At 42.8% G+C, this 72,089-nt stretch overlaps 1 pseudogene; it reads right to left on the bottom strand.

The window, feature by feature from the left end:
* Positions 1-11,836: 11,836 nt before the first annotated feature.
* LOC115117858 (DNA repair protein XRCC4-like) lies at positions 11,837-64,089 on the bottom strand (annotated as a pseudogene).
* Between the last annotated feature and the right edge of the window lie 8,000 nt (positions 64,090-72,089).

Genomic DNA, 72,089 nt, shown 5'->3' with positions numbered 1-72,089 from the left:
AACTTGAAGGAGCTGGAGCGGATTTTCCTTGACTAACGGGCAGAAATCCCAGTGGCTAGATGTGCCAAGCTCATAGAGACATACCCCAAGAGACTTGCAGCTGTAATTGCTGCAAAAGGTGGTTCTACAAAGTATTGACTTTGGGGGGGTGAATAGTTACGCACGCTCAAGTTTTCATTTTTTTGGTCTAATTTTGTCACGCCCTGACCTTAGTTATCTTTGTTTTCTTTATTATTTTGGTTAGGTCAGGGTGTGATGACGGTGGTATATGTGTTTTCCCCTGTCTCGGTGTTTTGTATGTTTATGGGGTTTCCTAGTGTAGGTGTTTTTATGTCTATGGTTGCCTAGATTGGTTCTCAATCAGAGGCAGCTGTTTATCGTTGTCTCTGATTGGGGACCATATTTAGGTAGCCATATGCCTTGGATAGTTTGTGGGTTATTGTCTATGTGTAGTTGCCTGTCAGTACCCGTGTCTCATAGCTTCATGTTCGTTTTGTTGTTTTGTATAGTTTGTTTAGTGTTTATTCTTCATTAAAAGAAGAATGTATTCTTATCACGCTGCGCCTTGGTCTCATCATTACGAAGAACGTGACAAATTTCTTGTTTGATACACAATAAAAAATATTTTGCATGATACAAACCCACCCAAAATCTATTTCAATTCCAGGTTGCAAGGCAACAAAATAGGAAAAACGCCAAGGGGTGAATACTTTTGCAAGCCACTGTAAGGCTAGTCATGGCTCACATCAACACCATCATCCAGGAACCCTAGACCCACTCCAATTCGCATTTCACCCAGAAGGATCCTCAGATGACACAATCTCAACAGCACTCCACACTGTCCTTTCCCACCTGGACAAAAGGAACACCTATGTAAGAATGCTGTTCATTGACTACAGCTCAGCGTTCAACACCATAGTGCCTAGAAAGCTCATCACTAAGCTAAGGACCCTGGGACTAAACACCTCCTTCTGCAACTGGATACTGGACTTCCTGAAGGGTCGCCCCCAGGTGGTAAGGTTAGGCAACAACACATCAGGAGTGCGTGCTTAGTCCCCTCGTTTACTCCCTGTTCACCCATGACTGAAGGCCAAGCATGACTCCAACACCATCATTAAGTTTACGGACGACACAACAGCGGTAGGCCTGATCACTGACAACAATGAGACAGTCCATATGGAGGAGGTCAGAGAGCTGGCAGTGGGGTGCCAGGACTACAACCTCTCCCTCAACATGAGCAAGAGAAAGGAGCTAATTGTGGACTACAGGAAAAGGAAGGCCGAACACAACCCCATTCACATCGACGGGCCTGTAGTGGAGCGGGTCAAGAGATTCAAGTTCCCTGGTGTCCACATCACCAACAAACTATCATGGTCCAAACACTCCAAGACAGTTGTGAAGAGGGCACGCCAATGCCTTTTCCACCTCAGGAGACTGGAATGATTCGGGTCCACAGATCCTCAAAAGTTCTACAGCTGCACCATCGAGAGCATCCTGACCGGTTGTATGGCAACTGCTTGGTCTCCGACCGCAAGGCGCTACAGAGGATAGTGTGTATGGCACAGTAAATCACTGCAGCCAAACTTCCTGCCATCCAAGACCTATATACTACGCGGTGTCAGAGGAAAGCACCAAAAATTGTGAAAGACAAGTCAGACTGTTCTGTCTGCTACCGCATGGCAACCGGTACCGGAGCACCAGGTCTAGGTCCAAAAGTCTCTTTAACAGATTCTACCCCCAAGCCATAAGACTGCTGAACAATTAATAAAAATTAATCAAATGGCCAACAGGACTATTTGCATTGCTGCTACTCGCTGTTTATTATCTATGCATAGTCACTTTACCCCTACCTACATGTACAAATTACTTTGACTAACCTGTACCACCGCACATTGTATATAGCCTCATTATTTTATTGTGTTACAATTTAATTTTAATTTTTACTTTAGATTATTTTGTAAATATTTTCTTAAACCTCTCTGGGATATGTGGGACGCTAGCGTCCCACCTAGCCAAAAGCCAGTGAAAATGCAGAGCACCAAATTCAAATAAATTACTATAAAAATCAAACTTTCATGAAATCACACATGTAAGATACCAAATTAAAGCTGCACTTGTTGTGAATCCAGCCAACGTGTCAGATTTCAAAAAGGCTTTTCGGCGAAAGCAAACAATGCTATTATCTGAGGATAGCACCTCCGTAAACAAAGAGAGAAAGCATATTTCAACCCTGCAGGCGTGACACAAAACACAGAAATAAAAATATAAATCATGCCTTACCTTTGACGAGCTTCTTTTGTTGGCACTCCAATATGTCCCATAAACATCCCAAATGGTCCTTTTGTTCGATTAATTCCGTCTATATATATCCAAAATGTCCATTTATTTGGCGCGTTTGATCCAGAAAAACACTGGTTCCAACTTGCGTGACTACAAAATATCTCAAAAGTTACCTGTAAACTTTGCCAAAACATTTCAAACTACTTTTGTAATACAACTAAATGTATTTTTTAAAGTAAATAATCAATCAAATTGAAGACTGGATGATCTGTGTTCAATACTGGAAGAAAACAATCGGACTTTCTGGTCACGCGCCTCTATCTAACAGTACACTTGAAGTGACCCTCGTTTTGAACAGGGCTACTTCTTCATTACACAAAGGAAAAACCTCAACCAATTTCTAAAGACAGGTGACATCCAGTGGAAGCGGTAGGAACTGCAAGAAGGTCCCTTAGAAATCTGGATTACCAATGAAAAGCCATTGAAAAGAGAGTGACCTCAAAAAAATAAAAATCTGAATGGTTTGTCCTCGGGGTTTCGCCTGCTACATAAGTGCTGTTATACTCACAGACATGATTCAACAAACAGTTGTAGAAACTTCAGAGTGTTTTCTATCCAAATGTACTAATAATATGCATATCAATTATTCTGGGTATGAGTAGCAGGCAGTTGATTTTGGGCATGCATTTCATCCGGATGTGAAAATACCACCCCCTGTCACCAAGAAGTGTTTAACTATTTTCTTAAAACTGCATTGTTGGTTAAGGGCTTGCAAGTAAGCATTTCACATACAACACCTGTTGTATGTGACAAACACAATTGAATTTGATTAGATCAGTGTCTAGGGGAAATCATCATTCTACTCCGCAGGGAGGCGAGGGATTCAAGTTTTTATTTTACTAGGCAAGTCAGTTAAGAACAAATTCTTATTTTCAATGACGACCTAGGAACAGTGGGTTAACTGCCTATTCAGGGGCAGAACGACAGATTTGTACCGTGTCAGCTCGGGGATTCGAACTTGCAACCTTCCGGTTACTAGTCCAACGCTCTAACCACTAGGCTACCCTGCCGTTCAGACTGACACAGAGCTTCAGTAACAGACTCCATCTTGGGCATGCTGACCCAGTCCTCCGCTAGATGCCTCCGGGGTAGACCAGGCCATGGAGGCACCATGGAGAGAGATAGAGGGGGAGTGGATGCTCCACACTACCATCAGTTAAAAGGTTTAGCACATCATGGCAGCCTTGTCATGAACATATCAGTAGACAAGATAAATAAAAAAGATCTCTTTCAGTAGGACAGGTCACTAAAAGACAAACCACAATGTCAATGCACATGCTGCCTGTACAATATCACTAGTTGGTTTGGTGTGTATCAATATTTCCAAATAAAAACTGTGCACATCCCTCCACACCCTCAGCCATTAAAATTAGCAAAAATATTGTCTATGGAAATAACCACAATCTGTGCCACATTTGTCAGAACATTCTGCTGTTCCATTTTAACAGCCAAGTCTCAGGGCTCTGAGTAAACATGTCTAGTTTATGAGGAAATGTTCTATGTGTCAGTATGTGCCTCTGTGCGTGTGTACAGTGTAAGTGTCAATGGTTCTAGTTTTGTAAACAAAAGACAGTGAACGCAACATGTTTGTGAAGACCCTTTATTGCACTGCATATTCATGGTTTCTCTTTGTGTCTCGTGTGTGTCAGGTTTACTGTGGATCCTTTATGGGTCATTCTTTAAAAGAGTGCGAGATTAGCAAGTTCTCTTAAAAGGTGCAATGCAGAGGTTTTTATCTCAATATCTAATCATTTCTCAGTAACAATTAAGTACCGTAATGGGGTTGGTTTCAATTAAAATGGTCAAAAAGAAACCAAAATAGCTTGTTAGCAAAGAGCAATTTCTCAAGCAAGAATTTTTGTAGGACTGTCTGGGAGTGGTCTGACTGGGGAGGGGAACACTGAAAACTAGCTGATATTGGCAGAGAGGTTCTGAGCTATCTTTCTTATTGGTCTATTAACTAATTTACCACCTGGTGATGTCACCAGGCAGGCCAAAACTCCATCCCACCCAAACAGGCTGACATTTCAGGCGGTCTTTTCAAACAGCTTTAACGCTAAAAGGGCTTTACCATAATTTTCACAATTTCACAGTATTATTCCAACCTCATAGTGTGGACATATATATAAAACAGAGGAAAATCATGTTTTTGAGTGCATTTGGCTTTTAACAACAGTTCAGGTGCTCATAATGCCTTTACAAGACTAGCAATTCTGTTAAAACAGACCATGATACAATAGATTACGACAGCAGCCGAAGTCAAGTCATTGTAAAACTGAACCTTTACGCTACCGTTCAATGCTAAATATTTGCAAGTTGAGGTGAGCAAGACATAATGGCACCATATCAATTTGCAATCCGTATTCTAACCATTAATCAAAGGTAATTATTGCTGTAAGGTTTAAGAAACCACACAAACAACAAATTCAGACCCTTCCCCGAGTCTGACTGATCAGCCTTACCACTGGGAACACACAAACGTAATTTGCTCCAGAGGCGCCTCCTACTATGGCTGACCCTGTAAAACAACACATTTCACTGCACATATCTGGCATATGTTTTTTTTTTATTTTTTATTTATTTTTTAGTTTAGTTTATTTATACAGGGACAGTGCACATTAATCAACGTTTCAGTAAAAGTGCCGGTTTTAGCCAGCCGGCTAATTTTCAACCGCAGTCCCTGGGCAGGTTATTAAAAACAATTACAATATAGACAATAGCACCATAGAACAAGCAAGACATAGCAACATAGGACAAGCAAGACATAGCATACAGACAGAGCAACATAGAACAAAAAGCAGCAAGCAGCAAGATATGTGACAATGAAACACTTGTATTTTTAGAACTGTGGTGGCACGTCTGAATGTTATCAGACTAGACAAGACACCATGTGAAGGGAGTAGTCTCCACAGTCTCTGACATTCCCCCATGGTGTGCCGCTGCATGGTCTGACTCAGAACTTAGGCCTGGAAGTTGGCAGCTCCAGCTCTGGGGCGAAGTCAAGCTCTTGAGAAATTGCTTCCATATCTTTGGCCTCGAATTGCGACCGCGTCTTCCAAGTGATTAACTCCCAACGCCATTCCCGGGATGCACTGGAGAAGGATAAGTCACTGTCGTCACAAAACCACAAACATGTCTGTAGTGTGTTTTTGACGCAGCACTGCGTGGAGAAAACCGCCAGAGGCATTTACAGTATGTAAGAAAGATGGGATGGTGTCAAATCATAACCTGACGACTCACACTAAATTATTCCGCTGCTCTGTCGTTTGCTACATACTTTGGTCAGAGACTGCCATCATTGAAGTCGTTTTTACGTACAAAACAAAGTCACCAGCGATTGGATCGTCTCTAACCAATCAGATTATCAAAGCCAATGACACATTTTCAAACAGACTCATTGCGGTTAAGAAACGTTTGGCCGGAGCAAGGAGTCAAGTCAACCTTGTGACCTTGTTGATTGGATCAAGATGTTCAAGGAAGGACAAGACGCAACTTGTCAAGAGACCCGTGCCAGATACAATTCTACTGAAAATGTTGTGTAACATTTCCACAAGCAACAAAGATCTAATGGTAATAAATGTGACCTTTATTTATTTATTTATTTTACCTTTATTTAACCAGGTAGGCAAGTTGAGAACAAGTTCTCATTTACAATTGCGACCTGGCCAAGATAAAGCAAAGCAGTTCGACAGATACAACGACACAGAGTTACACATGGAGTAAAACAAACATACAGTCAATAATACAGTATAAACAAGTCTATATACAATGTGAGCAAATGAGGTGAGAAGGGAGGTAAAGGCAAAAAAGGCCATGGTGGCAAAGTAAATACAATATAGCAAGTAAAACACTGGAATGGTAGTTTTGCAATGGAAGAATGTGCAAAGTAGAAATAAAAATAATGGGGTGCAAAGGAGCAAAATAAATAAATAAATTAAATACAGTTGGGAAAGAGGTAGTTGTTTGGGCTAAATTATAGGTGGGCTATGTACAGGTGCAGTAATCTGTGAGCTGCTCTGACAGTTGGTGCTTAAAGCTAGTGAGGGAGATAAGTGTTTCCAGTTTCATAGATTTTTGTGGTTCGTTCCAGTCATTGGCAGCAGAGAACTGGAAGGAGAGGCGGCCAAAGAAAGAATTGGTTTTGGGGGTGACTAGAGAGATATACCTGCTGGAGCGTGTGCTACAGGTGGGAGATGCTATGGTGACCAGCGAGCTGAGATAAGGGGGGACTTTACCTAGCAGGGTCTTGTAGATGACATGGAGCCAGTGGGTTTGGCGACGAGTATGAAGCGAGGGCCAGCCAACGAGAGCGTACAGGTCGCAATGGTGGGTAGTATATGGGGCTTTGGTGACAAAACGGATTGCACTGTGATAGACTGCATCCAATTTGTTGAGTAGGGTATTGGAGGCTATTTTGTAAATGACATCGCCAAAGTCGAGGATTGGTAGGATGGTCAGTTTTACAAGGGTATGTTTGGCAGCATGAGTGAAGGATGCTTTGTTGCGAAATAGGAAGCCAATTCTAGATTTAACTTTGGATTGGAGATGTTTGATATGGGTCTGGAAGGAGAGTTTACAGTCTAACCAGACACCTAAGTATTTGTAGTTGTCCACGTATTCTAAGTCAGAGCCGTCCAGAGTAATGATGTTGGACAGGCGTGTAGGTGCAGGTAGCGATCGGTTGAAGAGCATGCATTTAGTTTTACTTGTATTTAAGAGCAATTGGAGGCCACGGAAGGAGAGTTGTATGGCATTGAAGCTTGCCTGGAGGGTTGTTAACACAGTGTCCAAAGAAGGGCCGGAAGTATACAGAATGGTGTCGTCTGCGTAGAGGTGGATCAGAGACTCACCAGCAGCAAGAGCGACCTCATTGATGTATACAGAGAAGAGAGTCGGTCCAAGAATTGAACCCTGTGGCACCCCCATAGAGACTGCCAGAGGTCCGGACAGCAGACCCTCCGATTTGACACACTGAACTCTGTCTGAGAAGTAGTTGGTGAAGGCGAGGCAATCATTTGAGAAACCAAGGCTGTCGAGTCTGCCGATGAGGATGTGGTGATTGACAGAGTCGAAAGCCTTGGCCAGATCAATGAATACGGCTGCACAGTAATGTTTCTTATCGATGGCGGTTAAGATATCGTTTAGGACCTTGAGCGTGGCTGAGGTGCACCCATGACCAGCTCTGAAACCAGATTGCATAGCAGTGAGATTCGAAATGGTCAGTAATCTGTTTGTTGACTTGGCTTTCGAAGACCTTAGAAAGGCATGGTAGGATAGATATAGGTCTGTAGCAGTTTGGGTCAAGAGTGTCCCCCCCTTTGAAGAGGGGGATGACCGCAGCTGCTTTCCAATCTTTGGGAATCTCAGACGACACGAAAGAGAGGTTGAACAGGCTAGTAATAGGGGTGGCAACAATTTCGGCAGTTAATTTTAGAAAGAAAGGGTCCAGATTGTCTAGCCCGGCTGATTTGTAGGGGTCCAGATTTTGCAGCTCTTTCAGAACATCAGCTGAATGGATTTGGGAGAAGGAGAAATGGGGAAGGCTTGGGCGAGTTGCTGTTGGGGGTGCAGTGCTGTTGACCGGGGTAGGAGTAGCCAGGTGGAAATCATGGCCAGCCGTAGAAAAATGCTTATTGAAATTCTCAATTATGGTGGATTTATCAGTGGTGACAGTGTTTCCTATCTTCAGTGCAGTGGGCAGCTGGGAGGAGGTGTTCTTATTCTCCATGGACTTTACAGTGTCCCAGAACTTTTTTGAGTTAGTGTTGCAGGAAGCAACTTTCTGCTTGAAAAAGCTAGCCTTGGCTTTTCTAACTGCCTGTGTATAATGGTTTCTAGCTTCCCTGAACAGCTGCATATCACGGGGGCTGTTCGATGCTAATGCAGAACGCCATAGGATGTTTTTGTGTTGGTTAAGGGCAGTCAGGTCTGGGGAGAACCAAGGGCTATATCTGTTCCTGGTTCTAAATTTATTGAATGGGGCATGTTTATTTAAGATGGTTAGGAAGGCATTTAAAAAAAATATCCAGGCATCCTCTACTGACGGGATGAGATCAATATCGTTCCAGGATACCCCGGCCAGGTCGATTAGAAAGGCCTGCTCGCTGAAGTGTTTCAGGAGCGTTTTACAGTGATGAGTGGAGGTCGTTTGACCGCTGACCCATTACGGATGCAGGCAATGAGATCTTGGTTGAAGACAGCAGAGGTGTATTTAGAGGGGAAGTTGGTTAGGATGATATCTATGAGGGTGCCCGTGTTTAAGGCTTTGGGGAGGTACCTGGTAGGTTCATTGATAATTTGTGTGAGATTGAGGGCATCAAGTTTAGATTGTAGGATGGCTGGGGTGTTAAGCATGTTCCAGTTTAGGTCGCCTAGCAGCATGAGCTCTGAAGATAGATGGGGGGCAATCAGTTCACATATGGTGTCCAGAGCACAGCTGGGGGCAGAGGGTGGTCTATAGCAGGCGGCAACGGTGAGAGACTTGTTTTTAGAGAGGTGGATTTTTAAAAGTAGAAGTTCAAATTGTTTGGGTACAGACCTGGATAGTAGGACAGAACTCTGCAGGCTATCTTTGCAGTAGATTGCAACACCGCCCCCTTTGGCAGTTTTATCTTGTCTGAAAATGTTGTAGTTTGGAATTAAAATGTCTGAATTTTTGGTGGTCTTCCTAAGCCAGGATTCAGACACAGCTAGAACATCCAGGTTGGCAGAGTGTGCTAAAGCAGTGAATAGAACAAACTTAGGGAGGAGGCTTCTAATGTTAACATGCATGAAACCAAGGCTATTACTGTTACAGAAGTCGTCAAAAGAGAGCGCCTGGGGAATAGGAGTGGAGCTAGGCACTGCAGGGCCTGGATTCACCTCTACATCGCCAGAGGAACATAGGAGGAGTAGAATAAGGGTGCGGCTAAAAGCAATAAGAATTGGTCGTCTAGAAGGTCTGGAACAGAGAGTAAAATGAGGTTTCTGGGGGCGATAAAATAGCATCAAGGTATAATGTACAGACAAAGGTATGGTAGGATGTGAATACAGTGGAGGTAAACCTAGGTATTGAGTGATAAAGAGAGAGATATTGTCTCTAGAAACATCATTGAAACCAGGAGATGTCATTGCATGTGTGGGTGGTGGAACTAATAGGTTGGATAAGGTATAGTGAGCAGGACTAGAGGCTCTACAGTGAAATAAGCCAATAAACACTAACCAGAACAGCAATGGACAAGACATATTGACATTAAGGAGAGGCATGCTTAGTCGAGTGATCAAAAGGGTCCAGTGAGTGGAGAAGTTGGTTGGGGGTCACGGCGATTTAGACAGCTAGCCAGGCCATCGGTAGCAAGCTAGCATAGGATTGAGGTCTGTTGTTAGCCACCTCTTGCGTTCCGTCAGTAGATTAGTGGGGTTCCGTGTGGTAGAGGGGATTAATCCAAATCACACAACAACAACAAAAATAAAAACAATAGATATAGTTATAGAGGCCCAAGAAGAAAACATAATAATAATAAAAATAAATAAATTGTCCGATTGTCTATTCAGATAGCAGCCGGTAAGACAGCTAACGGTTAGCAGGCCGCAGATGGGCGTTCAGGTAACGTCGCGACGGAGGAGCCAGCCGGATCTCCTTCGGGTAGATAACGTCGGCAGTCCAGTTGTGAAGGCCCGGTGGGGCTCCGCGTAGGCAGTAAAACGGGTCCGGATACGTGACTGCAGCCCAGGAGTGATTGATGGAACTCAGGAGTGATTGACGGAGCTGGCTAGCTCCGGAATAATTGATGTTTGCTCCGGAATCGACGAAAGCCGATAGTCACACGGATAGCAGCTAGCTAGCTGTGAGATCCGGGTATGAATGTCCAGAGAGCAGTTGAAATCCAGGGACATGGAGAGAAAAATTGGTCCGGTATGTTCCGTTCCGAGCCTCGCCGTACAAAACTGGCGATAGATTTTCGAGCTAAAGGATAGCTGATGACCACAAACCGTGGTTAGCTGAATACTAACGATTTGCCAGTAAAGAAGCTAACTAGCTTCTGAACTAGCTTCTGTTTAGCTTCTGGATTAGCTTCTGGGCTAGCTTCTGGCTAGCTCCTGGCTAGCTTCTGGCTAGTTTCTGGCTAGCTTCTTGGAGTTTCTGGCTAGCTTCTTGGAGGATTACAGATTTGAGGTAAATAATACTTTTTTATAAATATAAATTGGTGAGGCGGGTTGCAGGAGAATGTTTTGAATATGAGTTGATGGAAAATAAAAATAAAATGTATGTGAAAAAAGTTGTAAATATATATATACAGGACACGACGAGGACAAAAGACGTCTGAACTGCTATGCCATCTTGGTTTTAGAGCTGATGATATGTCACTGAATATGAATGAAACATGAAAAGATCTTCAGAAGACAGGTGCATAGTTGTTGTTGTTGTGGGTTTTGGTGTGAGGATCTCCTGGCTGGAGAGGTTTCATGGTTTACAGGGAGTCATCCACAGCACTAAGGAAGATTCTAATCAGGCTGGTTGGGAGCTCTGGCTGAAGTCCAGCCATACAGAGAGGGTGGGGGGGATGGGGAGATAGAGAAAGGGACAGTGTTTGAAAGAAAGAGGGAGCAAGGGATGGAGAGGAAGAAAGACAAATCCAGGAGCAGTGCTCACTGTAGATCGGTTTTCTTTTCCATTGCAGTGCATGGGCTAGGGCTAAATTGCCCTGAGTATTCCACTCAGGGCAACCGTGATATTTGTTTAAGAAAAAGAGGGTAGCAACAAATTAACTCATGCCGTTTGAACTGGCCAGAGTGCAAATGAGAGAACTGCATGTTTTTACTGGAGCTAATGAGCTGCAGCTGTTAACACCTTGTTGTACATGCTGCGTCATGGTGTTCAGCTGCAGTCTTTTGGGTGGCTGTTTATTTGCACCTTGAGGAAGAAGTGATGGGTTCTCAAAAACAAGGCGAGAGGAAGTGATGCGACGCAAATTCATTTGAAAATTGGAGGCAGTAAGCTTAGAAGAAAAACTAATTTAAAAAAATACTCTAAAAGCTTTAGAGTTGAGCAATTATCACAGACTCATCTACAGTGGAAGAACCAATACTAATGTGTAAATTAAAACTCACAAAGGCTAAAATGTACAAAACGCAAACACCAAATCATAACATCACATTTACATTCAGAAAGTGTGATGGGTCCTCTGCCAGTAGCTAAGGTATATGTTCAAGCCCATTACAGCAGTGCACTTTGACAGGGAGCAATGATTTACAAGTATCCACCCACCAAACAACAGACCACACATTTTCTTTGCATGAAACTGTCCACTCAGAAAACAAAAAATGATTTAATTTCCAGATCGTTTTAACCCCAAATTGGGTCATAAATAGCATTCTTGAGTCAGAATAGACTTTTGGGGGACATTTGGATTTTGTTTGATTTGAATTCATTAATGACTGTTGATATTATGTGCTATTAGTTCTACTTGTCACGAACCGGCTCGAAGTTTGTAACAAAAAGGAGACCACGTGGAGATAAAGAATAACAAAATATATTTATTAACTGAAGTAAACTAAATACAATTAACAATGGTGTGTGTAATCAGTAGTGTAAGTGAGTGTTTGCGTGCATAAATGTGATAATGAGGGGTGTTGAAAGGTGCCAAAGCAAACATACAAAGCAAACATACAAAACAGCCACAAAAATGCCACAACAAAAATCTATCAGTGTCTGCATGGAGTGAGTCTCCTCAATAAATGGGGAAGAGGTGTATTTATCCCGGGACACACCCGAGCCCAGGTGTGTCCCATTTTGCTGACGACCCTCCCGGCTCCGCCCACCGACATCCTATTAAGGAAAACAAGAGCAAATATAAATCATTCGGCAGACAGAGTGGGAGGGTCGTCACATACTGGTGAAATTGATCTCCCAATGCCTCTTTGTGTATGTGGAGGAATGGCCCATTTTAAAGGATGTGGAAAGATTAACGAGATCAAGCATAATTCTGTCGAAATGACTCAGTATGTTTACCATTTGAAAGATGCATAGATCAGCTTCAGGCACATATGGACCAGGCTACACAAACAACCATGAAACCTTTAGGATTAGGCCAACACTTTCTGTTTCTGCAAAGAAATACCAGCCGACCTACATCTAGTTTTTGTATGTATTTTTTATCTCAACCTTGAAAGACCCTTTGGTGATAATTATTATTATTATTAGTAGTAGTATTTATTACATGATTAGCAATATCAAGTTCTTGCCAAAATAACTTTTAAGCCTGAATGATGCACAAAAAGGTACTCTTTGTTTGATGTAGGCATCGAATCGGGATGCCAGTGGCTGACTGGTTAACCACCCTTTACAAATTAGCCCGTTAAGCTTATCAGTTTAATGGTTCATTTGCACTATTTATGGATGTTTGCATAAGGTACATTGTATTAGTGAACATTGCCGGACACTATGAAAGCTGAAAATAGTTTTGAACACCACAAGGGGTCACAAAGGTGCAATAAGTAAGATTCGGGGCAAGAGAACAGGTGAAGGGGTCTGAAGAAAGTTTAAAGTTACACTACAGCTGTTTTTATCTGAATATCAAAACATTTCAGGGAAACAATTAAGTACCTTACTGTGATTGTTGTCAAAAATTTACAAAAAATAGCATCTTAGCAAAAAGAGCAATTTCTCAAGCAAGAATATTGCTAGGACTGTCTGGCAGTGGTCTGAGGGGGAAACTGAAAACTAGCTGTTATTGGCAGAGAGGTTTGGAACTCTTTCTTATGATGTCAATTAACTAATTTACCGCCTGGTGATGTCACCAGGCAGACAAAAACTCCATCCCACCACAACAGGCTGAAATTTCTAAACAGCCTTTGTACTAAAAAGGGCATTATCATAATTTTCACAATTTCACAGTATTATTCCAACCTCATAGTGTGGAAATAAAAAAACACAAGAACATCATGTTTTCTACTGCAATGGGCCTTTAAGGTTCTGTAAAATTATTGAAGTGACCAAGCTGCTAGTTTTGACTATGATTAAATCCCTCGAATAGATATTCATTCAGGCTATATATGCATGATATTAGTATGAGTATTCAGGGATGATTGTGTAGACATGAACTTTTTGGCATGGATAACTGGTTTTCAACTGTTAAAAAAACTGGGCACTCACTTACAGTTGAAGTTGGAAGTTTACATACACCTTAGCCAAGTACATTTAAACTCAGTTTTTCGTCATTTCTGACATTTAATCCTAGTTAGGATCACCACTTTATTTTAAGAATGTGAAATGGCAGAATAATAGTAGAGATAATTATTTATTTCAGCTTTTATTTCTTTCATCACATTCCCAGTGGGTCATAAGTTTACATACACTCATTTAGTATTTGGTACCATTGACTTTATATTGTTTAACTTGGGACAAACGTTTCGGGTAGCCTTTTGGCCCATTCCTCCTGACAGAGCTGGTGTAACTGAGTCAGGTTTGTAGGCCTCCATGCTTGCACATGCTTTTTCAGTTCTGCCCAAAAATCTTCTATATGTTTGAGGTCAGGGTTTTGTGATGGCCACTCCAATACCATGACTTTGTTGTCCTTAAGCCATTTTGCCACAACTTTGGAAGTATGCTTGGGGTCAATGTCCATTTGGAAGACCCATTTGTGACCAAGCTTTAACTTCCTGACTGATGTCTTGAGATGTTGCTTCAATACATCCACATCATTTCCCTCATCATGATGCCATCTATTTTGTGAAGTGCACCAGTCCATCCTGCAGTAAAGTACCCCCACAACATGATGCTGCCACCCCGTGCATCACGGTTGGGATGGTGTTCTTCGGCTTGCACGCCCTCCCCCTTTTTCCTCAAAACATAACAATGGTCATTATGGCCAAACATTTATATTTTTGTTTCATCAGACCAGAAGACATTTCTCCAAAAAGTACGATCTTTGTCCCCATGTGCAGTTTCAAACCATAGTCTGGCTTTTTTTATGGCAGTTTTGGAGCAGTGGCTTCTTCCTTGCTGAGCGGCCTTTCAGGTTATGTCGATATAGGACTCGTTTTACTGTGGATATAGATAGTTTTGTACCTGTTTCCTCCAACATCTTCACAAGATCCTTTGCTGTTGTTCTGGGATTGTTTGCACTTTTCGCACCAAAGTATGTTCATCTCTAGGAGACAGAACGCGTCTCCTTCCTGAGCGGTATGACGGCTGTGTGGTCCCATGGTGTTTATACTTGCATACTATTGTTTGTACAGATGAACATGGTACCTTCAGGCATTTGTAAATTGCTCCCAAGGATGAACCAGACTTGTTGAGGTCTACAAAAAAAAATCTGAGATCTTGGCTGATTTCTTTTGATTTTCCCATGATGTCAAGCAAAGAGGCACTGAGTTTGAAGGTAGGCCTTGAAATACATCCACTGGTACACCTCCAATTGACTCAAATGATGTCAATTAGCCTATCAGAAGCTTCTAAAGCCATCACATACTTTTCTTGAATTTTACAAGCTGTTTAAAGGCACAGTCACGAGCAGTGTTGGTGCAATGATTGAATAACATCTATGTGCAACTTCTGACCAACTGGAATTGTGATACAGTGAATTATAAGTGAAATAATCTGTCTGTAAACAATTGTTGCAAAAATTACTTTTGTCATGTCATGCACAAAGTAGGTCCTAACTGATTTGCCAAAACTCTAGTTTGTTAACAATAAATTTGTGGAGTGGTTGAAAAACAAGTTTTAATGGCTCCAACCTTAGTGTATGTAAACTTACAACTTCAACTGTACCTAAGTATCATACATATATGATGTCAATGATGCCAAAATCATAATAATATTCATTCAATACAATGTTGACATATGACATTTTGATAATAATAATGGTGGTAGGGAGGTCAAAGGTAATGAATAGGATCAACTACCATATTAGGGCTTCATTGGCTGTTGCACTAACCTGTGAGTTTACTTCTGGTCTGGAGAGGGCTTCTTGACCTTTAACTCTGGGCTCTGATGGTAACAGAGCACATGCTTGCTGCTGGGCAACACATATTTACTGTCTTGCACAATGTCCTCCATAGAGCTCGTCTGGCTTGACATGTCTGGGTGACAAACACATAAACACACAAATTACATAAAAGACACCCTCTCAAAGCTGTTGGTAGTGTCAGTAGTCAGGTGATGTATTTACTTTAAGTCAGTTTGGCTGTAAAGTGATTAAGGGGGGCCATTCAGGGCCACATTCTTTGATGAGCTCATTCATTCACAATGCCAGAAAACACACCAAGGTTATGAAAAGATCTATGAAATGTCTATAGAAAAGGTGATTGTACGGAACCAGTTTACACCTACGTATGCAACTGCCCCTTGAGGTTTAATTCACATGTATCAAATGACTGTGTCTAAGGTGTCCTATTATCCTAAACCTAACATGCTGACCAAACTGGACGCACGCATCCGTCCTCGTGCGCACTTAGATTTTATTCACCCACACCAGATGCGATCAGGACACACAGGTTGAAATATCAAAACAAACTCTGAACCAATTATATTAATTTGGGAACAGGTCAAAAAGCATTGAAAATGTATGACAATTTAGCTAGCTAGCTTGCTGTTGCTAGCTAATTTGTCCTGGTATATAAACATTGGGTTGTTATTTAACCTGAACTGCACAAGGTCCACTTCTACGACAATTAATCCACAGATAAAACGGTAAACCTAATTTGTTTCTCATCATCTCTCCTCCTTCCTTAAGGCTTCTTTTTCTTCTTTGGAGTTGGCAATCAACTTTACAGCATTACTACAACCTACCGGAGTGTGGACCTAAGTTCATCTTTCAGTCACTCACGTGGGTATATGCTCCTAAAAACCTATGAGGAGATGGCACATGGGTATATACTTCTAAAAACCAATGAGGAGCATGTTGAGCGTCACAAATAGAACCAATTTCTATTTTAGCACCTGGCCACGCAGACGCTTGCTGACGCCCATGAGCAGTGTTGGCGCAATGATTGAATAACATATACGTGCAAATGTATTTTGCAACGCTTGCGCACGTGATGCGAGCTGTGTGGTCAGCATGTAATTCCTTACTCCAACCCGGGTCCTAACCCTAATTCTTTACTCCAACCCGGGTCCTAACCCTAATTCTTTACTCCAACCCGGGTCCTAACCCTAATTCTTTACTCCAACCCGGGTCCTAACCCTAATTCTTTACTCCAACCCGGGTCCTAACCCTAATTCTTTACTCCAACCCGGGTCCTAACCATAATTCTTTACTCCAACCCGGGTCCTAACCCTAATTCTTTACTCCAACCCGGGTCCTAACCCTAATTCTTTACTCCAACCCGGGTCCTAACCCTAATTCTTTACTCCAACAAGGGGCCTAACCCTAATTCTTTACTCCAACCCGGGTCCTAACCTATTCACTTGCCTGTACTACTGTCTCCTTTGTAGAGTAATTGGCAGGGAACTGTCAGTGTCGTGATGAGTGATGGTCAGAAATGATTTAGGTCAACTGATCTCAAGGAGAGTGACTGGCCATGGTTGATGAACTGAGATGCTGAAAACCTCCCCAGGTTGTAATCACTCTGTTACCACCTTTAAACCTTTTCCCCCCTCATTCATAGGAGAGCAGGGGTGATAATGTAGTGCCTCATTTAATGTAGCCTACATACATTATAGAATATACAAGGGGGTCACCTGGGGATGCCGTAGATTTAGAGGTCTGTCATAGTCTAAAGGACAATCCCTCATCATCCACACTTCCCTCTCTGCTCCCTCACACTCCTATTCTCCTTCCCTCCCTACCATTCCCTCTCTCAGCCCTGACACTCTCTCCTTTGTTTCCACTCCATAGGTCTTTGGGTCCTAAATGTACTTCCTGTAAGAGTGTGTCATAGAGTCACATGTAGACATGTACAGAGCACATAAAAAATGACAGGAAAATTGTAGGCTAGATTTCCTTTTTCCCTCACACTTATCTGTCTGTCATCCTACTCTCTCTTATCAGGCCATAATCAAGAGGAAAACTTAAACCAGGACACTCACAGACGGACATGGGTTAACTAGGGTCAAAACAGCCACATGGGCTTACTCTGGTCTGGTCATGTTCACAGACAAACACAAAAACACAAAAGAAGCACATATGGCGACAGATTTTCATTTGAATATTCTAAAATCAGCATAAAGAAAATAGGCACAGTTTCCCTTCAGTGGTGTTTCCACGAAATGGACTTGTTGCTGAGAAAAAGTCAGTGTGCGATTACATAGTACACACAAAATTAAATGTTTTATGTGCTGAATAAAAATCTAAAGTTTAATGTGTTTCCATCGCATTTTCAACTTAATAATGTTGTATGTTTTGTCCCAAAAACTGTTGCATTAAATAGTAGTTGTGCCTACTCTGGTTTTGGCACGTGCACTCTAGCCAACAGCTCACAGATACAGTGCAGGTAGGCTAGTCTGCATGATGAGATTATTATGGATAAGAGCGAGAATATTCAAATGTATAAAAACGGCAGTCAAGCATTGATCATCATGTCATCAAAATAAGACCCTCAATATTTATTGGAAAGGAATACCAAGCTCATCATCGGGCACTCTCACCACACTGAAGTTCATTGTAACTTATTTCATCTATAGCCTAATAAACTGCATGGTTTCCCAAGTTGTAGTGGGAGGACCACACACCATATCATCGCGTTGACTCCAAGTTTGCTACGATATGATGAATATTATAATCTGTATTTGCGCATAAAGGCATTTCCACCACCATTTCTCGCAAAATGAACTTTACCGACACAAAACGATCCCACCATGTCGAATGAACAAATTACCCGTAAGACTTTACTCGCATGAAAACTGTGGATGGAAATGTGGTTATAAACAGAATATATAGTCAGTTTGAGAATATTGAACAGTGCTAACACACACACACACACACAGAATAGACCGACCCATTGGACAGAGCCACCACAACTAATCCCGATGCTACAGTACAGATGAGAGAACCATGACTGTGTTGCATTTCAAAACCGCCTGCTCCATCCCTCTGCTGGGTTTGGACCAGACACAAGGAGGCCCCGGTTCCCCCCGTACAGTAGAGACAGGGGGGTGGCTCTCTCTGACGCAGACAAGGGACCACCTCGCAGGCGGACGTGCTGAACCCCTTGGAAGCAGAGAGGACTACACACAGTGGGTTTATGACTCACTGGTGAGAGCTTTCCAGGCATCCAATACCCCAGGCGGTGGCGTTTCGATCTAAACCACTGTTCTAACATCAGTTCTGTTGCCATGTGGAGTTTATGGAGCAGTAAAAATGAACATGGATAAACTTGGGAGCTCGCAGACATGGACTGGGAGAGCCTGACCTATATGTCGTCATGGTAATTCATATCATGACCTATGGCATCATGAGCAGTAAAGGGAATGGGCGAAAAATGAAACCCAGTTGAACACCCCACCCAAACTGTTGCTTGTGCTCGTGGTGCTGGAGTGGACCAATAAGAGTGTTGGTCACACTACTGTAACTTAATAGAGCACACATGAATCAGATTTTACCACAGGTAGAAGCTGCTATGTCAGTGTTCCTGAACTGCACAGTGATCTAGAAAGTTATAGGTGAACCCTGTGGTTAAGAATGCTTCTTGGCACCTCTCTGTGGGTGTCGGCCAAGGCAAAATGACACTTCCACAGACCAATGGGGTGCTTGATTGATTGACACACAATGTCCAAATGGACTCCTAGACCCAATCCCCTATACCCTTGTGGAGATCTGAAATGATAGGATAGGTACATTCAATATGGTAAAAGCATCTCCTTGTCTTCTGATGGGCTAGGTGAGATTTTTTCTTAAACCTATTCAACCCTTTCAACTAAAAAAAAAGTTTATTTGTGAATTGGCATGTTCTATGCTTCCATCTTGGTGGAACAAATGGAAGTGAGAACCAATGGAAGAACACCTATGGAAAAAAAGCTCACGTAATGACAGAGTGCCACAGAATCAACATCAACGGTGTGTTTTAGGGAAATTCATTAGTCAAGCCTTGTCATGGTGTCTAAATTACAATGAGTTCAGTATTTGGCTGCTGTATTCATGGTGGGAAAAAATTGGAATATCAGAATAGAAACACACACACAAACCTCTGATGAGCACGGTGGGTGCCTGAGATGGGTGGAAGCTCTGAGGCAGGTCCTCCTCCTCCTTAATGCTGTCTCCAGCCTTGGATTTGACAGTTACCCCAGTTACCCTATGGAGAGACAGGAGTGAGTGAGAAGAGACAAAGAGAGAGAGGGATCACTCACTAAGGCATCACACTTTATTTGGGGACATCATTGACATCTCTCTCAATAATTAGATATTTTTTTGACATCTGTTTACCTTTTTCTGACATTAGCAATCGATTAAAATGTAATTAAAAATCTCAACAGATTTTCCTGGTTACACAAGCAACTAAATTAAATCAAATTAAATCCAAGACCATGAGGGACAGCAAGAGAGCCAAGCACAAGCAACTAAATTATGTGTAAAATCTACTATTCCGATAGTATCCCATGTAGAGCTTTCAATGTAGTATGGACTGGACTGTCTGCTCAGTTACACGCAGGCAGACAGGCAGACAGACAGACAGACAGACAGACAGACAGACAGACAGACAGACAGACAGACAGACAGACAGACAGACAGACAGACAGACAGACAGACAGGCAGGCAGGCAGGCAGGCTGGCCAGGTTGAGCCACTTGGGCCTCTAACTAACTTCAACAGTAGGGTGGCTGTCTTTCCACTTTGGGTTGACTATGCCTACAGCTCACTCAGAGGCATGATGAAATCATATATAACGTCCATCATTGTAGGTTTTTGTCCATCAAAAGTACAACTCAAGTCAACTACTTTCAGACAAGTTAGTCCCTCAAAAGACACCGATTGTACGTTTTCTTTTTTATAGGACAATCATCATGCGGCGGCCTATGTCAGAAACTGACAAGGGACAGAGGTGCCGGGGACATGAAGACAGACAAAACAAAGAACCCGACGGTGTGTTGGAATATGCAGTTGTTGTCCAACCGGTGGTTCTCCTGCTCTTCCACCCGCTGTTGGATGTGTCTGATGGTGTCCTGCAGGGCCCTGATCTTGACCTTCTTCTCATTAAGCAGCATGATGAAACGAGAAAACAAATCTCCCTCCATTGTCTCCATCTCCTGGACATGCTTCTCCAGACTAGGGATCACAGGTGGTATCATCACATTAGTGGTGTGTGTGATGCACGCACACTATTAATGCCACAATGCCATAGAGAGAGAGAGAGAGAGAGAGAGAGAGAGAGAGAGAGGGTGAGAGAGAGAGAGGGTAAGAGAGAGAGAGAGAGAGAGAGAGAGAGAGAGAGAGAGAGGGTGAGAGAGCGAGCGAGAGAGAGAGGGAGGGTGAGAGAGAGAGACTGGAATATTCAAGGTTTGAGGTCATCTGCTTTTTGCCTAAAGAGCAGGAGCCAAGACTTCACCAAAGTAATCAGAAATGCAGACATTGTCTTCCTGAAAAAATAATGGTATAGAGCAGATGGACCCACTGGTTGCCCTCTAGGTTACAGAGAGCTGGTAGTCCCATCCACCAAACAACCAGGTGTGAAACAGGGTATGCTTATTTGGTATAGATCACACTTAACACACTCCATTAAATTAATCAAAGCAAGAACATTTTACATTTGGCTAGAAATTAAAAAAGAAATAATCTCAAAAGAGAAAAATGTCCCTATATCCCCCCACTAGAATCCCCATACTTTAATGAAGACAACTTCTCCAACCTAGAGGGGGAGATCAACTATTTCCAGACACAGGGACAGGGCTGTGGCGGGCACAACATTTTGTCAGCCGGTGATTGACAAGCAAATAACTGACGGTCTCATGGTAATTGACCGTTAATTAACAAACACATTTAGCATCTCCTGGCTTCCACACATATCCTACAAGCAACTGATGGAACATTGGAACGCAGACCTTTGGAACATCTGCATTGTAAAACGTTGAATAAATCCATGTAATATAAACTAAACCTTCACAATAAATCCAATACTTATTTTAGACAGGTCTAAAGAAGCATGATATGAAGAAAATGTAGTCTATTTCAGAAGAACAGAATAGCATACTCTGAGTTGTCCTTATGTTAGGTCCTGATCTGGCTATGCCAAATGGCTACGGGCTACACTAGTTAATTTGCTTAGAATTCCGTGACATTATTTTACTTGATAGTATGAAGAATACAATTGAACAAAGCTGAATAAAATATAAAAGCTCCATAACACCATATTTTCTCCAAACGATTTGAGGGAGTGCGCAAATGCGGCTATCATGTGTTTTATTTTATATAAACTTTATTTTAGAGGTTAACAAAGAAATAGGTACTCCTATATGCTTAATTTAGACTTATTAATGTAACTTCAGTTATTCTACAAACATTGGGCTATATGTTTTGATTTTTTTTTACATTGTAAGGCTGCATGATGCGACACTAATCATGATTTGAAAAAAGTAGCTTGAAAGGCAATAGCTCTGCTTTGTTTTTTTGTGCAGGCTGTACACACTTGCACAGGCGGTCTCTCATTCACAATTTGACAAGCACTTGACATAACCTCGAATTTCACGGTGGCATCCACTTTGTGTGGCTGTAATGCACCCTAAAAAAATCCATGCCTTTTGAGGCCAGTGGCTGTTGTGCTCATGGCCCGGACTGCTGTGTTGTGCCCTTCTCCCTGAGTGCTGCTAGCTCCAAAGCACCTCTCACTCACATGGCTTTCCCTCACGTGATCGGTCTTCCTCACAGGCTAAAAGTGAAAACAGACACATCAGGGAGGCAACTGCGCCTGTCCTTATCCAATTCTGAGGTGCATATTGAAGATATTCATCAGCCAACAAGATGAGTAGGTCTAACAAACAGCAAAAGCACTAGCCTATGTCAATCTACTATTCCCCATAGTACAAAAGTTGAACTATTCTATTCTGTGCAAGGAATAAATATTCCAAACATAGTCTGTGACAGTTGTGGGATGCGATAGATCCCAAATGAATACAATAACTAGCATCAACAAACCTTTATTATGCAATGTGGCTGACGCAACAGATCAGAATGTTTAGCTTCAAATGTTGATAAACGATAAGGCTATTTCTTCACATTATAAGTGCAGAAATGTGCACATAGCAGTAGGCTATACGTGCTAATGTTCCATTAGCGGAAAAACACCATTATCAAAAGAGACCGCAAATGCGATTATGCATGTAAAGCTTTTATTATAAAGGTGCATTTGTATGGTGAAAATGTTCTTCTACAAAGTTGAAACTCGTGTGCTACTTATGTATGGCAGTTAGGCTCTACACTTGCAGATGAATGTGCTTAATTTTAAGAAGTTATTTGGCCTATATAGGCCTATGGGCTAGGCTACCTGAGGTGTGCAACTATGATTCAAAAAAGTCGCAAAAAAAATGCATTGTCCAATAATCCAGAGGGCGCGATCAGAGAATTCATGCAATCCGCCTTGAAACTTTCTACAGAGACTGTAAACAAGGTGGCTTTCCCCTGAGTACGTAGACTTGGAGCTAGGAATGACAAGAGCAAGGGTTCCTCGACCGATCATCAAATTTGAACAATACCAACAAAAGGAGTTGATCAAAAGCAGGGGAAGGGAGTTTAAAGGGACCAAATTCGGTCTCAATGACACATTTCCAGGGGAGATAAACAAATGTCGCAAGAACCTGTATCCGGTACAGAGGCAGAAGGGAGAAGGGTAAGCGTGCCGTTCTCATTGTGAACAAACTCTTTATAGATGGACAGCTATTCCGAGATAGCTCCATAACACCATAGCTGTACTAAATTCTACAGGGATTTCAGGTTACGAAAACAGAAAGTATGGGACTGTAAAAATATCTGAACACTATGAAGTGGATATGAACACACATGTACTCAATGACATGCTCGCTTACACATACGGACTTATACTTACACATACACACTAGATCTAACTCTCTTCTCTCACTCTCTCTTCTCTCTCCCTCTATTGTCATGAACTGTTTTATAATTGAATATGTTTCTTGTTCGTCTATATTTTTTATGTCTTCGTCTACATGTTTATATATGTTTACAACAAGAAAGGGGAAGATATCAGAATAGAGGCATTGGGGAATAATAACATATTGTACGGAATACATTTGTACTGTAGTGAAGCCGTCTCTATAGTAATGCAAGGTCTCTTTCATGATCATGCGAAACGTCAATTGCTGGGATGTGTTTTTCAATGCTGTTAAAGATAATTATGATGCAACTATGATAGTCGTGAATATTAAGGCTATACGCACTAGATGTTACACATATAGACACTCAACCATGCAAAGTGCCGGAGTTATTATTGATTTGGACAGCACACATTATAGTCTTACTGTTAGATGTTGTACACACTCTCACTACAGCATATCACATCCAATATCATACACTACTCAATTTACAACACACATATCTTGCCTGAATTTTCTAACATTGCTGGCATTGGCTCACAGGCAAACAGGCAAGGGAATAAAACAAATATTGCTGGAACTTATTTCTTGAATTCTAAATATCAGACATTTGAAAGCTCTAATTGTGGCAATCATAATACCTCTGATGGAAGTAACTTTACAAGCACTAATTATGGTCAATTTAGACTGAGAATATAGTATCTAGTTATGGTAATGGGTGAAATAAATATCGCCAGTTAAAATTGTAAAGGTTTAGCAGATTATAAAAAAAGAAGATCAGTCTTTACGTGGCTAAAAGAAACGGTAAAGGAAATCACAAATATTATGGACACATTAGAAATAGTGGATATTTGGAGACTAAACAACCCAGACCTAGTGAGATAAACATGGAGGAGACTTAATCAAGCTAGTCGATTTGACTACTTTTTTGTCATTTTCTCTCTTGCGTCAAAGGTAAAAAAAGTTCTAATAGGAGACAGAATGCGATCGGATCATCATCTAATTGGCCTTCACATAACTCTTATAGGATTTCCACGTGGATGGGGATATTGGAAATGTAATCAAAGTTTACTGGAGGACAACTTTATTTTTAACTAAGACAAAACAGCCACAGCATGATGGTAAACCCAGGGAGTTCTTTCAGAACAGGGCAGAATGCTTCATGAAACATTGCTGCGACAGTGGAAAAGTAAGTCAGCTAGCAAGGCATTGTAGTCATTTTATAACAGGTGATGATAAGCAGAAATAAGGGAGTACTAACTAACTCTCATAGTAGTTTATATGAGTTTCTCTTTCAAACAATCCGTTGGCCTCGTACACAGCCAATAGCTAACATTCGCCAAAGCAAACAAGCTACTGATAGTGCAACCGTAGTAACAGTACAGAAGATTAAAAATGATCAGGCCTACTGTACATATTACTGTAGAAATGATGGTTGAAAACTAGTATAGGTTGGATCTGTTACTGTTAAAATACAATAATTGTTATTCTTAACTGGAATAAACTCATTGACGAAAGATGCTTTTTGAGGCAAACACACTCACACAGTTCTGGGTTGCTCATCTACAGCAGGAAGCGGTCTCCTGCTTGACTGAGAAAGCAGTGGATGTTCTGGTCCAGTTTGGCACAGCATACCGTTGAAGTCGGAAGTTTACATACACTCTGGTTGGAGTCATTAAAACTCCTTGTTCAACCACTCCACAAATTTCTTGTTAACAAACTAGAGTTTTGGCAAGTCGGTTAGGACATCTACATCAAAGTAATTTCTCCAACAACTGTTTACAGAGAGATTATTTCACTTATAATTCACTGTATCACAATTCCAGTGGGTCAGAAGTTTACATACACTAAGTTGACTGTGGCTTTAAACAGCTTGGAAAATTCCAGAAAATGATGTCATGAATTTAGAAGCTTCTGGTAGGCTAATTGACATCATTTGAGTCAATTGGAGGTGTGCCTGTGGATGTATTTCAAGGCCTACCTTCAAACTCAGTGCCTCTTTGCTTGACATCATGGGAAAATCAAAAGAAATCACTCAAGACCTCAGAAAAAATGGTAGACCTCTCCACAAGTCTGATTCATCCTTGGGAGCAATTTCCAAACGCCTGAAGGTACCACATTCATCTGTACAAACAATAGTACGCAAGTATAAACACCATGGGACCACGCAGCAATCATACCGCTCAGGAAGGAGACGCGCTCTGTCTCTTAGAGATGAATGTACTTTGGTGCGAAAGTGCAAATCAATCCCAGAACAACAGCAAAGGACCTTGTGAAGATGCTGGAGGAAACCGATACAAATGCAAGTCCTATTTCAACATAACCTGAAAGGCCGCTCAGCAAGGAAGAAGCCACTGCTCCAAAACCACCATACAAAAAAGCCAGACTACGGTTTGCAACTGCACATGGGAACAAAGATCGTACTTTTTGGAGAAATGTCCTCTGGTCTGATGAAACAAAAATAGAACGGTTTGGCCGTAATGACCATTGTTATGTTTGGAAGAAAAAGGGGGAGGCTTGCAAGCAGAAGAACACCATCCCAACCATAAAGCACGGGTGTGGCAGCATCATGTTGTGGGGGCGCTTTGCTGCAGGAGGGACTGGTGCACTTCACAAAATAGATGGAATCATGAGGGAGGAAAATTAAGAGAATATATTGAAGCAACATCTCAAGACATCAGTCAGGAAGTTAAAGCTTGGTCGCAAATGGGTCTTCCAAATGGACAATGAACCAAAGCATACTTCCAAAATTGTGGCAAAATGGCTTAAGGACAACAAAGTCAAGGTATTGGAGTGGCCATCACAAAGCCCTGACCTCAATCCTATAGAAGATTTGTGGGCAGAACTGAAAAAGCATGTGCGAGCAAGAAGGCCTACAAGCCTGACTCAGTTACACCAGCTCTGTCAGGAGGAATGGACCAAAATTCACCCAACTTATTTTGGGACGCTTGTGGAAGGCTACCCAAAAAGTTTGACCCAAGTTAAACAATTTAAAGGCAATGCTAACAAATACTAATTGAGTGTATGTAAACTTCTGACCCACTGGGAATGTGATGAAAGCTGAAATAAATGATTCTCTCTACTATTATTCTGACCATTCACATTCTTAAAATAAAGTGGTGATCCTAACTGACCTAAAACAGGGAATGTTTACTTGGATTAAATGTCAGGAATTGTGAAAAACTGAGTTTAAATGTAATTGGCTAAGGTGTATGTAAACTTCCGATGTCAACTGTACCTATGCGAGTCAGTGTTCTCAACTCTGACATACTTTAAAAAACAAGTACAGAAAAAAGTTACGGCTGAGCATGACCTCAGTGTTGCAATGTCAAAAACGGAGCCCAGAATAGACATGCTTGTTGAAAACTTCAACCTGACACACACCTCTCATTAGGAGAATGTGTGTGTGTGTTTCTGGTCTACATCTGTGTGATGTGATCAATGAGTTTATTCCAATTCAGAATAAAAATGTATTGTATTTTACCAGCAACAGTTCCAACTTAGACTTTTCTTAGACTTTCTTTCAACAATAATTTATACAGTAAGATTTTTTAATTTTTTATTTATTTCACCTTTATTTTACTAGGCAAGTCAGTTAAGAACAAATTCTTATTTTCAATGACTGCCTAGGAACAGTGGGTTAACTGCCTGTTCAGGGGCAGAACGACAGATTTGTACCTTGTCAGCTCGGGGATTCGAACTTGCAACCTTTCAGTTAGTAGTCCAACGCTCTAACCACTAGGCTACCCTGTCTTGAGAAGTACAGTAGGCCTGATCACTTTTTCATCTGTACTGTTACTTAGGGTTCACTATCAAAAACTGAGCCTGTGTGTGTGTTCTGTTATTCATCTGTGTGATGTGATCAATCTGTTTTTTACAGTTCAGAATGAAAATGATTAATTGTATTTTAACAGCAACAGTTCCAACCTAGACAGATAGGTAAGAGTGTTTTTAATGGGGGAAAATAAACATGAATAGATATTTAGATATTTAATTTCATTGTTATTTGTTTTTGTCTATATTGCATTTGTTTAAGGCATAAGGGCAATGAAATGTACCGATATGTATATTTTGCATATTTTCCTAAGCTTAGGTCCCAGGTAAACACAGAATTTCTCATTTGGGTCCCAGGTTGAAAAAGTTTAAGAACCCCTGCACTAAACCTCTCTCCCTCTCTAAAAGCTTCACTTATTAAAAAGTTTTACTTGAACCCTTAATGGTTCCCAAGTAGACTACTAAGAAAAGCTCATCCATTGTTTAAAAATGGCCTTTTTCGATTAATTGAAAATTATACTTTTTTCAAAGTATCTTGCTGTTTCAAAACAAGAATTGCAAAGCTAGCTACAATTTCAATTTCATCCCCCTGAAAATATTGAACAAATATAACAACAAATATTATGGCTGAACTCTAATGTGCTGGTTGATAAAATACCTGTATTTATGGCAAAGATGTTTGAAAATTTGTATTTTGTTCTTAAATTATATTGTAAATTGGAATGGTGGAGTTATGTCCTTCGTGGAGTTTTCAGAATTGTACGGGAAGGTCTGCTCAATCCAAGAGTACAGCCAATTGATTACAGCATTACCTCAAAAATGGAAGAGGCAGGTGGCAGTGGGAAGAGGTATGGAACTGGTCTGTCTGCCAAATATAAAGGATCAAAACTGGCAGAGGAATAAAAATAGTATAAATAGGAAAGTATACCAGTTTCATTTGAGGACCAGGATGTTGACAACATTCTGCCCCTGAACAGGCAGTTAACCCACTGTTCCTAGGCCATCATTGAAAATAAGAATTTGTTCTTAACTGACTTGCCTAGTAAAATAAAGGTAAAATAAAAAAATATAAAAAAATATATAGATTGCAAAATAGTCGGGAAGAGATTTTTGATACACCGATTCCAGAGTACAGGGTTTACGAGCTGATATATAAAACAACGCAATATTCAAGACTTTGTGCTTTTCAGCTAAAAGTGTAATATAGAATTATTGCCACCAACAAAATGTTGAATATTTGGGGCATAAAATCATTGAAGCTCTGCAAATTTTGTTGTCAGGATACAGAATCAATAGAGCATTTATTTTGGTATTGCCCTCAGGTAGCCTGTTTCTGGTGTCAGGTTCAGGAATGGCTGAAAATACATAGCATTGATCTAGCAGTTGTTAATGCGAGTGTAGCAAAATGCTTGTGCTTTTAGTTCCGACTATGCAGTAAAATCTAACAACAAATCTAACAAATTAACAACAACTACCTTATACACACACAAATACACACAAATGTAAAGGGATGAATAAGAATATGTACATATAAATATATGGATGAGCGATGGCGTGCGGCATAGGCAAGATGCAGAAGATGGAGTAGAATACAGTATATACATATGAGATGAGTAATATAGTATATGTAAACATTTTTAAAGTGCCGTTATTTAAAGTGACTAGTGATACCTTTATTAAGTTTGTTTATTGAAGTGGCCAGAGATCTTGAGTCTGTATGTTGGCAGCAGTCTCTCAATGTTAGTGATGGCTGTTTAACAGTCTGATGGCCTTGAGATAAAAGCTGTTTTTCAGTCTCTCGGTCCTAACTTTGACGCACCGGTACTCACCTCACCTTCTGGATAATAGAGGGGTGAACAGGTAGTGGCTAGGGTGGTTGTTGTCCTTGATTATCTTTTTGGCCTTCCTGTGACATCGAGTGGTGTAGTCGTCCTGGAGGGTAGTTAGTTTGCCCCCGTTGTGCAGACCACACCACCATCTGGAGAGCCTTACGGTTGAGGGCAGTGCAATTGCCTTACCAGGCGGTGATACAGCCCGACAGGATGCTCTTGATTGTGCATCTGTAAAAGTTTGTGAGTGTTTTAGATGACAAGCCAAATGTCTTCAGCCTCCTGAGGTTGAAGAGGCGCTGTTGCGCCTTCTTCACCACGCTGTCTGTGTGGGTGGAACATTTCAGTTTGTCCGTGATGTGTATGCCGAGGAACTTAAAACCTTCCACCTGCTCCACTACTGTCCCGTCAATGTGGATGGGGAGGGTGCCCCTTCTGCTGTTTCCTGAAGTCCACGATCATCTCCTTTGTTTTGTTGACATTGAGTGAGAGGTTATTTTCCTGGCACCACACTCCGGGCCCTCACCTCCTCCCTGTAGGCTGTCTCGTCATTGTTGGTAATCAGGCCTACCACTGTAGTGTCGTCTGCAATCTTGATGATTGAGTTGGAAGCGTGCATGGCCACGAAGTCATGGGTGACCAGCGAGTGCAGGACAGGGCTGAGAACGCACTCTTGTGGGGTCACAGTGTTGAGGATCAGTGGGGTGGAAATGTTGTTCCCTACATTTACCACCTGGGGGCGGTCAGTCAGAAAGTCCAGGACCCAGTTGCACAGGGCAGGGTTGAGACCCAGGGTCTTGAGCTTGATGACGAGTTTGGAGGGTAGTATGGTGTTAAATGCTGAGCTGTAGTCAATGCACAGCTGATATGGTCATGGATATGGAGGTGATATTGTCCATGACTAGTCTCTCAAAGCACTTCATGATGACAGACGTGAGTGCAATGGGGCGATACTCATTTAGTTCAGTTACCTTAGCTTTCTTGGGGACAGGAACAATGGTGGTCATTTTGAAGCATGGACAAGACTGGGATAGGGATTGGTTGAATATGTTCGTAAACACACCAGCCAACTGGTCTGCACATGCTCTGAGGAAGCGGCTAGGGATGCCGTCTGGGCCGGCAGCCTTGCGACGGTTAACGCGTTTAAGTGTTTTACTCATGTTGGCCACGGTGAAGGAGAGCCCACAGGTTTTAGTAGCGGGCCGTGTCAGTGGCACTGTATTGTCCTCAAAGCGAGCAAAGACATCGGTGTCAGCAACGGGCTGGTTTTCTTTTTGTAATCTGTGATTGACTATAGACCCTGCAGCATACGCCTCGTGTTTGAGCCGTTGAATTGAATTGCGACTCTACTTTGTCTCTATACTGATGCTTTGCTTGTTTGATTGCCTTGCGGAGGGAATAGCTGCACTGTTTGTATTCAGTCATGTTTCCGGTCGCCTTGCCATGAGTAAAAGCGGTGGTTAGCGCTTTCAGTTTCGCACGAACGATGCCATCAATCCATGTTTTTTGGTTAGGGAAGGTTTATATGGTCACAGAGGGAACGACATCTCCAATAAACTTCCTAATAAACTCGCTCACCGAGTCGATGCTAGGCTATCGATAAACTTACACAAATGCTTGTCTAGCTTTGGCTGTAAAGCATATTTTGAAAATCAGAGATGACAGGGTGATAAGGCTAAGCTGTGTCTCAATATATTTCATTTGTGATTTTCATGAATAGGAATATTTTCTAGGAATATTTATGTCCGTTGCGTTATGCTAATTAGTGTCAGGCGATGATTACGCTCCCTCATGCGGGATGGGGAGTCATCAAATCTGTCGTTCTGCAACTGAACAGGCAGTTAACCCACTGTTCCTAGGCCGTCATTGAAAATAAGAATTTGTTCTTAACTGACTTGCCTAGTAAAATAAAGGTAAAATATTTTTTTAAATATCCCAGTCCACGTGTTCAAAGCAATCTTGAAGTGTGGAATCTGATTGGTCAGACCAGCATTGTATTGACCTGAGCACGGGTCTTTCCTGTTTTAGTTTCTGTCTATAGGCTGGGAGCAACAAAATGGGGAGGGATTGTGGAAGGGTTCTCGGATGGTTGATGGACAGCTATTGGGGATCTTGGAGGGTTCAGGTCCCCATGTTTTTGGCCTGGTGGAAGATCTGTTGATGTGCCCTTGGGCAGGGCATTGACCCTGGATATTTCGGTGTGTCGCTCTGAATGGGAGTCTGTTGGATGACTGGTGTGGTGTAGTTGTTGGATGACTGGTGTGGTGTAGTTGTTGGATGACTGGTCAAAGCAAGTATATTGTGTTTTGGGTATTCAAAAAAAAAAGGTAAAAAAAAAAATAAATAAAGGCATTGTTTCTTGCCTTATGCTGGACATCATTCACAAGTGATAATATATAAGTGATAGGCTAATATTGTCACCCATCACTAAATACTAAATAATATATGCGTGACATTTGTTTTGAATTTGAATGGACCATTACCAGTCACCTGTCTCGAAACAGAGGCAGCGTGAAAAAATACATGCACTTAAAAAGTGAATGGAGGGCGCTTTTCCCGTGGTTCATTTTCATGACAGCCAGGTAGGCTATACTCCTGTTGTAAAGATAAATATTAGAAAAGTTGAGAAATAAAAATATTGCAGGCCAAACCTATAGAAAGCTGATGGGATCCTCCTCTTTTTAATATTGGCCATCACTCTTGCAATTGCATAGCCTACAGAATGTTGCGCAACATGAGCTCAATGGGCTCTCATGAAGTGTTTGATTAGATTTTCGATTCCATTTGCATTGACATCAGAGTAATTAGAGGGACAATAGAGTGCCCAGTACCAGGCAGTTAGCAAGTTTGGTTGGCTACTAATGACCATCAGTAGCATCAGAGCTTGGAGAAGCCCAATCACCGTGACTAAAAGGACATGTGGAATTTGACTGCCTTCATTTACATTTACATTTACATTTAAGTCATTTAGCAGACGCTCTTATCCAGAGCGACTTACAAATTGGTGCATTCACCTTATGACATCCAGTGGAACAGTAGCGCATCTAAATCTTTTAAGGGGGGGGGGGGGGTGAGAGGGATTACTTTATCCTATCCTAGGTATTCCTTAAAGAGGTGGGGTTTCATGACTCACAACTCGTGATCTCCGGTGTGGTGGTAATATGGTCACCGCAATAGCCCTACCCAGGGAGATGAACTAGTTTTTGGGGACATACATGCCATAACTGGACAAGACCCTGACACAGGGGGACAATCACCTACCTGGAGGTGACAGCATTCCCTCCCACATATGCCCCCCTAGACAACTACGTCAAAACAACCAACAAAAACGGGTCACAACTCTTGCAGTTCTGTCACACACTGGGTCTGTACATAGTCAATGGTAGGCTTCGAGGGGACTCCTATGGTAAGTACACCTACAGCTCATCCCCAGGCAGTAGTACTGTAGATTACTTTATCACCGACCTCAACCCAGAGTCTCTCAGAGCGTTCACAGTCAGCCAACCAACACCGCTATCTGACTTATACCACAGCAAAATCACAATCTACTTGAAAAGAGCAATGCACAACCATGAGATATCGAGGCCGAACAAACCGGGCAGTGTAGTGTAGAGACCTACCAAAAAACTATTGGCCAACAACAAATTGGCCAACAATCCAATCCCTCCTAGACAACTTCCAGGACAAAATGTTTCCCTGCAATAGCTAAGGTGTAATCTTAGCAGTAGGAAACCTGAACATAATATTTGACCTAACAGCTAACATATTGCTAATCAAACAATTATTTTTATTAGCCACATACACAGCGTTGCAGATGTAATTGCAGCGTACAATGAACTGTTTAAGTTCTGAGCACCAACATTGCAGGTCAAAAATAGAAGTGAATGAAACAACAATAACCAGGGTAGAATGTCCTCCAGGGAATGTCTATAGGGGGAGCAGCAGAGGGGGAAGTGAGAAGTAAATTAAACAATAAAAAGAATAATAAATAAATATTTATAACTGTAACAATGATAAATGTCCATTTGGGGGTGGGGGCAGGGTAAATTACATCTCAAGGATGATCAATGGAAATTGGATGCACCTGAGCTCAATTTGGAGTGACATAGCAAAGGGGTGTGAATACTTATGTAAAATAGTTATTTCTGTATTCAATACCTTCGTAAAAATATCAAAAAACATGCTGTTGTCACATTCTCATTAGGGCTATTGTGTGTAATCCACTCAGTAACATAACAAAATGTGGAATAAGTCAAGGGATATGAATACTTTCTGAAGGCACTGTTTGTGGTCTGTCGTACGATATTTACTGTAGGTAAGAAACTAATTTGACATTTGCTCAGGACATTGTTTTCACTGAGGAAATGTTGGAGTCTGCTATTGATGATACTGCAGAGGATTTTTCCGAGCTTACTGTTGATGCAGATTCCACGGTAGTTATTGTGGTCAAATGTAGCTCTACTTTTGTGAATTTGGATGATCAGACCTTGCTTCCAAATACTGGGGAAGATGCCAGTCCGTTGAAGACTAAGAATAGCCCATTTGAATTTGTGGTCTGTATATTTTATTATTTAGTTTAGTATACCATCAACACCACAGGACTTTTTGGGTTGGAGGGTCTGCATTTTGTCCTGTAGCTCATCCAATGTAATTGGAGAATCCAGCTGGTTCTGGTAGTCTTTAAATATCTTATTCTAAGTTTGGCAAATGATCACGTACTGTATATGTGTTTGCGCCTGGTTCTTTGTTATATGGACAAAAAGGTTGGAGAAGTGGTTTATTGCAAAAATGTCTAACAACATGTTCTCACTTTGCCATTATGGTGTATTGGGTGTAGATGAGTGAAAAAAAAAGCTGTAACACAACACAATGTGCAATAAGTCAAGAGGTATGAATACTTTCTGAAGGCACTGGCACTGCCGTGGGGTGAGACAAGGATGCACCTTGAGCCCAACCCTCTTCAATAAATATATATATATATTTGTCTAACAACAATGAATTGGCGAGGGCACTAGAACAGTCTGCAGCATCCGGCCTCAACTTACTAGACTCTGAAGTCAAATGTTTACTGTATGCAGATGATTTGCTTCTGTCCCCAACCAATGAGGGCCTACAGCAGGGATCATCAACAAGATTCAGCCGAGGGAGGGGTCATTTGGTTCTTGAGCGGATGGTCGGAACGTTATTACAAATCATTTGTAGACTAACAATTGACCACAAGAAGCCCAAACAGATATATTTGACTAAAACATAATAATTTCAAACCTTGCTTACATTTGTATACGATCACCCTTTTATGTGCGGCAGTACTTAAATTAAATCACTTGGAGCTGATCTGCTGGTGTTTTTACAGTATTTTATGTCCAACATTTGTATTTTTTTTAAGTTAGTTTTGCTCATACAACTTGGGGGGACAATTCGATCCATGGGCCGCCGGTTGGGAAACTCTGGCCTACAGCATCACCTAGATCTTCTGCACAGATTCTGTCAGACTTGGGCCCTGACAGTAAATCTCACTAAGACAAAAATAAAGGTGTTCCAAAAAATGTCCAGTTGCCAGGACAATTCTATCTAGACACCTTTGCCCTAGAGCACACAAAGAATTATACCTACCTCGGCCTAAACATAAACACCATAGGTAACTTCCACAAGGCTGTGAACAAGAGACAAGGAAAGAAGTGCTTTTCATGCCATCAAAAGGAACATAAAACTCAACATCCCAATTAGGATCTAACTAAAAATACTTAAATCAGTTATAGTACCCATTGCTCTCTATGGTTTTGAGGTCTGTGGAGCACTCACCAACCAATAATTCACAACATGGGAAACTGATCCTTCATGTACAATGCAAAACATCAAACAATGCATGCACAGAGCAGAATTAGGACTGTACCCGCTAAATATTAAATTCCATAAATAACTGTTAAATTCTACAACCACAAAGCCCCCACCTACAGAGATGAACCTAGAGAAGAGTCCCCTCAGCCAGCTGGTTCTGGGGCTCTGTTCAGAAGCACAAACAGACCCCACAGAACCCCAGGACAGCAACACAATTAGACCCCCCCCCCTCCTAAAAAATATATAAAAAATAACCCTTTGACACACTGGAAAGAATCAAACAAAAAACTGAGCAAACTGGAATAGTATCTGGCCCTAAACAGAGAATACACAGTAGCAGAATACCTGACCACTGTGACTGACCCAAAATTAAGTAAATCCTTGACTATGTAGACTCTGTGAGAGAGAGAGCCAGGTATGCCTATGTGCCCACTGCCCAAATAAATGAGGTGGAAACTCAGCTACACTTCCTTACCTATTGCCAAAGTTATGACCATATCACAGACACATATTTCCCACAGATTACACAGATCCACAAAGAATGTGAAAACAAATCAAACATTGATAAACCCCCATATCTGTTAGGATAAATACCCCAATGTGCAGTCACAGCAGTGAGATTTGTGACCCATCGCCATGAAAACAGAGCAACCAGTGGAGCACAAACAACATTGTAAATACAACCAATATTTATCTGTGTACTTATCTTCCCCTACTATTCATACTACAACTATGTGCACAATGTTAAAAACAGTGTACAAAGCTGATAATATTACATTTGAAATATATTTATCCCTTTGAAACCTTTATGAGTGCAATGTTAACTGTATATTATTTAATGTTTTTTATGTGCTTTTTTGTTTCTTCTCACTTTTGTTAATGGTTTATTTCACTTGCTTTAAAGCCACTTTGAATTGAGAGAGAGAACTTTGGGTGGGTGTTATTGGGATGATGATGTGCCCCACCCTGGCCAGACATGAGCCACTCTACTGTCTGGCTTTTTCAGCTACTCAAGGGATCAGGGAGGGAAAAAAAAAGAAAGAGGAAAAACAAACAAAAAAAGAAATTAATTAATTAATTGAAGTCAATTCCCAGAAATCCCCAATAGTCTTTGTGGCCTGGACGTGGGTAACTCTCTCCTCTCAGTTGGGCGGCTAGTGATGATGTTATTGAGTGATGATGTCATTGTTGAGTCTCTGGGGAAAGAGGGCTAGGGAGTAGACCTAAGACGAGGAGCACGGGCACAACAACCCACAGATAAGTGGACTGCATCGTAAAAGTGGAAAGTTACTTCCTTTTTTCGTGCCCTCAATCTAAACATACACGTGCACGCGTGTACACATACACAGTCCTTACTCTGCAAGGAGGTGCTGCCGCTCCTGCCGGAGTGTCTGATTCTTCTCCTGCAGCCGTCTGTTCTCTGCCTCCAGGTCAGCGCTGTGCTCCAGAGTGTGGGCTATCATCTCCCTGTTGAGATCCACAGGGGCAGGGTGCAGCTCCACTGCACCCATGTTCACCTACACATAGAGAGATGGTTGGGAAAGTAGAGGGAGAGAGAAACAGACAGAAACAGACAGAGAGGTGGTTGGGAAAGTAGAGGGAGAGAGAGAAACAGACAGAAACAGACAGAGAGGTGGTTGGGAAAGTAGAGGGAGAGAGAGAAACAGACAGAAACAGACAGAGAGGTGGTTGGGAAAGTAGAGGGAGAGAGAGAAACAGACAGAGAGGTGGTTGGGAAAGTAGAGGGAGAGAGAGAAACAGACAGAAACAGACAGAGAGGTGGTTGGGAAAGTAGAGGGAGAGAGAGAAACAGACAGAAAGAAAGAGGGGAAAAAGATTAAGTGAAGTTCTCTTCTTGAGTGTGTGCCTGTGTGTTTATGCAAAGTGTTAGTAGGTGTGTGGTGTGTGTGAGGAAACAATATCAGTGTGGGATTCACTACTATCGCTTTAGAACCCACTACAGAACAAGCACCCAGCTCTCTACACACCCAAACGGGCATTCAGCAGCAAGGAAGCAGCCTCTCAGCACAAGAGGAACTCAAAGTTGTTTATCAGAATGGAGTGCTTTAGAGGAGATACTAGACTTTCAGGATCTAGGCCTCGGTGGCTTGAAGACAAGACTTAAAGTTCCAAAGCTCCCTCTCTCTCGCTTCATCTCACTTACTCCTTGGTGAGAGGGAGTGACGTAGGGAAAGAGAGGAGAAAGGCAAGAAGGAGGTGAGACTGAATAGGGAAAATAAATGCTCCAAGCTTTTTCTAGTCTCCTGTCTTGTCCCACTCACCATCCCCACTCCTTCTAAACAAGGTATAACAGTCAACTTAATTCATCGGTCCAGACACATCTAGCTACAGTACTGTACCTCCTAGGGGCTCTTGACTGACGTGTCATTATGGGGCGTCCCACAATCGTCATTCTCTGTTTTTATACACTAATAACACAGGAATGCCTGTACATGCACACAGTGAACATCCATTGATCTGAGCGCATAGACAGAGAGCTGTCAAATATAGGGGGACTTTCAAAAAGGATAAGAAAATAAGTCATCAAATGGTGCCAAGGTGAGGTCATCAAACAGAGACAGGGTGGGAGTTGGTTTACTGCATTTCCCTCTCTTTCTGTAACATGTTGAACATGTTGAACACACTTCTAAGCTTCACTCTCTCAGGTAATGAGGTAGCCCGCTGTGTGTCTGCTGTTGTTTCCTGAAGGATACAGACTGGTTGTACAGTGAGTGTTCCTTATAAACCTGTCAGCTTGAGGGGGGCTGTCTATGCTTCTGGCTAGCCGTCTCCCATCTTTCACCCTCCTACAAATGGGCACTTGTCTGGGTCATATCTACTAACCTATAGGCATCCAAAAAAGCACCTTTAAAATCTGTACGGCAAAGTGACCTGTGACGGTCCTTACTAGTGCATGTAGCTATAACAAAGTGGAAATGTAGCTACAGTAGTAACTCAATCACATCAATTGAGTTATGCTAGCTAATATGTGGTCAAAGATTGTGATGTTGTTGAGGTCAAGGTGGCTGGAGTAGCTTACTGAATGACATAACGCACAGCTCCACCCTCTCTCTCAGTCACTCTTTCCTTCTCTATGAAGTGGTCTAAATACCGGATGGCGCTAGCTGGATGAATTAGCTAGCTAGCTATGTTAGGTAGTTAGGCCATGGCTTGTAGTATCTTATATTGGTTTCTCACAGTCATAGACTGAATTGTACATATACTTACAATTATAAAATCAATCATAAATAATGAACAAATGGTAAAATCCTAAACTAGCAAAACACCTGAGTAGTCAGGGTTTGAGTGAGGCCAGGGTGCCAGGGACAACATATTCCAGAACTGTTTATACGAAGCAGATGTAGATGGACAGTAGGTCTGCTGTGGTTACAGAGAAGTGCTTAATGCGCTTGAGGAGGAACTGCTTCCTGCTGGTACTTGTGGTCATGGTGTCAACCTGGCTGCTCCAGCGCAGGTCCTGCTGGACAGTGAGACCCAGCACCCTGAACTTTGATGTCTATGACAGGGGGACACCATTGATGAAGAGGGGGTGGTGCAGGCTGGGTTTTCAGAGAAGATGACATGCATCACTACACATTTATTCTCATTGAGAAGCATGTCATTGGTAGCGGTCCAGGTGCTGAGATCATCCAGTTCCCTCTGCATTGATGATGGTTGCTGCAGTTTCGTGGTTTCAAGCAGATTCATGTCATATTTTGACACGGTTGGCAGCTTCATGTGAAGCATCATTGATGAGGGCAAGGAAAATGACAGGGTCAAGGAAGGTCAGAGATTAGAAGGTCAGAGATTAGAAGGTCAGCTAGCAATAATGCAACAAGGATGCATCCACCAGATGCGGAAGCAATTGAGCCTTGGGACGAGGTTACGGTTAACGATAGGTAGCGAACAGGCTAATAGTTAATTAGCTAGCTAGCTAGCTAGATAGATAGATAGATAGATAGATAGATTCCCAATATTTCACCATTAAACGTAGCTAGGTTTATGTAATGTTCCCTCGAGCTATCAAGCATTATTTCATGATAACATTTGGTAGGTAGAAAACCAGAGAAGGCTGGTGGGAGGAGCTACAGTATAGGAGGATGGGCTCATTCTAAGGTATGGAATGGAATAAATGGAATGGTATCAAATGCATCAAATTAATTGAGGCTGTTCTCAACCGTATCTAATGGCAAAAAAAGAGCTTCTGGATATCAAGACAGCGATCACTCACCTCAGATTAAACAAATATTTTTTAATTCAACAAGCAGGACATTCTCCTAACACCCGACAAGGCCAACATCCCAGTTATCTGCAAGAGGAAGAGATGCAGGTATAGAGGACACAGAGTGGGATGCCTCGTGAGGATCTTCAGAAGCGAGTGGAAAAGCTGCCTTTGCTGTCAATATTACTCGCCAATGTGCAATCATTGGACAAAAAATTTGATGTAAAATGGGGGGGGTCTGTGCATATTTGTAAACAACAACTCATGCACGAAATTTGAGGAAGTCTCTTGATTTTGCTCGCCTGAAGTAGAGTATATTGTGATAAATTGCAGGCCACACTACTTGCCTAGAGAGTTCTCAACTATACTTTTCATGGCAGTTTATTTACCACCACAGACAGATGCTGGCACTAAGACCACACTCAGTCAGCTGTATAAGGAAATAAGCCAACAGGAAACCACTCACACAAAGGCGGCGCTCCTAGTGACCGGAGACTTTAATGCAGGGAAACTTAAATCAGTTCTACCCAATTTCTATTAAAATGTTAAATGTGCAACCACAGGGAAAAAAATTCTAGATCACCTGTACATCACACACAGAGACGCGTACAAAGCTCTCCTTCGCCGTCTATTTGGTAAATCCAACCACAACTCTATCCTCCTGATTCCTGCTTACAAGCAGCAATTAAAGCAGGAATCAACAGTAACTCGGTCTATAAAAAAGTGGTCAGATGAAGCAGATGCTAAACTACAGGACTGTTTTGTGATCACAGACTGGAACATGTTCCGGGATTCTTCCGATGGCATTGAGGAGTACACCACATCAGTCACTGGCTTTATCAATAAGTGCATCGAGGACGTCGTCCCCATAGTGACTGTACGTACACACCCCAACCAGAAACCATGGATTACAGGCAACATTCGCACTGAGCTAAAGGGTAGAGCTGCCGCTTTCAAGGTGCAGGACTCTTATAAGACAAGGTGATGGAAGCTTATAAGAAATCCTGCTAAGCCCTGCGACGAACCATCAAACAAGCAAAGCGTCAACATAGGGCTAAGATTGAATCATACTACACCGGCTCCGATGCTCATCTTATGTGGCAGGGCTTGCAAACTATTACAGACTACAAAGGGAAGCACAGCCGCGATCTGCCCAGTGACAAGAGCCTACCAGACGAGCTAAATCACTTCTATACTCGCTTCGAGGCAAGCAACACTCAGGCATGTATGAGAGCATCAGCTGTTCCAGACGACTGTGTGATCACGATCTCCATAGCCGACGTGAGTAAGACCTTTAAACAGGTCAACATTCACAAGGCTGCGGGCCAGATGGATTACCAGGACGTGTGCTCCGGGCATGTGCTGGCCAACTGGCAGGTGCCTACACTGACATTTTCAACATGTCCCTGATTGAGTCTGTAACACCAACATGTTTTAAGCAGACCACCATAGTCCCTGTGCCCAAGAACACAAAGGCAACCTGCCTAAATGACTACAGACCTGTAGCACTCACATCCGTAGCCATGAAGTGCTTTGAAAGGCTGGTAATGGCTCACATTAACACCATTATCCCAGAAACCCTAGACCCATTCCAAATTGCATACCGCCCAAAAAGATTCACAGATGATGCCTTCTCTATTGCACTCCACACTGTCCTTTCCCACCTGGACTAAAGGAACACCTATGTGAGAATGCTATTCATTGACTACAACTCAGCGTTCAACACCATAGTACCCACAAAGCTCATCACTAAGCTAAGGATCTTGGAACTAAACATCTGCCTCTGCAACTGGATCCTGGACTTCCTGATGGGCCGCCCCCAGTTGGTGAGGGTAGGTAGGAACACGCTGATCCTCAACACTGGAGCCCCACAGAGGTGCGTGCTCAGTCCCCTCCTGTACTTCATGTTCACCCACGACTGCATGGCCAGGAACGACTCCAAATGATTGTGGACAACAGGAAAAGGAGGACCGAACACGCCCCCATTCTCTTCGATGGGGCTGTAGTGGAGCAGATTGAAAGCTTCAAGTTCCTTGGTGTCCACATCACCAACAAACTAGAATGGTCCAAACACACCAAGACAGTCGTGAAGAGGGCATGACAAAGCCTATTCCCCCTCAGGAAACTAAAAAGATTTGGCATGGGTCCTGAGACCCTCAAAAGGTTCAACAGCTGCAACATCGAGAGCATGGTTGCATCACTGCCTGGTACGGCAATTGCTTGGCCTCCGACCACAAGGCACTACAGAGAGTAGTGCGTACGGCCCAGTTCATCACTGGGGCTAAGCTGCCTGCCATCCAGGACCTCTACACCAGGTTGTGTCAGAGGAAGGCCCTAAAAATTGTCAAAGACCCCAGCCACCCCAGTCATAGACTGTTTTCTCTACTACCACATGGCAAGCGGTACTGGAGTGCCAAGTCTAGGACAAAAAGGCTTTTCAACAGTTTTTACCCCCAAGCCATAAGACTCCTGAACAGGTAATCAAATGGCTACCCGGACTATTTGCATTGTGTGCCCAACCTCTCTTTACGCTGCTGCTGCTACTCTCTGTTTATCATATATGCATAGTCACTTTAACTATACATTCATGTACATACATGCGGGAGCACCAACCACTGCTCCTACACATTGGCTAACCGAGCTATCTGCATTGTGTCCCGCAACCCACCACCCGCCAACCCCTCTTTTACGCTACTGCTACTCTCTGTTCATCATATATGCATAGTTACTCTAACCATATCTACATGTACATACTACCTCAATCAGCCCAACTAACCGGTGGCTGTATGTAGCCTCGCTACTTTTATAGCCTCGCTGCTGTTATTTTTCACTGTCTTTTTACTGTTGTTATTTATTTCTTTACTTACCTATTGTTCATCTACTACCATTTGTGCACTATTGGTTAGAGCCTGTAAGTAGGCATTTCACTGTTTTAGTCGGCTTACGTGACAAACTTTGATTTAATATGATTAGAAGATTAAAGAAGAGAGGTCAATCTTGAGGATAGAGCTTGCTCAAAAGGGGTGCTTGCAAGTTCACCGTGCTTACTCAATAACTATTTTGGCCTCTATTTTATTCGCCTCTATTTACTCTCAGATTCATAAATGCTAATTAGCATCAAAGTAGACATCATGCAAAACTACAAATCCCTGCAAGCTCCTGCACGTAATCTTTAGTAAATAAGAGTCTGGTAGCAGCAGTTGTGATGTGTGTGTGTGTGTGCGTGTGTGTGCGTGTGCATGTGCGTGTGCGTGTGTGTGTGTGTGTGTGTGTGTGTGTGATATGACTGGTTTCACATTTGTTTCCACAAGTTAAAATAGATCTAAAACAAGTGTAATTTTATATTTACAATCCCCTTATCCAAACAGATTACTCATTTACCTAGGTCTTATTAATAGCTCTTATCAAGTTGTAAATTACAGTGCATGGAGAATGGTGTTATTTCTATCAGAAAAAAGAAAGTTGATGTTTTTCCACTTGGAACCGATAGGTTGCTGGACCTTATTCATAGTTTCATCACGTGTAAAGGTGGTGGAATTATGAGAGAATTAATACATGCATTTCCACATACTTAAATTCAAGAGGGACGTGTGTAAAAAAAGGAATTAAGTTAATTTTACGTATGCATACCTCAGGTCCAAATTCCCCCCCCATAGAAAAAGAGGATGCAATGCCTCATGATGAGTTGGGAAACCAGAAGGTGGTGAGGTGCTAAATCTTTGCTGGGCTGTGTTGGGGTCGTTGACCCACTGTAATAAAGGTTGGCGTCTTCAAAAGCTCTCATTAAATGCTTGTCATTTTTGTCTAGGCCAGAGTTGTCCTGGCAGGCCACACAGCTGTTTTCTCCTGGCACGGTGAACCTGATCGTGTCAAAGTAGACACTCCTCATCATCACCGTTCTCTCTATTTTTCCCTTCCTGCTCTCTGTTGGTCTCTTTCTCCCCGTGTATTCTCTCTCACAAAGAAGAAGAAAACACAAGCAGAAATCAGACTTGTGACGAAACCTGCACACCACACTTTTCAGAAAATACTCAGGCCCAGTCACAGTAAAATGAAGGAAATCTGAACACAAGTTTGTGAGAAGTTATATGTGCACAGTGTTCCTCATTCTTACTGTGACTAGACCATGCTAGTTCACTCTTATACAGTATTTAAATAACTTGCACAATGCTAGTTCACTCTTATACAGTATTTAAATAACTTGCACAATGCTAGTTTATTCTGACTTCTGCAAGTAATTTCAATTTTGGACAAACTGTTGTCCAATATTTGACATTTCTTTCCACCAGTGTTTGTATTTCATGGTACTAAAATCAATGTTTAATTCCTGTAAGGATTTCATTGTGTTTGGAGATCACTGATTTAGTTTATATGTTATTCAATACTTTGGCTTGCTGAATAGGGCCCTTTATACAGCTCTGCCTCATTCATTTCTCAATAAACAAAGTTATGCTCTTCTGTTTTCAATATAGAGCATAATATGTTATTGTTCACTAACTATATAGCTTTCAACACTCAAAAACATGACAACACAAAGCTAAAACACCACAATGCACATTAACCCCCCTCAGACTCCCTGTCCTTGTTTTGTGTGATTGCTAACCTAAGCGCTGCCATCGGCCTTGGTGTTGCCAAACAGCCGATGTAACGGCTGTGAAAGAGCCCCAACAACGAGGGCTGATTACGACATGGCCATGTAAATCAGCACTTTAACAATGCACTAATGGCTTCAGGATTCAGAGGAGACCACCCAGGTTATATTGAAAGACAGCTTCCCAACCTCGTAAAAATAAGACCAAAATGAAGATGTTACTGACTGATCCTATGCAGGCTGAGCCCCACAGCCTGAGAGTCTATGAAACTGTAGGCGTGCTTAATAAGAGATGATAAAAGTAATTTGCAGAGTTTCAAATGAGAGAGCTGTTTAACTAGAGGGTGTTTGTACACAGGTCTGTGTGAGTGACCGTTACATGTCTGAACGCGCAATATGAATCTGAGCAAAGGTTTAGAAAGTGTACGTGTGTTCAGGGAATGACGTGTCACACTGAGTAACACTTAAGGCTTTGTTCTTACTTTAGCTCTAACCCCCTTCACTTCTTTCGTCAGATCTCCCCCTTCACCCCCGTGCCAGGGCAGCGTGTCAGTCAGCTCAGTGTGGCTAATCACAGGTCAGTCTATCTATACTGTAAAGTACAGTACATCTCTGTGACCCCGTGGTTCAACCCTGGTTCACATTACTCTGCCTGTAAGATGTGCTGTTTCATTTATCACTATAATGATAGGTTAGGGGAGTAGAAGAGGTCATAATAGCATGGTGTAAACTATAACCCTTGTGTACACTAACACGCTGAGCATTGCTGACAAGTCAGAGTGAGCCCTGAAGTCGACTGCAGCTTGGCTACTCCTGTTCTGGGCCTCTTGTATTCAGTTGGTTTTGCAGCTCATTATATTTTGAAGATCATTATGTGCACATTTGTTTCTCTGCTCCCTCTCATTCTGACGACAAACTGTTTCCTTGACACAAGTCCTTCTTGCCAGTGACCAATGTAATGTGTTTAGGCTATGTTGGGTCCATATTGTCCTGTGAGTGGGTGTTTAAAGCCCTGGGGGCCAGGTCACTGGGCGTCCTGGGACCCCTGTCCTGGTAGAGAGAGGGAGGGCTGGAGGGTAAGAAGCTCTGTTAGCAGGGGCCATAAATAACCTGTTTATGAACTAGGGCCGGCTCCATCTAAGACGATGTGAGACAAAAGATCACAACACTAATGCAAACAATGAGTATGGTTACATAATGTGATTATTGTGAAAAGTCAGATGAATATAATAGTTCAAATTAAAACGTTTACATGCTTTGGAAGAAGAACGATTTCCTTAATAATCCTGTTTACATGGACACATCTGAAATCAGGTTACCTGATGGCACTCTGATAAATGCCGAAAATCACCAAGCAAACTAAACATTCTACCACAGCAACCATGTTATTTTTGGGACATATAAAGCTTGTATGTGAAAACTACTTCTAAGATGCATACATTCAGTTGTTCTGAACTCACTTCACTCACGCTAGAGGGAGGCTCGCCCGGCTGGCGCCAACACATGAGCAGATCATATACACTGCTGGAACACCGATTAAGGTGTTTATATGTCCTAATAATTCGAAAGACTGCCCTGAAAACCAGGTGTTTTAATCGGCGTAAGTTTACTTTGATTTTGACCTTATGCCAATTAAGATAAGCAGAGTAAGGTGTTTACATGACTATTGCATAATCTGCCTACTGGCATAATCAGTTTAATATCAAATTATTACTGTGCATGTAAACGTACTCAGTGTGTGTGTGTGTGTGTGTGTGTGTGTGTGTGTGTGTGTGTGTGTGTGTGTGTGTGTGTGTGTGTGTGATGCACACCGTGAAAAACAAAACATATTTCAGACTTGTTGAGCAGAACAGCCATTCTTTCAGGAACTGTTGATTTCTCCATCTCAGAAAATCCCCAAAGGATCACCACATCGTATTATACTAGAAGAGGTGCAGAAAGACGGACAGGATGAAGTCTCCGTGGAAAGACGGACAGGATGAAGTCTCCGTGGAAAGACGGACAGGATGAAGTCTCCGTGGAAAGACCGACAGGATGAAGTCTCCGTGGAAAGACCGACAGGATGAAGTCTCCATGGAAAGATGGACAGGATGAAGTCTCCATGGAAAGACAGACAGGATGAAGTCTTGCTTCTCTCATTCCTTTACTTTTCTTTTCCTTCTGAGACGCAGTGATAAAGCTAAAGGTCAAAGTCTATGCCGTGTGCCAGGCCTTGCCAGGGTGTGGGGCAGATAACTGGGCAGGACCAGAACTGCCATCCTGTGTGACAGATATAGGCTACCCTTTCACAGAGAGCGGGGGTATTGAAAAAAAGGCCTCCTTTCAGACAGAGCAAACACATCTTTCTGTTTTCATGTGGAATTTGTTAACTTGTGAATTGTGCATTTGCATATTGCTAGTGCTGTGAACACACTTCATAGCACATATATACTTGCTATTCAATAGGGAAATTTGCATTCACCTGTCTGGTTATTTCTGTAAGTGAATATAACGAAAAGGAAGCAAGGATACAAGGGAAGGTAGGTCAAGGGGAGGAAGGTCAAGGGAAGGAAGGTCAAGGGGAGGAAGGTCAAGGGGAGGAAGGTCCTTCAGAAAATTGAGATGCATCTCTGTGAGGAATTGTTGCAAGGAAACACTATAGACCAGGTATATTTTCTACGAATATTGAACAGTCCAAGTACATGACATCCTTGAGAAATGTATGAGATTCATGTTGAAATGTACACTTACACTGTGTAAGCAATAGGGAAAGGAGAACAGAAGCCATGGATTTGACGGAAGGCAACCTAGTGGTTAGAGCGTTGGGCCAGTAACCGAAAGGTTGTTGGATCGAATCCCCGAGCTGACAAGGTAAAAGTCTGTTGTTCTGCCCCTGAACAAGGCAGTTAACCCCCTGTTCCCTGGTAGGCCGTCATTGTAAATAAGAATTTGTTCTTAACTGACTTGCCTAGTTAAATAAAGGTTACATTTCAGAATACAAAAAAACTAAAAAGAACTAAGCTAATGGATACCACACACATTTGTAAATGTTTGTAAAAATATCCTATTAAATTAGATACATGGCCTTGATATGCATAATCCATTCACATACAAAATTACTTATACATACCATACATTCCCCAGCCTTATTACCCCAACCCGCTATGTCCAGATTTACAAACACATCTTCCACACTCAGAATATACCTCCCCACTTTGTAGTTTAACACACAACTGCCATACACACACATCCTTAAGAAATATATCCTCAAAGAAAACATGTTCCATGTGCTCTCTCAATACAGGTGTAACAGCCAACATACTGTATATGTACACCCATCCGCCATACAGTGCCCATATGCCCATCACACAGACACACTTCCATTATTCCCCTGTCTTATACATCCGACACAGATAAATCCCAGCGGTAGCGTGCGGAGTACAGCTTAGGACAATACGCCAGGGCTCAGTTTTATTGGAGAGAATGAAATGCATAGAAATAGAATGAATAGAACAGGAGTCCCAAACAAGTGAAAAAATATTTGCCTGTTCTATTCGTTGTATTTATATGCAACCTATCCGATAGGCGAAATACAGGTAGATAACTTTTGAAAAACTGGGCCCAGGCTTTTCTTTACCAGCTTCTCCTGTCAGCCCCCCTCACATCAATAACAGAGTAAGGAATCACAGTATGAGAGGAACAGACGGGGGTGAGGGGAGGGTAATAGCCTAAGGAAAAGAGCAGGGAGCCTGTTGAAGTAGAGGGGGGAAGACTGGAGTTGGGATACCTACTTTTTCTATATGGTATCTAGATCTTTGTAGTATGGCTGCCCACAGTACACACCCACACCACTCTGCTTCAATCAGAGGCATAAACTAGTGCTAATCAGTGTAAGTGTCTGAGGGGATTCCCTTGTGTGTGTGTGTGTGTGTGTGTGTGTGTGTGTGTGTGTGTGTGTGTGTGTGTGTGTGTGTGTGTGTGTGTGTGTGTGTGTGTGTATATATATATATATATATATATATATAGAGAGAGAGAGAGAGAGAGACCTAGTCCAGACAGTCAGTGCCCAGAACAGAAGGTCAGCAGCAGGGAGGGGAGGTGGGATGTAGGACTGGAGACAAAGGGATAGGGACATGACCCCAGTGCAAATGGAAACACATAGTGGGCATAGAGGGGAACAAGGCATTCCTTATGGGAGCATCCAACTGAATGTCCTGAAGTCACCCTGGTTACACTGGGAGCATCCAACTGAATGTCCTGAAGTCACGCTGGTTACACTGGGAGCATCCAACTGAATGTCCTGAAGTCACCCTGGTTACACTGGGAGCATCCAACTGAATGTCCTGAAGTCACCCTGGTTACACTGGGAGCATCCAACTGAATGTCCTGAAGTCACCCTGGTTACACTGGGAGCATCCAACTGAATGTCCTGAAGTCACGCTGGTTACACTGGGAGCATCCAACTGAATGTCCTGAAGTCACCCTGGTTACACTGGGAGCATCCAACTGAATGTCCTGAAGTCACGCTGGTTACACTGGGAGCATCCAACTGAATGTCCTGAAGTCACCCTGGTTACACTGGGAGCATCCAACTGAATGTCCTGAAGTCACGCTGGTTACACTGGGAGCATCCAACTGAATGTCCTGAAGTCACCCTGGTTACACTGGGAGCATCCAACTGAATGTCCTGAAGTCACGCTGGTTACACTGGGAGCATCCAACTGAATGTCCTGAAGTCACCCTGGTTACACTGGGAGCATCCAACTGAATGTCCTGAAGTCACCCTGGTTACACTGGGAGCATCCAACTCCCAAGTGAATGTCCTGAAGTCACCCTGGTTACACTGGGAGCATCCAACTCCCAAGTGAATGTCCTGAAGTCACCCTGGTTACACTGGGAGCATCCAACTCCCAAGTGAATGTCCTGAAGTCACCCTGGTTACACTGGGAGCATCCAACTCCCAAGTGAATGTCCTGAAGTCACCCTGGTTACACTGGGAGCATCCAACTCCCAAGTGAATGTCCTGAAGTCACCCTGGTTACACTGGGAGCATCCAACTCCCAAGTGAATGTCCTGAAGTCACCCTGGTTACACTGGGAGCAGGGACACAATGAACTCATTCATAAAGGCAAAGTCTACTTGATAATCTATACATCCTTTGGTTTTCCAAAAAGTTAAGCAATTTCATCCATACTGTGATATAAGAAACTTTAAGGAAAATGACCCTGTTGCAGAGTCCACAAGGTGAAACCCCATTAATTGCTTAATATACAGTACACATTACAACAGACATGATTTAGTAGAGAGTATATCCATACTGTGATATAAGAAACTTTAGAAAATGATTTAGTAGAGAGTACACATTATTAAACCCCAGGATTGCTTAATAGACATATATTATTACAACAGACATGATTTAGTAGAGAGTATATATTACTACAACAGACATGATTTAGTAGAGTACACATTATTACAACAGACAGGACTTAATAGACAGTATATATTATTACAACAGACAGGACTTAATAGACAGTATATATTATTACAACAGACAAGACTTAATAGACAGTATATATTATTACAACAGACAGGACTTAATAGACAGTATATATTATTACAACAGACAGGACTTAATAGACAGTATATATTATTACAACAGACAAGACTTAGCCATATACCCCTTTCCTAGCTCAAAATGGCATGTATCTCTGGAAAACAATGATGTGTGTGTGTGTGTGTGTGTGTGTGTGTGTGTGTGTGTGTGTGTGTGTGTGTGTGTGTGTGTGTGTGTGTGTGTGTGTGTGTGTGTGTGTGTGTGTGTGTGTGTGTGTGTTTGTGTGTGTGTGTGTGTGCATACGTGTGTGTGTGTGATCGTATAGCACTGTGTGTGTGTTTTGGGGTGGGAGGGGGTCTTTATTATGGGAAGCGTGGGCAACTAGCGGAAAGCTTGCCCTGTCAGCAGGAGATCCACCTTGCAGAGGCTGTGGGGAAGATAATGAGACGGAAGTGAGAGGCGGCAATGCCCTGATAAAGACTGATAATTTGAGGCTTTCTAAACAGTTTAGTGTGCCATGGAACATGATGACACTATTGGGTCACATTTCTGATTGTACCAGAAAGACTCCAGCAAGAGTGTGGGAGAAATCTGCATGTCAAAATGACTGCAGTTCTTTAACAAATCCCTCTAAGTGCAACTTGTGCAAACAGATAAAAAGATGAATGATGGACACCCAGACAGACCACATGGATTAGTCCTAAATTGTATCCTCCATTGTGGTCTGGAGAATCTTCATTTTCAGCTTTCTTCCAATTGTCATACAGAACTGGCCATCTCAATTTCTTTGTAATTTGCATCCAAATACACCATTTGAGTCGATTTATCCAAACACAAATTAGCGTCATTGCACCACTACACAAAACTGTGAAAATGGAAACACAAAACGGGACGCCATTATTTCTTGGAGAGGATACTATTGTATCCGAGAGGGGTCTGGATTAGGACTGAAATGATTCTGGATTTCACCACTACTTGTTCTGCCCAACACTGAACATGTTCTTAGTAAGACATTATCTGCAGTTCTTTAAGTAAAACAGACATCTAGATATTTTCCTTGCAGTGTTACCTGTATCAGAGCTTGTCTGTTTCGGTTGGCAAGCTCAACAGTCAAGTCGCCCTGCGTATCTATCAATCCATTCTGCCTAACAAAAGCCACAGCACCCTAGACAAGGGCACCACTATATGACTGTTTGCCAACAATGACGTATCTGTGGTATTCACAGACGTGTTTGGTTTTGGGCTGGGTGGGGACAATTCATTTTCATTTCAATCACACTGTTTTCTTTAGTTTTCTTCGTTGGAGCAGCTCCACGCCCAGTAGAGACAGCTAGATGAGACAGTGGTATCATTGGTATAGAATGGGTTGGACATGATATGGACATTTAGACACCCTACAGTAGTACAATAGCATGGATACTGGCAACACAGTGAGAAAGGCCATGTATAGTCTAGTCATAATATGGATAAGTACAATCTTAATGTGAGTTAATGTAGCGCAAAGAAAAGGACAGGGAACTTTCCTAGTCCATATAAATCCAATAGGAAGCATCATAGTCCGCAAAAATCATGATATTTTTCCTCTCTCTCAGACCAAAGGTTGAGAGAACGCCAAGAGCCTGCAAAGCTGTCATCAAGGCAAAGGGTGGCTACTTTGAAGAATCTCAAATATAAAATATATATTATGTTTAACACTTTCTTGATTACTACAAGATTCCACATGTGTTATTTCATAGTTTTGATGTCTTCACTATTATTCTACAGTGTAGAAAATGGTCAAAATAAAGAAAAACCCTTGAATGAGTAGGTGTGTCCAAACTTTTGACTGGTACTGTATATGTAAATAAAAAAGGATTTGTCTGACACGGTAAAGCAGTTATCCCCCAGCCTGTTAGTTCTCTAGAACCCCTGACAGATGATGTTGCTGACAATATCCTGATAGTATCCAACTTCACCTCAACACCAAACTAGCACATCTCAATTCGTTCAAGTAATACTTTCACAGAGGAGCATCAATTAATTAACTGAAGATCCAAACAAGAGAACCTGAACATGTGTCAAGAGCAGTGTACTGTAGGTATTCATCTAAATATATGGCTCTGGGCAATGCATGCAACTGAGCGGCTGCAAGAATGCAATTAACAGCGGCGAGGCTATATACAGTAGCAAGGCTATATACAGTAGCAAGGCTATATACAGTAGCGAGGCTACATACAGACACCGGTTAGTCAGGCTGATTGAGGTAGTATGTACATGTAGATATGGTTAAAGTAACTATGCATATATGATGACCAGAGAGTAGCAGAAGCGTAAAAGAGGGGATGGGGGTGGCGGGACACAATGCAGATAGTCCGGTTAGCCAATGTGCAGGAGCACTGGTTGGTCGGCCCAATTTAGGTAGTATGTACATGACTGTATAGTTAAAGTGACTATGCATATATGATAAACAGAGAGTATCAGCAGCGAAAAATAGAGGTTGGGCACACAATGCAGATAGTCCGGGTAGCCATTTGATTACCTGTTCAGGGGTCTTATGTCTTGGGGGTAAAAACTGTTGAAAAGCCTTTTTGTCCTAGACTTGGCACTCCGGTGCCGCTTGCCATGCGGTAGTAGAGAAAACAGTCTATGACTGGGGTGGCTGGGGTCTTTGACAATTTTTAGGGCCTTCCTCTGACACCACCTGGTGTAGAGGTCCTGGATGGCAGGCAGCTTAGCCCCAGTGATGAACTGGGCCGTATGCACAACCCTCTGTAGTGCCTTGCGGTCGGAGGCCAAGCAATTGCCGTACCAGGCAGTGATGCAACCAATCAGGATGCTCTCGATATTGCAGCTGTAGAACCTTTTGAGGATCTCAGGACCCATGCCAAATCTTTTTAGCTTCCTGAGGGGAATAGGCTTTGTCATGCCCTCTTCACGACTGTCTTGGTGTGTCTGGACCATTCTAGTTTGTTGGTGATGTGGACACCAAGGAACTTGAAGCTTTCAATCTGCTCCACTACAGCCCCGTCGAAGAGAATGGGGGCGTGTTCGGTCCTCCTTTTCCTGTTGTCCACAATCATCTCCGTAGTCTTGGTTACGTGGAGAGATAGGTTGTTATTCTGGCACCACCCGGCCATGTCTCTGACCTCCTCCCTATAGGCTGTCTCGTCGTTGTCGGTGATCAGGCCTACCACTGTTGTGTCGTCTGTAAACTTAATGATGGTGTTGGAGTCGTTCCTGGCCATGCAGTCGTGGGTGAACAGGAAGTACAGGAGGGGACTGAGCACGCACCTCTGGGGGGCTCCAGTGTTGAGGATCAGCGTGTTCCTACCTACCCTCACCAGCTGGGGGCGGCCCATCAGGAAGTCCAGGATCCAGTTGCAGAGGGAGATGTTTAGTTCCAAGATCCTTGGCTTAGTGATGAGCTTTGAGGGTACTATGGTGTTGAACGCTGAGCTGTAATCAATGAATAGCATTCTCACATAGGTGTTCCTTTAGTCCAGGTGTGAAAGGGCAGTGTGGAGTGCAATAGAGATTGCATCATCTGTGAATCTGTTTGGGCGGTATGCAAATTTGAATAGGTTTAGGGTTTCTGGGATAATGGTGTTAATGTGAGCCATTACCAGCCTTTCAAAGCACTGCATGGCTACGGATGTGAGTGCTACGGGTCTGTAGACATTTAGGCAGGTTGCCTTTGTGTTCTTGGGCATAGGGACTATGGTGATCTGCTTGAAACATGTTGGTATTACAGACTCAATCAGGGACATGTTGAAAATGTCAGTGAAGACACCTGCCAGTTGGTCAGCACAAGCCCGGAGCACACGTCCTGGTAATCCGCCGTGTCACTGGGCAACTCGCGGCTGTGCTTCCCTTTGTAGTCTGTAATAGTTTGCAAGCCCTGCCACATAAGATGAGCGTCGGAGCCAGTGTAGTATAATTCAATCTTAGCCCTTTATTCACACTTTGCCTGTTTGATGGTTAGTCGCAGGTCATAGCAGGATTTCTTATAAGCTTCGGGGTTAGAATCGTGCACCTTGAAAGCGGCAGCTCTACCCTTTAGCTCAGTGCGAATGTTGCCTGTAATCCATGGTTTCTGGTTGGGGTATGTACGTACAGTCACTATGGGGACGACGTCCTCGATGCACTTATTGATAAAGCCAGTGACTGATGTGGTGTACTCCTCAATGCCATCGGAAGAATCCCGGAACATGTTCCAGTCTGTGATCACAAAACAGTCCTGTAGTTTAGAGCTGCTTCCTGTGCTTGGCCCTCCTATGTTGAACATAATAAACGGCTCTCTATCCACTGGATGTGTACCAAACTCACTAAAAGTGGCAGTAATAAAGCCTCTCTTGAAAAAGCTAAACCTTGACCCAGAAAATATAAAAAACTATCGGCCTATATCGAATCTTCCATTCCTCTCAAAAATTTTAGAGAAGGCTGTTGCGCAGCAACTCACTGCCTTCCTGAAGACAAACAATGTATACGAAATGCTTCAGTCTGGTTTTAGACCCCATCATAGCACTGAGACGGCACTTGTGAAGGTGGTAAATGACATTTTAATGGCAACGGACCGAGGCTCTGCATCTGTCCTCGTGCTCCTAGACCTTAGTGCTGCTTTTGATACCATCGATCACCACATTCTTTTGGAGAGATTGGAAACCCAAATTGGTCTACACGGACATGTTCTGGCCTGGTTTAGATCTTATCTGTCGGAAAGATATCAGTTTGTCTCTGTGAATGGTTTGTCCTCTGACAAATCAACTGTAAATTTCGGTGTTCCTCAAGGTTCTGTTTTAGGACCACTATTGTTTTCACTATATATTTTACCTCTTGGGGATGTTATTCGAAAACATAATGTAAACTTTCACTGCTATGCGGATGACACACAGCTGTACATTTCAATGAAACATGGTGAAGCCCCAAAATTGCCCTCGCTAGAAGCATGTGTTTCAGACATAAGGAAGTGGATGGCTGCAAACTTTCTACTATTAAACTCGGACAAAACAGAGATGCTTGTTCTAGGTCCCAAGAAACAAAGAGATCTTCTGTTGAATCTGACAATTAATCTTAATGGTTGTACAGTCGTCTCAAATAAAACTATGAAGGACCTCGGCGTTACTCTGGACCCTGATCTCTTTTTGAAGAACATATCAAGACCATTTCGAGGACAGCTTTTTTCCATCTACGTAACATTGCAAAAATCAGAAACTTTCTGTCCAAAAATGATGCAGAAAAATTAATCCATGCTTTTGTCACTTCTAGGTTAGACTACTGCAATGCTCTATTTTCCGGCTACCCGGATAAAGCACTAAATAAACTTCAGTTAGTGCTGAATACGGCTGCTAGAATCCTGACTAGAACCAAAAAATTTGATCATATTACTCCAGTGCTAGCCTCTCTACACTGGCTTCCTGTCAAAGCAAGGGCTGATTTCAAGGTTTTACTGCTAACCTACAAAGCATTACATGGGCTTGCTCCTACCTATCTCTCTGATTTGGTCCTGCCGCACATACCTACACGTACGCTACGGTCACAAGACGCAGGCCTCCTAATTGTCCCTAGAATTTCTAAGCAAACAGCTGGAGGCAGGGCTTTCTCCTATAGAGCTCCATTTTTATGGAACGGTCTGCCTACCCATGTCAGAGACGCAAACTCGGTCTCAACCTTTAAGTCTTTACTGAAGACTCATCTCTTCAGTGGGTCATATGATTGAGTGTAGTCTGGCCCAGGAGTGGGAAGGTGAACGGAAAGGCTCTGGAGCAACGAACCGCCCTTGCTGTCTCTGCCTGGCCGATTCCCCTCTTTCCACTGGGATTCTCTGCCTCTACCCTGTTACGGGGCTGAGTCACTGGCTTACTGGGGCTCTCTCATGCCGTCCCTGGGGGGGTGCGTCACCTGGGTGGGTTGATTCACTGTTGTGGTCGGCCTGTCTGGGTTGGCGCCCCCTTGGGTTGTGCCGTGGCGGAGATCTTTGTGGGCTATACTGGCCTTGTCTCAGGATGGTAAGTTGGTGGTTGAAGATATCCCTCTAGTGGTGTGGGGGCTGTGCTTTGGCAAAGTGGGTGGGGTTATATCCTTCCTGTTTGGCCCTGTCCGGGGGTGTCCTCGGATGGGGCCACAGTGTCTCCTGACCCTTCCTGTCTCAGCCTCCAGTATTTATGCTGCATTAGTTTATGTGTCGGGGGGCTAGGGTCAGTTTGTTATATCTGGAGTACTTCTCCTGTCCTATTCGGTGTCCTGTGTGAATCTAAGTGTGCGTTCTCTAATTCTCTCCTTCTCTCTTTCTTTCTCTCTCTCGGAGGACCTGAGCCCTAGGACCATGCCCCAGGACTACCTGACATGATGACTCCTTGCTGTCCCCAGTCCACCTGGCCATGCTGCTGCTCCAGTTTCAACTGGCCTGGGCCCTAGGACCATGTCCCAGGACTACCTGACATGATGACTCCTTGCTGTCCCCAGTCCACCTGGCCATGCTGCTGCTCCAGTTTCAACTGTTCTGCCTTACTATTATTCAACCATGCTGGTCATTTATGAACATTTGAACATCTTGGCCACGCTCTGTTATAATCTCCACCCGGCACAGCCAGAAGAGGACTGGCCACCCCACATATGCTCTCTCTAATTCTCTCTTTCTTTCTCTCTCTCGGAGGACCTGAGCCCTAGGACCGTGCCCCAGGACTACCTGACATGATGACTCCTTGCTGTCCCCAGTCCACCTGACTGTGCTGCTGCTCCAGTTTCAACTGTTCTGCCTTATTATTATTCGACCATGCTGGTCATTTATGAACATTTGAACATCTTGGTCATGTTCTGTTATAATCTCTACCCGGCACAGCCAGAAGAGGACTGGCCACCCCACATAGCCTGGTTCCTCTCTAGGTTTCTTCCTAGGTTTTGGCCTTTCTAGGGAGTTTTTCCTAGCCACCGTGCTTTTACACCTGCATTGTTTGCTGTTTGGGGTTTTAGGCTGGGTTTCTGTACAGCACTTTGAGATATCAGCTGATGTACGAAGGGCTATATAAATAAATTTGATTTGAATTTGATTTGATTTAGTTTAGCATCTGCTTCATCTGACCACTTTTTTACAGACCGGGTCACTGGTGATTCCTGCATTAATTGTTGCTTGTAAGCAGGAATCAGGAGGATAGAGTTGTGGTCGGATTTACCAAATAGAGGGCGAAGGAGAGCTTTGTTCGCGTCTCTGTGTGGAGTACAGGTGATCTAGAATTTTTTCCACTCTTGTTGCACATTTAACATTTGGGAGAACTGATTTAAGTTTCCCTGCATAAAAGTCTCTGGCCACTAGGAGCGCCACCTCTGCGTGAATGGTTTCCTGTTTGCTTATTTCCTTATACAGCTGACTGAGTGCAGTCTTAGTGCCAGCATCTGTCTGTGGTGGTAAATACATAGCCACAAAAAGTATAACTGAAAACTCACTAGGCAAGTAGTGTGGCCTGCAATGTATCACAATATACTCTACTTCAGGAGAGAAAAATCTAGAGACTTCCTTAGATTTCGTGCACCAGCTGTTGTTTACAAATATGCACAGACTGCCCTCCCTCGTCTTGCCGGTGCTGCGTATATCCTGCAAGCTGAATATCCATGTCATCATTCAGCCACGATTCCGTGAAACATAGGATATTACAGTTTTTGATGACCCGTTGGTTGGATATTCGTGATTGTACCTTGTCTAATTTATTGTCCAATGATTGCACGTTGGCGGGTAATATTGACGGTAACGGCAGCTTTCCCACTCGCTTTCTGAAGATCCTCACGAGGCATCCTGCTCTGTGTCCTCTGTACCTGCATCTCTTCCTCTTGCAGATAACTGGGATGTTGGCCTTGTCGGGTGTTAGGAGAATGTCTTGTGCGTCCTGCTTGTTGAAGAAAAAATCTTCTTCTTATCCGAGGTGAGTGATCGCTGTCCTGATATCCAGAAGCTCTTTTTTGCCGTAAGATAGTGGCAGAAACATTATGTACAAAATAAGTTACAAATAACGCGAAAACCCCCACATAATAGCACAATTGATTGGGTGCCCGTAAAACTGCTGCCATTTCTTCCGGCGCCATTTTTCAATGGGTATGACAGGGTATGAGAGAAGTGACTCAACACGCAAAACCTCAAAATATTGGAGAGCCTCCATAGGAAGCCTCTGGGAATTCCCTGGGACTGGATGCTCCTGGACCTGCCCTGTCCTCTGGGAATAAGAGGAGCAGTGACAGTCAGGGTGTTCCCCCCTCAGCTAGGCTAGCCAACAACATCAGCCACACATCAGCCTGTGGTCTGTGTGGAATGGTGACAACTCAGGCAGGACTGTCATGAGGGAACGTAGTGTGGAGTGTGTGCCATATACTGAACATGGGGGTGCTATTTTCCCCCAGGCATGGCAGTTTGTGCGAATGGGGAAAAAGCATACAGTGGCTAGTGCATTGTGTAAAGAGTGATTCATAACGTAGGGAGGCTCTACAAGAGTATAGTCCAACATACCATAGTACACAGGACTTCTTTACTGAAGCCCAACAAATCAATATGCATATGAACGCATTCACAGTATGTGTAACTATGCTTGAAATCAATGCAAGCAACGGGTGACAATGCTTAAGAAGGAGAGTAGGAAACTAAAGAAAATACCTAAATCACTAATCAATGTGCTTCAGAAAAAGCACCTCCAGGAAACTACCCCAGAACTGGAACTGTCCTGTAGGTGTTTTTAAGCAGGAAGGGAATCCCAGACAAGGTATAGACAATTCCTGGGGTGTCAGGGTAGCCTAGTGGTTAGAGCATTGTACTAGTAAGCGAAAGGTTGCAAGTTCAAATCCCCGAGCTGACAAGGTACAAATCTGTCGTTCTGCCCCATAACAGGCAGTTAACCCACTGTTCCTAGGCCTTCATTGAAAATAAGAATTTGTTCTTAATTAACTGACCTGCCTAGTTAAATAAAGGTCAAATAAATAAAAAATCCCAGACAAGGTATAGTCATGTTTAACTAGGCTATACAGTATGCTACTGTAGAAAACCATGAGTTGGTGTCTGTTGAAATGTAAAAACCCACAAAGTTAGCGTCATTGCCACAGAAGTCCCAGCTGACTGAGAGTGTTACATCCCTTCTACCATATGTGATAATCCACTGACATCTAAAATTCAACGAAGCATGTCAGTATAATCTGCACTCATAAACTATATGACCAAAAGTATGTAGACACCTGCTCATCAAAATCATGGGCATTAATATGGAGTTGGTCCCCCCTTTGCTGCTATAACATCCTCCACTCTTCTGGGAAGGCTTTCCACTAGATGCGGGGACTTACTTCCATTCAGCCACAAGAGCATTAGTGTCGTGCAATGATGTTGGGTGATTAGGCCTGGCTCGCAATAGGCGTTCCAATTCATCCCAAAGGTGTTCTACACTGATCTCGATAAACCATTTCTGTATGGATCTCGCTGTGTGCATTGTCATGGTGAAACAGGAAAGGGCCTTCTTTTTCCACAAATTTGGAAGCACAGAATTGTCTAGAATATCACTGTAGCATTAAGATTTCCCTTCACTGGAACTAAAGGGCCTAGCCTGAACCATGAAAAACAGCGCCAGGCCATTACTCATCCTCCGCCAAACCTTACAGTTGGCAATATGCATTCGGGCAGCTAGTGTTCTCTTGGTATACGCCAACCTCAGATTCGTCCGTCGGACTGCCAGATGGTGAGGCGTGATTCATCACTCCACACACCACTCTTTACAGCTATCTATCACTGTTCTCATTGTCAACTAGACCACACTACTGAGTACTGTGGTTAACTTAACATTTACAGGCAATATAAAATGTTACACATTTTACAGAGATAGTCCCCTATTCGGCAGAGACTGGGTGTGTGCACCTATAGATTAATAGATTGTGTGATCAGTGTTCCTGATCCGAGATCAGAGTTTACGAGCATAGTGAATGTGATAGCAATAGCACCCAGGTCGTTTCTTTTGCAAACACTCCGACTTTACATAGCTATATCATACAATCACTAGTGTGAAGGGACGCTGTGTTGACATAATGATTGGGCAAGCTGCTGTGGACATTCAAGCCAAAATGAGGAATATCACCTGGTGCCACAATGCTACCTCAGACTCTGAAGCAACAGGTGTAGACTGTTAACCACCTGACAAGAGACACTCTCCCTCTCCCTCTCTCTCGGAAAGAACGTTAGTTAATATTTCCAACAGTGACTTAACTCAAGCAATATCAATATCAAGAGCATACTGTGTCATGAACTACCATAATAACAGTATTAAAAACATTGCTAATGCTAATACATTAGCAATGTTTGCTAATACACAATCTTCAAGTCGATTTAAAAGCTTGATCTTTTCCACCAGCAATGGTGAGGCTATAAAATGCACTGTTAGGAGTTTGATGTCAGAGTAACTCATCTAAAACACCTGCTTAAGAGCAGTTTAACAGCAAAACCTTATATTATATATAGTGTATCATTACAACTTCTAGGGGTCATGTGCATCAGATATTAATGTCAGGTTAAGTTCAACATCTGTTTTGTACTCTTTCTTCTCCTTTCTTGTGCTCCCGAAGGAAACTTGCCTCATCTTAGTCACTTTTGTACCCTACAATTATCTTGCTAAGAAGACATGTTATACTTTCAACTTCTGTGTGTGTTGAAAAAGAAAGAGAGAGAGAAAAAGAGCTAAGAAAAGAAGCAGGTGATAACCCAGCTAAGTTGTTAAAGTTTAATGCAAACAGAACCCAGGAATCCTCAACAAAGGCCTACCACACACACACACACACACACACACACACACACACACACACACACACACACACAGTTTGTATTAGTCCTCTGTAACTGACCTTTTGTCTCACATCGTCTTAGATGGAGCCGGCCCTAGTTCATAAACAGGTTATTTATGGCCCCTGCTAACAGAGCTTCTTACCCTCCAGCCCTCCCTCTCTCTACCAGGACAGGGGTCCCAGGACGCCCAGTGACCTGGCCCCCAGGGCTTTAAACACCCACTCACAGGACAATATGGACCAAATCCTACCTTGAGACTAAGAAGACTAAAGAATGTTCTCACAAATCCCCCATTGATTTCTATGCATGATTTACGCACAGGGACTAAACCATTCTGTTCTGATAAGATGGGTAATAAATTGCCAGATTGTTATCTTGGTTTATCCTCAAGTGGCCCTCAAGGGAACACAACCTTCTTTATCCTGGATTGTGGAGAAACAATACATCTTATCTTTAAACAGCCCCTTGTAAACCCTCTTCCTGTGTATTTTTTGTGTGTGGCTAGTGACCTACGTCCTTGGGGCATCATGGGAAATGAAGTGTGTGGTCAAACAAAAGAAAAACCTATGGGAAACCAGAAGACTAGAGGATCTTGCAATGAGAGCCATTAGGCCTAGTAACAGTTTACATTTGGGGACATGTTCACAGGCCCAGATTAAGCCGACTTTCAAATCCTTGACTAAAAAGAATGTTCAATGGAAACTCTCCATTGGTCCAGGAGTAGTACAGATGTAGGATCTTAATTTGGACCAGTTTGCTACAGCAGGAAAATAAATCTGCAGCAACAAGAAATGTGAATTATAAAAAAAAATTGTAGGGGTGGATACATCTTTCGTAAGGTAAAATCAAGTCTGAAATTTCAAAGTGGAATTTACAAACTACAGAATACTTTTAAAACTTGAAATGAACTATATGTTTTAAATGTCCTGTATTGCAGGAAAGTTCTCCTGCAACAGTGTGATCAAATTCATATCCTACATCTATATAAGTAAAAACAAGCAGTGGATTGGGCTACTATTCTACCTGGTATGTTAGCATAAACATTGGGATGTAGCCTGTATCTCCATCTGAAAGGGAAGGAGTCGTGTGGGGTGTCATGCTATAGTAGCCATGGCTGACACTTACCAAAACGCCTCTCTGGGTCTTCTTGTCATACGACAGACAACCGTGGTCAGAGGAGAGGTGGAACAGGTACTCCTCCTTTTCTGCCACTCTTCCTCTTCCTCTTTCGCTTTCTCCTCCTCCGGTCAGTGCCTGATGAAGATCTTCCACATATTTCTTCCTTTCCCAGTCATCTCCTCCTCTGGTACTGTAAGAGTACAAAGCAGGGATTAAAACAAGAAGACACAACTTTAGTCCCCAAGGTTTCTTCTGGCATTGATCCTCACTTTTCAATCAGAGATTCTACTTAGCTACCTACATGTAGGTGTGTGGACTGGCCAGTCAATGATATTGATGCCATTAAATAGGACTGGAGTTGTGTAAAATTGCTGACGTGACTATACCGAAGTCTCACTGGAAGGACAATGCATGTACAATGCATGTATAAAGGAGGCTTAAAGATTAGGGGAAAATGTGCATTATGGGAAACAGCACCACTGTTTGCCCCAGCGCCTTTGCTATTGTTTTTGTTTTGTTGATAAAAAACAATGTAGAGGGGCATTCGGCAGTGTGAAAAAAATAAAAAAATCAGTACACTGCTGTCCTATCGCACGTGCTACGATATCAGGGGGCGCGGTTCATTTTCAGTAAGTTCTTTGTTGTTGTAACATCCCAAACAGACGTGGCAGTCTCACCAATTAAGAATTCCAGCTTTAAGGAAAGCATGCAAGGAAGCCAAGGAGAAGATCATTAGCTGTTCTCCAAGGGGCCAGGGTCCCAATTAACACAGGTTCAAACACACACTCACACATGCACGTGCATATCTGTCACAATGCTGTTACTGCCTGTCATCTCCCAGATGGACAGCCAGAGAAGAGAGTAGCTATGTTCCATGTGTACATGAAAGCAAACATAGCAGTGCTATGTTGCCATTCCTAAATAACACAAAACAAATGGTGCACTAAGTAACTTCTTAGTTGAAAGACACAGTGTGGCATTCACTCGGACACCCCTCAACACACAAACACGCACACACACACACACACACACACACACACACACACACACACACACACACACACACACACACACACAAAGACAGGCCTTGTAAGGCTTCATCAATGTAATACACCTGTAAGCTGCACCATATGAGTGAATATGGATGATGAAACAAGCCCGCTGCTGTCCCTCTGGCTAACAGACCTGCAGTCACAGTGCTATGAGTCGAGGTACATAGTTGGGCCAGGTGCCTACTTAAGAAGCCTTATGAAGAGAACCCCAAACACACCTGGTGACAACACAGTCTGGAGGATGGTGAAGGAGTCGGGCCTCTACCATGTGTGTGTGTGTGTGTGTGTGTGTGTGTGTGTGCACGCATCTACATACATGCTTGTGTAAGCCGCATCTAGCCCTTACCTTCTCCGATCCAGGACGAGCTGCCGTCACTGAGGGCGAGAGTGAAACCAGCACCCAGGTCTTCGGCCCAGTCCACCCGCAGGAAATAGGGGATGCTTGGGTCCAACACCACACTGATCTGACGGACCGTACCACTCATGCCTCCCAAATACCGTCCCACTTCTAGCTCCAGACCTGCAGAGATAGAGACCCAAGGGACAGACTTTAGACAAGGACAATCTTCATCATGTACATAAAACACTCTTGATGTGACAACTTTAAAAATATATATATATGTTACGTATTTGGAGTATTAACAGTGGTTGCATCAATGCCGGGCATTGTTTCATTGCTCATGGTTTACTGTGAATACAAGCCCCCATGCAAATTCACTCAGGGATTGGGCAGTGTCATACAGTGTGTTGCAACAAAGGGCCTTTTAGGAGGTTGTATATGTGTATGTGTGTGACGTTAAAACCACAGGGGACATCCATGGGGTCTGGCATTGGGGTGTTGGCTCTCTAACCACCAACAAAGTTCAGAATAAAAGAAAAGAGCACAACATCCTGGTTGTTTAACAGCTAACTCAATTAGAATGTTGTGTATCAAAACATATATGTTAGTCCTAGTTTTTTTTTGTTTAGTTTAGTTTATTTTTACAGGGACAGTGCACATTAATCAACGTTTCAGTAAAAGTGCCGGTTTTAGCCAGCCGGCTAATTTTCAACCGCAGTCCCTGGGCAGGTTATTAAAAACAATTACAATATAGACAATAGCACCATAGAACAAGCAAGACATAGCAACATAGGACAAGCAAGACATAGCATACAGACAGAGCAACATAGAACAAAAAGCAGCAAGACAAAATTCATAAAAGCAACAAAGTGTTTCCACACCTCACAAGCTACAGACAACAGACAACATGGAAAGCGGCAACACACAGCTAGGGACCATGTTCACAAATCTGATTGACCTTTAGCCAGGTCTTCAAGCATTTTGTGAAAGTGTGATATGTGGTGCAGTTATGTGTGTCTGATGACAGTGTATTCCAGACATGGGAAGCTCTCACAGAGAATGCAGATTTACTAAAGGTGCTTTTCCTTAGGGGAACTATACAGTCACCTCTCATGGCAGACCTTGTGGATCTGCTGCCATATGTCTGGGTTTTCTGTTTAACAAAAATATTGAGTGGAGGGGGAGCCAGGCCATTAAGGATCTTGAATACAAGACATGCGTCGGTGTATTGCACAAGATTTTCCCAACTCAAGAGCTCATGCTTTCTAAGGATGTGACAATGATGATGGCTATTGGGCTTCCTGTCAAGCACTTTGAGAGCCTGTTTGTAGACAGACTGAATAGGTTTTAATGTTGTACAGCAAGCTTGGGCCCAACTAGTCAAGCAGTATGTTAAGTGGGGGGAGTATCATAGATTTGAAGTACAGTTTTGCTACCTCTGTAGTCAAACAATTTCGTATAAATCGGAAATTAGCTAGATTGAATTTAGTTATTTGAATTACCTTTTTCACATGCTTTTTAAAAGAGAGGTTGGAATCAAGTATGATGCCAAGGTACTTCAAATCGGATACCACCTGGAGCTTCTCCCCTGACACATAGACATCTGGCTCAGTAGCATCTGTTGCCCTCTTTGTGAAGAACATGCAAAGTTTTTTTCACATTGAGATGCAAACACGAGTCACTGAGCCACTTTGTAACCTGGACCATTACAGTAGTGAGTTCTTGTGCAGCTTGTTGTTTGCTCTTTGCATGCACATATATCACTGTATCATCTGCATACATTTGAACTTCAGACCCAGTACAGACAGAAGGCAGATCATTAATGTACAGGCTGAACAGGAGGGGCCCCAGTATTGACCCTGGGGCACGCCCACATCATAGCTACGAGTGGGCGACAGCTCATTGCTCACTCTGACACACTGAGTTCTGCCTTCAAGGTATGATTTCATCCATCTCAAGGCATCAGGGGAAAAGTTGAACTTGGACAATTTTGTGATGAGAATCTCATGGTTAACAGTATCAAAAGCCTTCCTTAGGTCCAGAAACACAGCCCCAACAGCACCCCTTTGTCCATCTTGGACTTCACATTTTCCAGAAGAAAGCAGTTGGTCGTTTCTGTGGAGTGTTTCGCTCTGAAGCCAAACTGCATGGAGTGTAATGTGAAGGGGCTGTTGTTGAGGTGGGCAATCAGTTGTTCTGCTACACACTTTTCAACAACCTTTGACACCACAGGTAGTATACTAATGGGCCTGTAGTTACTCACGTCAGCAGGGTCGCCTGATTTAAAGATGGCCGTTATTATGGCCGACTTCCATACCCTTGAAACACACCGAGACCAATAGATGTGTTGGTGACCTTAGTAATGGGGCCAATGAGTGACTCTTTGTAGTTTTTAAGAAAGGTAGAGTCCATCCCAAACACATCTTTGGCTTTAGAGTTCTTTAGTGAGCTAATCACCTTGTTCACCTTTTGACTCAGAAACCTCCCTTATGATGAAGACAGGTTGAGTGTCATTCACTAGCACTGAGCCCAAGAAATCAGTGGAGGGGTTCTGTGTCAGTAACCTGACAGAGTCAATAAAGTAGGAATTGAAGGCTGTTGCTATTTCAACTGCATCCTGTGTTAGATTGTTATTCACCATGATTTCTAGTCTTTTTGCAGTGTTACTATGGTCTTTCCCTGTTAACTTTTTTAGATTCTCCCATATCAATTTAGAATTTCCCTTTGCTTCACCAATTATGTTAATAAAAAAGTTTGCCTTGGCCTGTCTGATTTCTTTTATCACCTTATTTCTCAACATGGTAAACCTACGTCTGTCATGCTCTAATTTAGATTTTAAGGCTATTTTTAGAGCATAATCTCGTTCTTTCATCAATTTCCAGATTTCTCTATTTAGCCAAGGAAGAGTGCTCTTTTGGCCAGGTTTGGATTTGATTTTCTTTAGGAAGCCATTTATTGTAGTCTGGATTGTGGATAGAAAAACCTGACTATCAGCTTCCACGTCTGTATAGGACAAGAGATCATTCCAGTTTATTCCCTTAATTGCTTTTTCAAAATAGTTTAATTCACTCTTAGGTATTCTGAGTTGATCCGGCTTTCTAACAGTAGAGAGGTTAAACCTGCTCTTAGACAGCTTTCTGGCTATAAGTGTCAGATTATGATCAGACAGCCCAGTAACCATATTGAATGATTTAGTCACTCTCTGTGGTTTATTACTGAACACCAAATCAATCTGTGTTTTAGAGCAACAAGTCACCCTGGTTGGCCCTTTAACTAGCTGTGTAAGGTCAAAGGTATTAGTGATCCGTTTGAGCGTTTTCCTACAACACTTCTCTTCATAATTCATGTTAAAATCTCCCATTAAAATGACCTCTTTCCCAAAATCACATTCCCTAAGCATGGTATTAAACTGATCAAAAAACACACTTTTGGTGGAAGGTGGCCTATACATTCCAATGAGGGTAAAAGACATTTGGGGAGACAGTGTAACGTTCAGACTGAATCACTTGAATCCCTGCAGGTTTTGCCAGACAAAGATTGATCCTCAATCACAAAAATGATAATCTGAGGATTACAAACCAATCTCAGATTCCCCTACCTGCAACATTTCTTCAAATCTCCCAATACAGAAACCATTGATGGATTAGAAATGTATTGGAAAATGTGTTTTCCTCGACAAAGCCAGGGAAACTTTTACTTGATTACGAATGTCCATGCCAAAAAGCATGATTACAGCTTCCAGGTGAAGTGAGAGGTGAGTTGGACTATTGCCTGCCAAAGTATAGGGCTGAGTGAAAAGAACAGCTTCATTGGCAGTTGGCCATTTGGACACGTTTGAAGAAATGAAAAGAAGCCCATTCGGAGAGGGAGCCAAAAGTTATGTGTACACACATTTTTTTCTCCCTAAAAAAGCCCAAGGAGCAGGTCAAGGTGATTCAAAATCAGTGGTACAGCTGAGACCTGTCCTCTCTCACACAGACACACACACAGCAGATTAAAGTTGACCCTTTGTGCTCTGAGGAGGGTTTGGTTAGGCAGGATGGAGGGGTAAAGGATAAGGAGAGAAGGGGGGTAGGGTAAACTTTAACCTCATAAAGAGAGCCCAGCTTCTCATTAGTTACTGTAACATCTGTCTGAAGGGACGATGACCCTGCAGTAATGACAGAAGGACACTCCAATTAAATAAACACTGTGCTGACTCTCAGGAATGGAGCAATGCCCATAGAGCTTCAAAGCCAATGCTGGAATTCTGGCCATGTCATCCTCATATCCCTTACACACAATCATCCCTGTATCCCTAAATCATGACACAAACTCCCTCCCTTTCACCTCCAGCCCCTCACTCCTCTATTCTCCTCTCACTAACTCTGTAATTCTTTGTTCACTCCTCCCCTCTTTCCCAATGTTATGTTCTGTTCTTTCTGTTCTGAAGCACGTTTGACAGGGTCTCAATGGTTGAAGTCTCAATGGTGCAGTACCCTACTGTAGGGGTCATCAAAAGTTATTTTAAACCTAACACTAATCTTAACCACAGTCCTAACCGTATGCCTAACCCTAACCTTAAATTAAGACCAAAAAGCTCATTGTTTAAAAACTATTCTAATAAATGCAACAGTCGGAAAATCGACAAAGATACTCCAAACTTTTTAATTTGTGTATTACATTTACATTTAAGTCATTTAGCAGACGCTCTTATCCAGAGCGACTTACAAATTGGTGCATTCACCTTATGACATCCAGTGGAGCAGCCACTTTACAATAGTGCATCTAAATCTTTTAAGGGGGGTGAGAAGGATTACTTTATCCTATCCTAGGTATTCCTTAAAGAGGTGGGGTTTCAGGTGTCTCCGGAAGGTGGTGATTGACTCTGCTGTCCTGGCGTCGTGAGGGAGTTTGTTCCACCATTGGGGGGCCAGAGCAGCGAACAGTTTTGACTGGGCTGAGCGGGAACTGTACTTCCTCAGTGGTAGGGAGGCGAGCAGGCCAGAGGTGGATGAACGCAGTGCCCTTGTTTGGGTGTAGGGCCTGATCAGAGCCTGGAGGTACTGAGGTGCCGTTCCCTCACAGCTCCGTAGGCAAGCACCATGGTCTTGTAGCGGATGCGAGCTTCAACTGGAAGCCAGTGGAGAGAGCGGAGGAGCGGGGTGACGTGAGAGAACTTGGGAAGGTTGAACACCAGACGGGCTGCGGCGATCTGGATGAGTTGTAGGGGTTTAATGGCACAGGCAGGGAGCCCAGCCAACAGCGAGTTGCAGTAATCCAGACGGGAGATGACAAGTGCCTGGATTAGGACCTGCGCCGCTTCCTGTGTGAGGCAGGGTCGTACTCTGCGGATGTTGTAGAACATGAACCTACAGGAACGGGCCACCGCCTTGATGTTAGTTGAGAACGACAGGGTGTTGTCCAGGATCACGCCAAGGTTCTTAGCGCTCTGGGAGGAGGACACAGTGGAGTTGTCAACCGTGATGGCGAGATCATGGAACGGGCAGTCCTTCCGAGGTTCAGCTTGAGGTGGTGATCCGTCATCCACACTGATATGTCTGCCAGACATGCAGAGATGCGATTCGCCACCTGGTCATCAGAAGGGGGAAAGGAGAAGATTAATTGTGTGTCGTCTGCATAGCAATGATAGGAGAGACCATGTGAGGTTATGACAGAGCCAAGTGACTTGGTGTATAGCGAGAATAGGAGAGGGCCTAGAACAGAGCCCTGGGGGACACCAGTGGTGAGAGCACGTGGTGAGGACGCAATCCAACGCAATCCAAGCGTGGGCCGCGCCGGAGATGCCCAACTCGGAGAGGGTGGAGAGGAGGATCTGATGGTTCACAGTATCGAAGGCAGCCGATAGGTCTAGAAGGATGAGAGCAGAGGAGAGAGAGTTAGCTTTAGCAGTGCGGAGCGCCTCCGTGATACAGAGAAGAGCAGTCTCAGTTGAATGACTAGTCTTGAAACCTGACTGATTTGGATCAAGGTCATTCTGAGAGAGATAGCGGGAATGAAATCATATATACATTTTCTTATTGTATCAGGTATATTTTTTAAATATATTTAGTGTAAAAAAAAAAGATTATATGTTCCTCATTTCCATAAATACACAGGGTATATTTACATATATGAACACATTAACAAAAAAGGGTTTAAACAGGGCTGCCACCAGCACTCACCTGAACAGCCTAGACTGCCTCAATTACTTATTCAACAAGTGTGTGTATAGCAGGATACCCTCAGAATAAAAATCAACACGACTGGATCACACTAGATTACACCTATGTAAACATCAAATCAAATTGTATTGGTCACATACACATATTTAGCTGATTTTTTTTTTTTTATAATGGGGAGCCGGTTATTGCGAGTGTAGCTAAATGCCTTCCATTGTTTGCAAGTTTAGACATAATAATCACTATTATCATTTTCGGGAGGGACTTTTATTTCAGCGCATCTAATTTGTAAAAATGTCAAACAATTTCTAAAAATGATTATAAAAACGTTACCTTGTCTATTAAGACAAAAAAAACAGGGGGTAAATTTAAAAAAGGGTGGGAATACATTTTGTGAATTAAATATTTTGTCATGATGAAATCTTGGAAATAAAAACAATGAAATGTTTTTTGGGGTTAAATCCAAACAAGCACTTTATAATAATCACTGTAACTTGATTCCTGAATAGACCACACTGTGTTTTTTGTTTTATTATTTGTATTTATTTGGGGATTTTACACGTTTGCTCAGTCTGTTCATTGAAAGAGATGGCAATTCTATATGTAAAATATGACTGTAATATTTCTTTAATGTATATATACACTGCTAAAAAAAATAAAGTGAACACTTAAACAACACAATGTAACTCCAAGTCATTCACACTTCTGTGAAATCAAACTGTCCACTTAGGAAGACACACGGATTGACAATAAATTTCACATGCTGTTGTGCAAATGGAATAGACAACAGGTGGAAATTATAGGCAATTAGCAAGACACCCCCAATAAAGGAGTGGTTCTGCAGGTGATAACCACAGACCACTTCTCAGTTCCTATGCTTCCTGGCTGATGTTTTGGTCACTTTTGAATGCTGGCTTTCACTCTAGTGGTAGCATGGGACGGAGTCTACAACCCACACAAGTGGCTCAGGTAGTGCAGCTCATCCAGGATGGGACATCAATGCGAGCTGTGGCAAGAAGGTTTGCTGTGTCTGTCAGCGTAGTGTCCAGAGCATGGAGGCGATACCAGGAGACAGGCCAGTACATCAGGAGACGTGGAGGAGGCCGTAGGAGGGCAACAACCCAGCAGCAGGACCGCTACCTCTGCCTTTGTGCAAGGAGGAGCAGGAGGAGCACTGCCAGAGCCCTGTAAAATTACCTCCAGCAGGCCACAAATGTGCATGTGTCTGCTCAAACGGTCAGAAACAGACTCCATGAGGGTGGTATGAGGGCCCGACGTCCACAGGTGGGGGTTGTGCTTACAGCCCAACACCGTGCAGGACGTTTGGCATTTGCCAGAGAACACCAAGATTGGCAAATTCGCCACTGGGCCCTGTGCTCTTCACAGATGAAAGCAGGTTCACACTGAGCACATGTGACAGACGTGACAGTCTGGAGATGCCGTGGAGAACGTTCTGCTGCCTGCAACATCCTCCAGCATGACCGGTTTGGCGGTGGGTCAGTCATGGTGTGGGGTGGCATTTCTTTGGGGGGCCGCACAACCCTCCATGTGCTCGCCAGAGGTAGCCTGACTGCCATTAGGTACCGAGATGAGATCCTCAGACCCCTTGTGAGACCATATGCTGGTGCAAGACAATGCTAGACCTCATGTGGCTGGAGTGTTTCAGCAGTTCCTGCAAGAGGAAGGCATTGATGCTATGGACTGGCCCGCCCGTTCCCCAGACCTGAATCCAATTGAGCACATCTGACACATCATGTCTCGCTCCATCCACCAACGCCACGTTGCACCACAGACTGTCCAGGAGTTGGCGGATGCTTTAGTCCAGGTCAGGGAGGAGATCCCTCAGGAGACCATCCGCCACCTCATCAGGAGCATGCCCAGGCATTGTAGGGAGGTCAAAGGCACGTGGAGGCCACACACACTACTGAGCCTCATTTTGACTTGTTTTAAGGACATTACATCAAAGTTGGATCAGCCTGTAATGTGGTTTTGAGTTTAATTTAATTTTGAGTTTGACTCCAAATCCAGACCTCCATGGGTTGATAAATTTGATTTCCATTTATATTTTTTGTGTGATGTTGTTGCCAGCACATTCAACTATGTAAAGAAAAAAGTATTTAATAAGAATATTTCATTCATTTAGATCTAGGATGTGTTATTTTAGTGTTCCCTTTATTTTTCTGAGCAGTGTATATATATCGTCGTTCTGCCCCAGTTAACCCACTGTTCCTAGGCCGTCATTGAAAATAAGAATTTGTTCTTAACTGACTTGCCTAGTTAAATAAAGGTTAAAATATATATATATACACAAATGTTTGGACACACCTGCTCATTCAAAGGTTTTTCTTCATATTTTCTACATTGTAGAATAATAGTGAAGACATCAACACTATGACATAACACATTTGGAATCATGTAGTAATCAAAAAAGTGTTAAACATATCAAAATATATTTTATATTTGAGTTTCTTCAAGTAGCCATCCTTTGCCTTGATGAGAGCTTTGCCCACTCTTGGCGTTCTCTCAACCAGCTTCACCTGGAATGCTTTTCCAACAGTCTTGAAGGAGTTCCCACATATGCTGAGCACTTGTTGGCTGCCTTTTTCCTTCACTCTGCGGTCCGACTCATCAAAAAAACATCTCAATTTGGTTGAGGTCGGGGGATTGTGGAGGCCAGGTCATCTGATCCATCACTCTCATTTGTGTTAAAAATAGCCCTTGCACAGCCTGGAGGTGTGTTGGGTCATTGTCCTGTTGAAAAACGAATTATAGTCCCACTAAGCCCAAACCAGATGGGATGGCGTATCGCTGCAGAATGCTGAGGTAGCCATGCTGGTTAAGTTTGCCTTGAATTCAAAATAAATCGCAGACAGTGTCACCAGCAAAGCACCGCCACACCATAACACCTCCGCATTCATGCTTTAAGGTGGGAAATACACATGCAGAGATCATCCGTTCACCCACACCTCGTCTCACAAAGACATGGCGGTTGGAACCGAAAATCTCCAATTTGGACTCCAGACCTAAGGACAAATTTCCACCGGTCTAATGTCCATTGCTCGTTTCTTGGCCCAAGCAAGTATCTTCTTCTTATTGGTGTCCTTTAGTAGTGGTTTATTTTTGGCAATTTGACCATGAAGGCCTGATTCACGCAGTCTCCTCTGAACAGTTGATGTTCTCATGTGTCTGTTACTTGAACTCTGTGAAGCATTTATTTGGGCTGCAATTTCTGAGGCAGGTAACCCTAACGAACTTATCCTCTGCAGAAGAGGCAACTCTGGGTATTCCTTTCCTGTGGCGGTCCTCATGGGAGAGTTTCATCATAGCACTTGATGGTTTTTGCGACTACACTTGAAGACACTTTCAAACTTCTTGAAATGTTCCGTATTGATTAACAATCATGTCTTAAATGAATGATGGACTGTCGTTTATCTTTGCTTATTTGAGCTGTTCTTGCCATAATATGGACTTGGTCTTTTACCAAATAGGGCTATCTTCCGTATACCCTTTTACCTTGTCACAACACAACTGATTGGCTCAAACGCATTAAGGGAAGAA

The sequence above is a fragment of the Oncorhynchus nerka genome, linkage group LG27 (genome assembly GCF_034236695.1).
Source record: "Oncorhynchus nerka isolate Pitt River linkage group LG27, Oner_Uvic_2.0, whole genome shotgun sequence".
NCBI classification, from domain to species: Eukaryota; Metazoa; Chordata; class Actinopteri; order Salmoniformes; family Salmonidae; genus Oncorhynchus; species Oncorhynchus nerka.
Note: the sequence above shows the minus strand (reverse complement) of the source record. Positions and strands in the feature narration are given on the sequence as shown.